Raw genomic sequence first — 72,089 nt, forward strand, 5'->3', positions numbered from 1 at the left:
AGGGTGTTAGTAATAGTTTGTATACGGTTTTAGAATTTACGTTGTGTTCCGTGTTTGTGGCTTTGTTAGTGTTTTGTTATTTCGGTGTCTTAAAGTTTTATAGTGTTTGAATAACGTTTGTAGTGATGATTTTAGGTGCGTTTTGTGTGTTTGTGGGTGGGTGGGAATGTTTGTTTCTCTTTCGTAGGTTTTACGGAGAAGATATTTTCGTCGGTTTCAAACACCTTATTTTTTTTAAGGAAGTGTGTATTAGTTGTGTTTACTAATGTTTATTTTACACTTCCTTTATTGTTCGGGTTTCCAGGAGCGGTTATTTCCCTTTTTAATATTTTTCGGGATTTTTATGGTTAATGGATAGTCCTTTTTTTCCGTAGACGTTGTTTTCGATAAACAGTTGTATTTTTACATTTTATTGGGATTTTTTTTTGGATACCTATGGATTTTGAACTACCTGGATTTATTTGGAAGGAATGTTATTATCCCATTGGAGCAACTACACAGGTAAGTTCATTTAAATATTTTTAATGTTGGTGGACAAACCTTATATATTTAATATTGTTGTTGTGTACTTGGTTTGTTTAATTATGTTGTCTAAATATATGTCCATATAATTGATTTATATATTTTAGACCACATAATTAAATATGTGATATAATAAAGTGGTTTTTTTATGTTGTGATAGTTGTTTTAGTAGAATTGTGGGTTAATATTTAGGAAAGGATTTAGAAGAGAGTTTGAGCTATTATATTTAGGTACTCAAGTCCTCTTGTGGATGGGTATAGCTGTACCTGTTGTTGTAGGTAATTATACATTTGAGTAGTTTGTCTAGACTGTTTTGGTTTTAATTGTAGGACAGATTGTTGCATTCTTAATTCTTGGAAACTTTGTTCCTTTTGTATGGCAATTAGTAGTTTTTGTAGTGTTGGAGTTGTTCTCCCAGTAGAAGTTAGGAATGCATTATGCCAGCCTTCAACGGCGTTGTTAGTTTTGGCTTGTTGGTTGAGTGTACTTACATATACATTCCACCAAGGTATTTGGAACTTGGGCTGACGTCTATGGCCTGATCTGTGTAGTCTCCCCACCCAGGTATCCTCAAAATAATCTAAGAGGGGAGATAACTTTACTTCATTTTGTTTGTAGAATAGACTTTCTAATAAAAGATTGTAATGTTCTGCAACATCTGTGGTTGGTACATAAGCTAGGGCTGTTAGAAGTTTTATTTGATGTGCAAAACTTATGTTAGTGTCATATTCTACACTTAGGTGCCGATCACGATCCGGCAAAAAATTCCCCCGTGCGACTCGTATCGGGTCTTTTTACCGTACGAATCGTACAAGTGCCGTACGAACTGGCAATCACGATTCGCATGGTAAAAAGTCCATACGAACCGCACTGGGAATCATTCCCCACACCTCCTCGGGTTGGAAAATGTGTCCGACACGTCCTCGGACGATTTACCTTACAAACGTGAAAAGCCAAGTCCGACCGAGGAATCACGATCCATCCCGTGCGTCCGAGCGTACAACCGTATGGAAAAAACACCGTCCGCACCGAACACCTATAGCAACCATGGAGACATGTGCCCGCATACGCGCCCAACACTCCCCAGCCCCGTACGTCCGACACGTACCCCCCGTATATGTATACCCCCACCCGTCTAGGTACACCCCAGTACGTTCCAGTCGTACCCCCACCCCAGTACGTGTCGCACCACCGTCAATGTACACCCCCCCACCCCTGTACGTGTCGTACCACCGTCTATGTACACCCCAGTACGTTCCAGTCGCACCCCCACCCCAGTACGTGTCGTACCCCCGTGTACCTACACCCCAGTACGTTCGAGCCCCACCCCCACCCCAGTACGTGTCATACCCCCGTGTACCTACACCCCAGTACGTTCCAGTCATACCCCCACCCCTGGACGTGTCGTACCACCGTGAACCTACACCCCAGTACGTTCGAGTCCTACCCCCACCCCAGTACGTGTCGTACCACCGTCAATGTACACCCCCCCCACCCCTGTACGTGTCGTACCACCGTCAATGTACACCCCCCCACCCCTGTACGTGTCGTACCACCGTCTATGTACACCCCAGTACGTTCCAGTCGTACCCCCACCCCAGTACGTGTCGTACCACCGTCAATGTACACCCCCCCACCCCTGTACGTGTTGTACCACCGTCAATGTACACCCCCCCACCCCAGTACGTGTCATAGCCCCGTCTACCTACACCTCAGTACGTTCCAGTCGTACCCCCACCCCAGTACGTGTCATACCCCCCGTGTACCTACACCCCAGTACGTTCCAGTCGTACCCCCACCCCAGTACGTGTCATACCCCCCGTGTACCTACACCCCAGTACGTTCCAGTCGTACCCCCACCCCAGTACGTGTCATACCCCCGTGTACCTACACCCCAGTACGTTCCAGTTGTACCCCCACCCCTGGACGTGTCGTACCACCGTGAACCTACACCCCAGTACGTTCGAGTCCTACCCCCACCCCAGTACGTGTCGTACCACCGTCAATGTACACCCCCCCACCCCTGTACGTATAGTACCACCGTCAATGTACACCCCACCACCCCTCTACGTGTCGTACCACCGTCTATGTACACCCCAGTACGTTCCAGTCATACCCCCACCCCAGTACGTGTCGTACCACCGTGAACCTACACCCCAGTACGTTCGAGCCCCACCCCCACCCCAGTACGTGTCATACCCCCCGTGTACCTACACCCCAGTACGTTCCAGTCGTACCCCCACCCCAGTACGTGTCGTACCAACGTCAATGTACACCCCCCCACCCCTGTACGTGTCGTACCACCGTCCATGTACACCCCAGTAGTTCCTGGCGCACCCCCAACACAACCTCCTAAGTACGGAGCGCACCCCATGCCCCAACATCACAACCGCATGTACGAGTCGTACAAAGCCACACACAAGGACATAATCGTACAACCAAATGGCCCATGTACACACCGTACACACGCTCAAAACGCACGTACACAACCAGGACAAAACAAAACAACACAAGAATACACCATTCGAAAGGCACAAAGCCACTAAACATGGCCAACAACCACTAAAATAACACAATCACTGACCTGCAACTGCCAAAAACAAACAGAGGCCCAATACACCACCACTCCTTATAACACACCCACACAAAATTCAAACACTGCCACAACCACCCATGGACCAATAAAAAGGGCCCACACACACAAACCATGAGCCTTTGCAACAGACTCACTGCTGCCAGACACCACAGAACCAGACTACAAGCTACACCACACCTTACACTTGCACACCTTCACACGACCACCCTCACAAACACCCTCCCATCACATTCACACACACACACAACCATCCACACCCCCCCCCAACATCCACACACCCCCCACACCCACACCATCCCCACCCACACCCCTCACCATGCCCACTACCAAGAATCCAAAGTTCAGTCACCGAGAGTTGGAGGTCCTTGTTGATCAAATCCTCAGAGTCGAGCCACAGATCTTTGGAACATTGGTCAGAAGCACCAGCCAGGCAGCCAAAACAGCCATGTGGCAGACCATCGTCGATGCTGTGAATGCCGTTGCGGACACCAGGAGGACCAAGCAGGATTGCCAGAACAGGTGGTACGATCTGCGGAGGAGGGTCCGAGCCAAGAGGCAGGAGGAACACGACCAGGCCAACGCCACCGGAGGAGGGCCCTCCCGCAGAGCCGTACAGTACCATCCCTGGGAGGACAGGGTGATGGCCATACTGCCGGTGGAGGCAGTTGAAGGAGTAGAAGGACTCCGAGACCCGGGTGAGTACACAAACAACGCACCTCACATGGGGGGAACTGCAACCACAACCAAAATTACTAACAGGCACGCAACCACCACAAGCCATCGCATGACTCAACCACACTCCATGAGCAGGCACATGCCACTGCTGCCACCATACCCCATGCACCCAGCTGGACAATGTCAAGTCACAGGCCACAGAAGACAACAACACATGACACGGTAACCCGGATGGCGGGAGGCTGGGCACCAAAAATCACATAGTGCGACTCCAAAGCAGACAACAATGCCCTCTGCCCATATGGCCTAGGTCACAGCCAGACAAACAGTGTGTCCCAACACAGGAATGACTTGCCAGCAAATGGCGGACGCCTTGCATCAACACATGGGAGTGAAGGCACTGTTTTGCACATGACAGCAGCCAATGAACAGCCAACATTGTGAAAGAGTGGCAGCACACACCACCACAGCAGCAGCGCACAGACACACATCACACCCAATGGGTGCCTGGAGATCAGAAACAAACTCACATCAACAGGCCAAGGGCCACTCAAAGATCTGCTAACAGTGTGTGCCCAGGAAGCTGGGCCAAGGTGACAGAGGGTGACACACGGAGGGAGGGAGAGGGGGACACAGAGGGAGGGAGAGGGGGACTGAGAGGGAGGGAGACGGACAGAGGGAGGAGGCTGACACACGGAGGGAGGGAGGAGGCTGACACACAGAGGGAGGGAGAGGGGGACAGAGAGGGAGGGAGAGGGGGACAGAGAGGGAGGGAGACACAGGAAGACGGACAGAGGGAGGAGGCTGACACACAGAGGGAGGGAGAGGGGGACAGAGAGGGAGGGAGACACAGGAAGACGGACAGAGGGAGGAGGCTGACACACAGAGGGAGGGAGAGGGGGACAGAGAGGGAGGGAGACACAGGAAGACGGACAGAGGGAGGAGGCTGACACACAGAGGGAGGGAGAGGGGGACACAGAGGGAGGGAGAGGGGGACAGAGAGGGAGGGAGACACAGGAAGACGGACAGAGGGAGGAGGCTGACACACAGAGGGAGGGAGAGGGGGACAGAGAGGGAGGGAGAGGGGGACAGAGAGGGAGGGAGAGGGGGACAGAGAGGGAGGGAGAGGGGGACAGAGAGGGAGGGAGAGGGGGACAGAGAAGGAGGGAGACACAGGGAGAGCAAATCAGTCCTTTGGTGTGTGGGAATGTCTGCTCGTCAGCAGGTGGACTGCGTGCATGTAGACAAGGGTGGCCAGTGCCAGAACCCCCCCTTCATCATGGCAAAACGCAGGGCCATGTCACAACCTGTACACGAGCACAAGGACAGCTACCTGCATCATATATGTGTGGATCCACTCCATGTGCACATGTACAGTGCTACAAGGAAGGCGCAAATGCATGGCTCGCCACACCTGCACACTCCACTGCTGACTGCAGTCACACTTGACGCAGCAAGTAAGACTGTGCCACACATAGTTAAAGGGGCCAAATTGGTGCCCAAGGGACACACCCATGCACAAGTGCACTGTGAGTGGAATGCAAGACAGATCCTAATTCCAAGAGGAAATGTGCCAACTTTGAAACGGATGAAACATGGATGTTGCATGGACCAAAATTAACATTTTCTCTCTCACACACAGGTCAACGTCGTGCTGCACCCCCCAACACTGGGGGGGAACACTCACAGGACCCGGATCTGCAGGAGACCGATCCCACCGGCAGCGACCACTCTCACCACTCTGCGGACGACCCCGACCGACCTGGCCCCTCTGGTGTCCAACCACCTGCAGCACCTGCGTCAGGTACAACCGTGCCAACCACCACCCCCACTCCTGCCACATCCCAGGAGACACCCAGGATCCCTGCCCCAACACCACAATGCAGCCAGGCTCGCCAGGAGGGACACGGTGTCCCGGGCACCCAGGAGGAGGCAGGCGACAACGCCAATGCCACCCCTCAGGGGTCCCGGAGACCCGATGTGCCCACAAGTGCAGGCCAGGCGCAAGTGGGCAGGGGTGGTGGGAGTGGAGGACGGCGGAGGCGCGAGCCTGACCAGTTGGCTGGGGATCCGGTATTTTCCCATGTCCGTAACATCCTGGACTCATACCGGCAGGACACCACGGGCATGGCCCAGGTTGTGTCCGTCCTGGAGGGGATCAAGGTCCAGCAGGCCCAGCAACATGCGGAGCTAATAGCCTGTCTACTGGTACACCAACGGAGGATGGAGGACAGACAGGCTGAGCAAGTGACGGCGTTCCAGGGGATTCACGCTACACTCCGTCGGATGGCCGACACCATGGCCGACCCTCCCTGTGCCAGAAGGCGGAGAACATCACCACCCACAGGGAGGGATCAGGAGGAGGAGGAGGAAACATCCGACGGAGCATCCCAGACGTCGTCACGGCCTGCTGCTGAGGTTCCCCGCAGGAAGCCGGGTCGTCCACGGAAAGGACCGTGAGGGTGGCTGCTACATCACCATCTCCCAGGACACCTGGCCTGGCACCTGGCCCACTGGAGCAACAGCATCACAGCATCAAGAGACATTCTCTGCCACATGGCCCTGCTGGTCACTGGCTGACCAATGTTGACAAAGACTGTGGCATGGACTCTGAGGATTTCCAATGGCAAGGACACCAACTCCCCTACTGAACTTTGGATTCCCTATTCCCGGAAAGCCCCTCACTTTGTCCCCCCCCCCCCAATAATAAATCACACTATTAAGAGTAGATGCCTGCTGGTAGCATTATTACCTAACATGTGTCTTGTACAGTCTAAACATGCCTGAGTCATCTGTTCACTTCAACCATCCACACCCTGGGGCCTGAGTCTGGCACAGGACACATGGGTCACAGTTTATTAGGCAAGACAGACATGGAGCACCATACACACCCGTGATGGGCAGAACCAGCTGAGGGGGTGGCCGAACAACCGTGCTGACAGACACATTGAGTACAGCAACAGTCATGCGCAGAGGTCAGGGATCCTGGCCAGTGTCCTGGGGGTCACCCAGGTATGTGTAGACAGGTGGCAGAACCATGTCCTGCAAGCTTGAGTCCGGTGGATGCAGAGAATGGGGTCATGGACAACGTTGGATGCATGGGGATGGCACATGTCACAATACCCACACAGTCATGGACATCATGCCCAATACACAGTCTCAGCACACACACACAGCTTGCATCTTGCCACTCGACACATTGACACATAGCCACAATCAGGGAATACCATGCCAGACATGCAGGATGCACCGTGCCAACACACCAGCATTGACTGAGAAGAGGCACCTTGGAGGCATAGGGACACCTTTATTAGTCATGTTTTCGGGATTGGAGAGGCAACTTGAAGTACACATGAACACATCATGTGGAGTAACATGTGGGTCCAACACTGGCACCCCCCTTCTGCAGCACAAATGCGTGATAGCCATGGAACTGGCACACAAGTGTCGGCTAACAGCTAAATACCCACAGCTGCACACGGAGAGCCTGACATACACCATAGATCCGCTGATGTGGAAGTCCCACACCATGTCAAGACAATGTTAACCGTATGTGTCCGAGGGCAGTGTCACACACATTGATGCCATCATCACAATCCACTATCCCATCACTGATGACTGACAACCAGGCAGCCCATCTATTCAGGTGTACCCAGCTGCATGTCGTGTCCCATGGGGATGCCACATGTCTGCAGAGGAACCAAACCCCGACCGGGGCAGTGTGCACACATCGTGAACAACTGCCACACCCAATACACCCCAGATGCATCCCTTACCCCATGGAGACTTCCAAACGTGTCCGTGCCTGTAACGCTGAGTCAGCCCACGATGTCATGTCCATGAGGAATAGCAGTGCCACAACAATGCAACCAGCAAACGGCATGCGCAGGTACCTGGGGAAGAGAGACACACAAGAAGTCAGCCACAAAAAGCACAGCCACTTGCATGTGCATTTACTCGACACATGTATGGATGACAACATGCTAGGTCACAATTATGACTGGGGAAATACTACCATCACTGCCACCATCACTCCAGTGACACACCCACACACACCTCTGACCCACGTGCCATACATGCAGGTGGAGACACACATCACAACGCATGCCACACGGGGACCAATGCGTGCACACTCAGACACTGGTACTCACCACTAAGCAAAGAAGTTGCGTATGAGCCGAGTCCAGATGTCCTCTTGCGGCTCCACATCCTCCACATCACTAGCCCCATTGCCAAGCCCTTCGTCCTCCACGGGTGGATGGTCCTCGTCATGTTGATTCAGGATGAGTGGCACAGCTCTTTCAACTGCCATGTTGTGCAGCATGCAGCAGACCATGAAGATCTTGCAGACCTTCGCCGGGGCATAAGGGAGTGCACCGCCGGTCTTGTGGAGGCACCGGAAACGGCTCTTCAGCATGCCAAACGTCCTCTCTATCACTCGCCTTGTCCGGCCATGGGCGGTGTTATAGCGGAGCTGGGCCGGCGTGATGGGGTTGCGGAGAGGTGTCAGCAGCCAAGGCATGTTGGGATAGCCAGCGTCCCCTACATGGGAAGCACATGGACATCGTTAGAACTGGTGAAGCGGTCGTGCTGGTCGGCTATACAGAATACAGGACAGACAGACTGTACCCACCAACAACACATGCCCGTTCGTTGCGCAGCTGCATCATCATATCAGGCATCCCGCTACGCCTCATGATGTAGGCATCGTGTGCTGATCCTGGGAAACGAGCACAGACATGTGAAATCACCATATTGGACAGACACACCACAAGGGCATTGATGGAGTGGTAGTGCTTCCGATTGCGGTACGCCACCTCCCGTGCGTGTGGTGGTACCAAACCTACATGTGTCCCATCTATGGACCCAATGACATGGGGCATCCCTCCCAGGGCATAGAATCCACGCTTGACCTCAGTCATCTGTTCAGGGGTTGGGAACTTGATGAAGTCATCCAGGTGAATCAACATGGCCTCCAAGAAATCATGCAGCACACCGCTGAACATGCTCTGGGACATGCCACCAACATGAGCTATGGTATTTTGGAAGGTACCCGTGGCAAGAAAATGTAGGGCAGCCATTACCTTCAGCTGGGGTGTCAGTGCCGTAGGATACCTGTGCTGCGGTTGCAGGTGTGGTGCCAGTCTCGCCGTCAGCTCCAGAATCAACGGTTGGGTGAAGCGGTAGAGCCGGATCCTGTCATTCTCCTGCATGGTAGCCAAGTCTGGAATTCTTCGGGCAAGAGGTGGCGCTCTGCAGTAATTTGGAAGTGACAAGGAAGAGTGAGTGCACTACGAGAACAACTCATGTCTACTGAGCACATGTAAATCTGGCAATACACACATGCTACATAGGGAGTCAGGTATGTGCTACATGCCCAGGACACGTATGGATGCAAGGTGACACTCCTTCCAAGACCCAGCTACACACGGTGATTGAGAACCTCCCCATGCCACGCCATGGAAATAGCTGTGTCCCAGTGCAAGTGCACAGCCCGACGCAAGACAGGAGTGACATACACCCACACATCAGCAGGAGTGGGATGCCGATTGCAGAGACTGGTAGCGGAACACTGGAGCCACAGGTCACATGACATTACACTAGTCCAGCCCACACACCTTGCCATGAAGGTGCACATGTCATGACTCACCACACATTCCTTGTGAGGATGCTGACATGGCCTTGTCACGCTACTCCGTGTCCCATGCATACATGTGCACCTCACATCCGATAACACATGTGGCATGGTGTGCGGAACAGTGTGCAATGACAATCTACACACAGCCACATGTTGGTTGCTGCAACGGCTGCAGCTTTTGAGGGTGCTACAACATCAACCTGATGTAAATCCCGGACACATATATGACATAGTCACATTGTGCACTGTGGGTAGTGACAAGTCATGTGTCATGACCCCTGTACCGGGCATCATGGGACACTTCCGTGTGTTGGTGTTCGTGCCATGCCAGTGACGCTCACCCCAAGTGCGCAGTCCCACATGCACACATGTCAAAGGAGTCAAGGGCATGCCTGGCACACATTGCACCCTCACACAGTACACCTGTACACATCTCATCATACATCTGGTGCCTTCTCCACTCAGGAGGCATGTTCCACATCACAGCCTGTGACACCTGTGCCCCACACATGTAGTAATGCACAGACGATGCCTTGATGTCCATTCCTGGACAAGTATGTCCATCCATGGACAAGTATGTCCGCCCTATTCCTACCTGTGTGTCGCCTATCACCACAGTGATGTGTAAAAACCGCCGTACTGCTGCTGAGAGGGCCTGTGTATGTTCCCAAATCACTGTGGGAGTGCTGCCGTATGTGTACCCATCGTGATGGCGAGCGTACAGGCATTTGTACGGTCCATAGCACTACGAGTACGCATACGCGTGCAGACCCATAGTGATAGTGAGCGTACATGCGAGTGTACGGTCCGTATCACTACGGGTACGCATACGCGTGCAGACCCATAGTGATAGTGAGCGTAGATGCGTGTGTACGGTCCGTATCACTACGGGTACGCATACGCATGCAGACCCATAGTGATAGTGAGCGTACATGCGAGTGTACGGTCCGTATCACTACGGGTACGCATACGCATGCAGACCCATAGTGATAGTGAGCGTAGATGCGTGTGTACGGTCCGTATCACTACGGGTACGCATACGCGTGCAGACCCATAGTGATAGTGAGCGTAGATGCGTGTGTACGGCCCTATCACTATGGGTCTGCACGCGTATGCGTACCCGTAGTGGTACGGACCGTACACTCGCATCTACGCTCACTATCACTATGGGTCTGCACGCGTATGCGTACTCGTAGTGATAGTGAGCGTACATGCGAGTGTACGGCCCGTACCACTACGAGTACGCATACGCGTGCAGACCCATACTGATAGTGAACGTAGGCATGCATGTACGGGCCGTTGCCATGCATTTGGGGTGCCCTAGGGCCCCGAAACGCACCGTACCTGTGTGTGATGCTCCAAATTACATAGGGGACAAGTATTAAGGCCTACATGCATGCTGGTTGTCATGGAGACCAAGTTCAAATTTCGAAATTGTTCTGGAAGGTGCACAGCAGAAGTCAGTTGGAATTCTTCTACTTTGTTGCAATGTGTTTGTGGGGCTGACATCATGCAGGAGAATGAAACCGATAGAGAACCCACAGACTGCTAGGTTTGAAGGGATTGGTGGAAACATAGGATGCAAATGTGAGTGACCAATCACTCTGTACTCCAGTGCATGAGACTGGGCAGAAGGGCACATATAAGGCATCCAGGTCCCATGAGGGAGCACTTGCCTGCACATCTTTGCATTCGTCGACCCAGCTGCTGCTACTGATTCCCTGGAACCATGTCAAGGGCTGTGGAGAGGACACAGCCATTCACCCTGGAGGAGAACATGGCTCTGCTGGATGTGATCCTCCCACAGTACTCCATGCTGTATGGGCGGCCAGGGTATCAGGTGAGTGCATAGGCCACTGCCACAGACTGTCCCTATGTTGTGACTGTGACTTCTGCCATTGTGTCCAGGTGTAACACACATGCCATGTACTGTCGGGGGGGTCCCAGGGGGGGGGTGCCTGATGTCTCCCAGCAGTGCCCTGAGACAGGAGGGGTGGGGGCCTATCACTCACAGCAGTGCCCTGAGCCAGGAGGGGTGTGTGCAGAGTCCTCCCAGCAGTGCCCTGAGACAGGAGGGGTGGGGGCCTATCACTCACAGCAGTGCCCTGAGACAGGAGTGGTGGGTGTGATGCACAGTGTGAGCCTTGATCATTGATTGTGACATTGCCATCATTCCACCTGTGTACCCACTGTGGCACGTACTGCTTTTTCCCTCACCAGGGGATGATGTCCCTATGACAAAGGTGCAATGCGTTGGCTGCATGACATGCCTTGTTGTAACCAGCTAATTTGTACCCATATGTCTCTCTGTGACATGTGGCTGGTGTATTGATGTGGTGTCACTTGTTCCTCCTCACAGGTAGGCGCCACTGCCAAGGAGCAGATCTGGCTGACCGCCGTCAGTGCCGTGAGGGGTGTGGATGGTCGGAGGCGGAGCCTGCCCCAGGTGAGGAAACGCTGGCAGGATATCCGGTGCTGGACGCGGAGGATTGCACGGCTCCTGCTGGGGGACTCACCTGAGAGCCACAAGAACCGCGGCCGCCGCCGTCTGAGCCACCTCCACAGGCGTGTGCTGCCGGTGGTCTTTCCAGACCTGGAGAGGCGCTTACAGGCGATGCAGCAGCCGGAAGGGGGTAGGTATATGTGTGTTTGTTGTGTGTCACCGGCATTTGTAAGGGCACAGTAGCATGAATTCACTGGCAGGGTTTAAAGGTGCTGTGCAGATCCTGTTTGCCCCAGTATAGCGCTGTGCCCCTGCCACCCTTCCCCTCCTTGCAATGTGTTCCCTGGTCTGTGTGTAGTCACTCCTTCACAAGGTAATGTAGGCTGGCGCTTTGTCCACGAGAACAATGACTGTAGCATCATGTGTGGGGGTGGTGTGTAACAGGTTGTGGGACCTTGCCTGTGCACTGTCAAGTTCACTGCATGTGGGTTCCATGTCAGTTGGCACTGATGCTGACTCCAGACATGGGAGTTGGTCTCTCATGTGTCATGCCTTACAGCGCGCATGTCCTATGTAGTGGCCTGTGACATGATGTGCATGAGTGTGCGATACACATAGTGCAGGGATGGTGACGTGTGTTGCAGTCATTACCATTCAGTAGCATGTAGTTGCGTGCCCACTACTGTCCCCTGGGGCACCTCTTCCTCAGTGGTGTATGTGTCATCATAAACGTGGCCAATCTCAGTGTCTACAGCGTAGGTTGTGCTCTGTGCCATGGTCCCCTGTCACCATGTATATAGACGTGCTATTTTGTACAGGTGTCCACTGTGCAGCCTGACCTGATTGTCCTTCTTCATACTCACAGTTGCCAGTGCCTGTGTGTCTTGTTATACTCATCTGAGGATGGGCACTGGTACCTCATTATTTGTACAGGCGCACCTTGGCTGTTTGGCGTCAAATCTTGCTTTTTGCCTGCCCCTGTGTGTATCACCCAGACTATGAGATGTTGGTGCCACCTGTGTCTCAACAATTTGCCTCGTGTAGGGTCTTGTTGGGGCGGGCAATGCCTATGTGTCAAATCCTGATTTCCACTTGCTGGGTCTGGGCAGTGTGTGATGTGTCTGGACACACACGCAATGTGCAGTGACCGAGTCATGTTGGGCATGTTTTCAGCATTACCTATGCAGCATGTGTCTCAAGTTCATGGATATGGTCCCTGGTCATCGGTATTTTCGCCAACGCTGTGTGGTGCAGATGCAGTGCTGGATTGTCCCCAGGGCCTGGGTGCTATGTCAGACTCCGTTTCCTGTCTTTAGCTATTGTCTCATGCTCTCCATGGTATTTCAGTGGCATGGTGGCTCAACCAACTGTGTGTTTCATGCCCTACATCGGTACCCTGTTCAGTAGATGTTAGGGATCTTCCTTTTCAGGCTATGCAAAGTTACCTATGTAGATTGGACTCATGTGACTGATGTGTACAGGTGTCTGATTAATTTCTGTCTCTCCACCCTGCCCACAGCATCGTCGGGGGACACAGAGGGAGACATGGACACAGACCAGGCGGAGGGACCGAGCACCAGTGCCAGCCGTGACATCGGGTCTGGCACATCGAGTGGGACAGAGGCGGAGGAGAGTGTGGCCGAGGACCTGTCGACTGGCACATCAGACTACGAAGCTGACAGGTCCGAGGAGGATGTCTCCGAGTGGGCGGAGGCTGCACCAGCAGCTGACAGCGGAACAACACCTCGCACCGCCCCCTCAGTTTCCATCAGCCGCCTCCCACTTGCTCGTGTCCCTTCCCAGCGTGCCCGGTCACAGCATGTCTCCTTCCTGCCAGGCACCGCACCCCCTGCCCCTGTCTCCACTGCTGCCGCCAATGCAGAGTCTGTGGACATCCAGCGGCAACTGCAGGTTGGTCAGGCTGCGATCCTTAATGTCCTCCATGCCCACGGCAAAACCCTCACCAACATCGAGGCTTTCTTGGAGGGCATTCATTCATCGCAGGCTGACCAACGCAACTTGCTGAGGTCCATAGACTCCACACTGACTGCAGCAGTGGGTCTCCTGCAGCGCGACCTCCCCCCACCTACCCCTGCCCCATCCACACTTCCCACTCCCATGCCTGTCCCACCTACACCCAGACGTCGGCATGCACCCACATCAACGGACACGGGCACCACACCAGCAGGGAAGGTCCACCGCACTCCTCCTGACAGGCACACACAGGGTGAGGTAGGCACACCCACTGGGTCGGGGGGCAAACGTGTGACACGCAGCCATAGTGGGAGTCCGCATTCCACCCAGTCCACTCCCTCCAAATCCCCTCCCCTCAGCTCTCCTGGCCACATCTCCCCCAAGGACTCCTTCATGGCCGCTCTGTCCCTGAGCCCCACAGTTACACCACCACGCAAGCGGTCAAGGAGGTCCCCGGTCAGGGTGGTTGAGTCTCCCCCCCTGTCTCCACCCTCCCCCGGTGGCGCTGCGACCCATCCCTCTGACCCCCCCCCCCCTCCTTGGGGCCTGAGGTCCCTTTGGGTGCAGGGGACTCCCTGGAGGACCTTGCAAAGGTGTGTAGTGCCATCCTGGCCTCCGCCTTTGGCACTGACCCACCCCCTGTGGTGGAGTCCTCCATCCCTGCACCCACAACGCCGCCCCTTTGCCCTGATGTCCCTGCGGTGCCTGTTGCTTCCCCCCCCCTGATGCCCTCACCAGTGTGGAAGACGATGCCATTTGACTGTGCAGGCAAGGTAGGGGACACGCATCCCACTGTGTCCCCCATCCAGCTGAGATTCATTGACTGCCCTATGGGCTTTGTGAAGATTGAACTGCCTGCGATCCACGGACATTGTGCTCATGCTGAATAAAGCTTAATTTTGTTTTCATTATCACACTACTGCTATGCTGGTATTGGTGTTGGTGGGGCTGCTACATGGTTTTGGGTGGTGTGTAAGGGTTTGGGTGTGTGGGATATGTAGTAGTGTACTGCTCATTGGTGGGACCCTGGGATCTGTGTGCCATCACAAGGTGTTGGCTAACTTTCTTTGTTCATGTAAGCAGTTACTGCATGGTGCACTTGTCCCAGGGTGTATTCCTTCCTCTGTGTACCCAGCTTTCTTCCCTGCAGGGTGTTCCCAATGTTTAGCACAGAGCTGTGTCTACATGAGCTGTGTGTGTGACGGAGCCCTTCTACTTTGGCCATGCATGCAGGGCCATGTCTCCACCTGCAACAATCGTGGCATCCTTGGTGATCACTGTACTTGTGTGTGGAGTCTGTTGACATGAGTTCATGGGGACATGTTCCCTTGTAGCCAGTATGCATGTGGATAATTCTGGCCTCACACACATGTGTTACACCCCTCCTGTCTCAGGGCACTGCTGTTAGTGATAGGCACCCACCCCTCCTGTCTCAGGGCACTGCTGGGAGGACTCTGCACCCACCCCTCCTGTCTCAGGGCACTGCTGGGAGGTCTCCACACCCACCCCTCCTGTCTCAGGGCACTGCTGGGAGGACTCTGCACCCACCCCTCCTGTCTCAGGGCACTGCTGGGAGGACTCCACACCCACCCCTCCTGTCTCAGGGCACTGCTGGGAGGACTCTGCACCCACCCCTCCTGTCTCAGGGCACTGCTGGGAGTGATAGGCACCCACCCCTCCTGTCTCAGGGCACTGCTGGGAGGACTCTGCACACACCCCTCCTGTCTCAGGGCACTGCTGGGAGTGATAGGCACCCACCCCTCCTGTCTCAGGGCACTGCTGGGAGGACTCTGCACACACCCCTCCTGTCTCAGGGCACTGCTGGGAGGACTCCACACCCACCCCTCCTGTCTCAGGGCACTGCTGGGAGGACTCTGCACCCACCCCTCCTGTCTCAGGGCACTGCTGGGAGTGATAGGCACCCACCCCTCCTGTCTCAGGGCACTGCTGGGAGGACTCTGCACACACCCCTCCTGTCTCAGGGCACTGCTGGGAGTGATAGGCACCCACCCCTCCTGTCTCAGGGCACTGCTGGGAGGACTCTGCACACACCCCTCCTGTCTCTGGGCACTGCTGGGAGCACTCTGCACCCACCCCTCCTGTCTCAGGGCACTGCTGGGAGGACTCCACACCCACCCCTCCTGTCTCAGGGCACTGCTGGGAGGACTCTGCACCCACCCCTCCTGTCTCAGGGCACTGCTGGGAGGACTCCACACCCACCCCTCCTGTCTCAGGGCACTGCTGGGTGGACTCTGCACCCACCCCTCCTGTCTTAGGGCACTGCTGGGAGTGATAGGCACCCACCCCTCCTGTCTCAGGGCACTGCTGGGAGGACTCTGCACACACCCCTCCTGTCTCAGGGCACTGCTGGGAGGACTCCACACCCACCCCTCCTGTCTCAGGGCACTGCTGGGAGGACTCTGCACCCACCCCTCCTGTCTCAGGGCACTGCTGGGAGTGATAGGCACCCACCCCTCCTGTCTCAGGGCACTGCTGGGAGGACTCTGCACACACCCCTCCTGTCTCAGGGCACTGCTGGGAGTGATAGGCACCCACCCCTCCTGTCTCAGGGCACTGCTGGGAGGACTCTGCACACACCCCTCCTGTCTCAGGGCACTGCTGGGAGGACTCCACACCCACCCCTCCTGTCTCAGGGCACTGCTGGGAGGACTCTGCACCCACCCCTCCTGTCTCAGGGCACTGCTGGGAGTGATAGGCACCCACCCCTCCTGTCTCAGGGCACTGCTGGGAGGACTCTGCACACACCCCTCCTGTCTCAGGGCACTGCTGGGAGTGATAGGCACCCACCCCTCCTGTCTCAGGGCACTGCTGGGAGGACTCTGCACACACCCCTCCTGTCTCAGGGCACTGCTGGGTGGACTCTGCACACACACCTCCGATTTCAGGATATGTATGCTTGGAACATACACGGTGGGGGTACGCTCCATGCATACGCGGGTGGGGGTACGGGTCGTACTTACACTGTTGGGCTGGGGGGTACGCTCCATGCATACGCGGGAGGGGGTACGGGTCGTACTTACACTGTTGGGCTGGGGGGTACGCTCCTTGCATACGCGGGTGAGGGTTCGAGTCGTACTTACACTGTTGGCATGGGGGGTACGCTCCATGCATACGCGGGTGGGGGTGCGGGTCGTGCTTACACTGTTGGGGTGGGGGGTACGCTCCATGCATACGCGGGTGGGGGTACGGGTCGTACTTACACTGTTGGGCTGGGGGTACGCTCCATGCATACGTGGGTGGGGGTACGGGTCGTACTTTCACTGTTGGGGTGGGGGGTACGCTCCATGCATACACGGGTGGGGGTACGGGTCGTACTTACACTGTTGGGCTGGGGGTACGCTCCATGCATACGTGGGTGGGGGTACGGGTCGTACTTTCACTGTTGGGGTGGGGGGTACGCTCCTTGCATACGGGGTGGGGGTAGGGTCCGTACATATCCGTCCCCACGCTATGTGATGTTTGTGCGGCCCGTACCCAGGCCTTTGCCACGTGGGTGCGATCCGTCCCGCCATTGTTGGGGTGACGTGTGTGGGCGTGGTCCGACTCGTACCCACGCTCTTCAGGCGTGGGTACGGGACGTACCTGTCTGGTTGTGTTGCCGGTTCGCGTGGTGACGGACTTCCGTTGTGGCGGTCGCTGGCTTATCAGGACACGCCCCCACCCCCTCGTGGTGACCAGGGCATGGGAGTCAGGTATGTCCAGGCCATGTGTGGTGTGTGACTTATGTGGTTGTTTTGTGGCCTGCCCTGGTCCTGCCACCCCCACCCCACCCCACTTTCCCCCCTCCCTTAGTTATTCTGACCTTCTGCGGCGTCTGCGTCGTAACCTGTAGAGGAGGTGTACTGCTATGAGGGCAGGGATGACTCGTAGGTTCGGGTCCATGTCTGTCCGTCGCGTACTGGTACTCCTTGCTCGCGTCGTCCTGTCGCGTACGGGTCCTCCTTGATCGCGTCGTCCTGTCGCGTACGGGTCCTCCTTGGTGGCGTCGTCCTGTGTGTCCGTCACGTACTGGTCCTCCTTGTTCGCGTCGTCGTCTGTCCGTCACGTACTGGTGGTCCTTGTTCGCGTCGTCCTGATTTCCCGGCAGTTTTTGGCTGCCGCAAAATATTCACAGTGCGGGGTGACGTCGGTGCGAATCGTGATTCCTGGGTCGTGAATGGCTGGCTGCGAGCGTCCCGACGTCAGGTCGGCGCTTTCCCGGATCGCATTGGTAGGTGTTTTTTTGTTCGGTCGGGCTTTTTTACGATTCGTACGGTAATGGTGTACCCGTGCGAATCGTAATTCCTTGTTTGTAAAAATTGACGACCGGGTACGCGTCGGGCGGAGATTGTGCTCCGTCCGACGGTTCGTACCCGGTTTTTGCCGGATCGTGATCGGCACCTTAGTGAAGATTTTTGTAAATGTCTCCATATACATTGGTTTAGATGGAAGTAACATCCTTGGATAGCTGTATGGGGGTACAGTTTGAGAATGAAATTTATCATGGCTTGCTCAAAGTCTATGATAATTTTGTGAGGGTAAAAACCATTTGATTCTTGTTTTAGTTTTCCTAGCATTTCATTATATGTAGTGTTTTGTTTGTTAGGTAATAGTGCATAAATTAAAGGTATGGAAGTGTTGTGATATTGACCGTGTATTGTGTAAAGCTGGTAGAATGGTTTTGGGCATATTGTAAAGGTGCCATCCATCATCCATGTTTGGCATTGTTGCAGTTTAGTTATATTGTTTGCAGTAGCAAACATTATGATTCTTTTTTCTGTGCTTTTGTTATAAAAAAAAATAAAAGGTTCATTATTGTGGGTGATACTTAATTCTGGTGGAATGATGATCTCTTGAAAAGTTTTAGGGGATGGTATAGTTGTCGTGGTTGCTTTTTTGGTCCTAGCAATAGTTCTTTTTATAGAAGCAATTGATGGTAATTGGCCTCTTGCTTCTTTGGGCACTCTAGGTAATAGTTCTTTTAGGATTACACTTGTAGCAGTTTGTGAACCAGTGCTTAATTCTTTGGTATTTTCAAGGGTTGATCTGACTTCTATTTCAGAGAGATTGGGTGGATGGTTATGCTCTCTTGTATATAGTACAGTTGTTTCTCTTGTTGTTGCTCGTCCGTAGCATTTGTTAGAATAATATTTAGTACACTTCCAGTTCACTTTTCGGTCCGTCTGCTTTTCTTGGGTGTATGTGTAACCCATGTAACACAATAGGAATTTTCCTTTCTGCGAAGTTATAAATTGGGCTTCTTCTGTCATCGTGATGTGTTAGAAATCTGGAAAAAATGTATATTAAAATATATGCAGTAGTACTTTATATATTTAAATGAAAATAGCAAAAAAGCATTTTTTTTATATATACTTACCAAGTGTTTTTGGTTGTATTTGAATGAAGATGTTGTTTGTAGACAAAATGCTGTTTAGTTGATGTAGTCTCTGAAAGTTAAAGAAAATATATTGTTGTGGTTGGTTTAGTTTTTTAAGTGGGGTGGAATTGCTGTTTGGTATAGACTATATTTTTTTTGGTGAAACGTATTTTATAGTTTTACAAATCAACAACTCAAAAAACATTCCCCCGCCTTCACCTGTCCCGGAAGTACCACACATTTATCATCAAGACCAATTATTTAGGAGAATGAACAACCTTCCCACCCAGTTCTCTACCCCCCCCTCCCCCACCACATGTCAATGTACCCCCGTCCCCTACCCCTCTTACTATGTGCCCCTCCTCCCTAATAAATAAGATGCAGTAGCCTAACCTCTCCCTAAGCAAACAGAGCCTACCCTCATGCCCAGTGGTATAGACTATAGGTGTTAATTTATACAGGTTTTTAAAAATTTAATAAAGAGAACATGGATTTGTTTAGAGGTTTAGGATGTTTTGGGGTTTGAGTAGGATTTAATTAATATTTTATAAAGTATTTTGATAGTATACTTACTTTTTATTGAGTCTTTTCTGGCAATCTTCAATATTTTCTTTAGCTGTTTGGAGTAATATCTGTAGTGGAAACATAAAGAGATGGAATATATCAGTTAGTTATTTATTTGAGTACAGATAAATTAGTGTTTTAGTTTAATTTGGCAGTTTAGTTAGAAAAGAATATTTACTTACGTTTTTAGAATAGTAGTAGGATGTAGGTTTCTTCTGTTTAGTAGAGTTTCTTCTTCCTTCAATGCTTTGGTTTAAGGCACAGTAGAAGACTTGTTTTAATTGGTTTATATAGTGGTTTCAAATTGTTTCTTGAATGTTATTGGTTGTTTTCTGTATGTGGCCTTTCTATTGGATGGTTTGAATTTTTTTTAGTTAATTGGTTTCCTTTTATGGAAAATGCTAAGTAAGAGTATATTTAGTTTTAAAGGAGACGAGTTTTAAATCATTATATATAAAAAGATTGTTTATAATGTGTAGTAATTTTATTTAAATGTGTTCGAAATGCCAATGTGATAATTATTTCAGTGTTTTTTTATTATGTTGTTTAATATTGAGATCGCTATAAATGTTATGTTTATGTTTAAGTAGAATCTCATTTGAAAATGTATGTTTTGGGAAAATATTGTCTTTATGTTGTTGAAAGTATTGGTTTTATTAGTATTAGAATTGTCGATATATTTAAAAAAAACGATATTATTGATGTCTATATTTTGGTTATCGATATTTGTGACATGTGTCATATTTATTAACTCATGTCGATATTTAGTATTGCGATATTTATGTGTGCGATATTTGTGTTATCGATATAATTTTATTACGATATTGTAGTGTCGATATTAGTGTAGTTTTTTAAATAAGTATACAATGTCGATATTTTTGATGGCGATATATTTGATGCGATATTTGTGTAGTTCGATAATGTGTCTGTCGATAATATGTCAGAGATCCATTACACGGATCACCAAATTTGAGGTATTTACACGTGTGTGTAAGTGTTTGGAAGCTATCATGTCAGCTTGTAGGGAGCAAAGTATCTCTGTGTGTTCCTGTGTCCAATGTTGAAATGAAAAATCAGGTTTGATTAAGTCGTTGAAAGATTTTACTCTTTCTGTGTAATCCAGAATGTATGTTCTGTCAAAAGTTTGGAATCCTAAAATGGATTGTAAATTTTTCAGAGTCTTTGGAGGTTGGAGCAGCACACACTTTTCTAAAAAGTTAGCTGCTAGGCTTTTTCCTTCACTTTACAACTCATATCATAGGATATTTAGATGGGCCATGATTTCATTTTTTAAGTTAAATTTGTAGCACTAAGAGGTGAACCCCAAAATTATGTCGTTCACTCTGGTCAAATGATCCAATAATTAATCATCCATCAGACAGATATCATCTACATAGGACCATGCTTCCCCATCAAAGGTTTGAAGCAACTCTGTTACTCTTGCTGAGAACAGCCTGGGGCAATTCTTATACCTTTGGGGCAGTCTACAAAATTGACGCTGAGAGAGTAAGGCTGAAAATGCTCTCAAGTGTCTGCTTTCAGGCGCTGTATTATGGCAGGAGAATCCATTTGGGATATCTAGTGTTATTTTGTATTTTTTCCGCACAATGTTGTTCATTAATGGGTCACTGTGTGCATTTTGTACTGCAAATGTCTTTGGGCAAGTGTTCACATGCCTGAAGTCCAAAACTAGATGATATGAATTGTTGGGTTTCATTATGGTAAACAAAGGATTATTCATGGAAGAGGTGCAATTCTCTATTACACCTTGATATTCAAGTTGATTTAAGATCTACCTGACTTGCTTTTTCACGTCATGCTTTATTAGAAACTGTCTCTGTGGAGTTGGAGTAGTTTTTACTGGGATTACATGGTGAGGTGATTTAGCATCCCATCCTGCATGATTGTGGTATAATGCAGGAGCTAATGCTACTGCCCACTTCTGCACATATTAATATTTTAGTGAAAGCTGGTAAAATTACCATTTCTTCCTTTGGGCAGTCCATAACAAACTCAAGCGGCCAGTCTCTTTCTGCAAAAAGAATGTTGTATCCAAAGGATAGGTTCTCCCAAAAGAGACCTTTAACTGGGTTTGTCCCCCTCCATTTGGAGTGTTATTTCATGTAACTGGTGTGGGACACTTACCCTAATATCAGGTGTCTCCATCGTGATATATTCATTCAACACCGCTGTCACCAGAAATTCCATCAGGTTATGGCGAACTATTGTCACTTCTGCTCTGCTGTCTAGCATCGTCAGAGTATATCAAACAAATGAAGGAGAATACCCTGAAGACAAAACGATGTCCCCGTGGTATGAGAAGAGGTGCACAAAAAGGGGGAAATTCTTCCTTTTTTAAAAAGACCCCTTACTCATCAACCTAGTTGGTGACATGCTTCATCATAGGGGTCCCACCCGAATAGCCGAGTGCTATCCGGGTGTGCTTCAACACCTGAGTACAGTGGAGCAGGTTTTTCCGCTGCAGTGGTGCAAGTGAGTGAAAACAAGTGAATTAAATATTGGCCAGATTTAACTCCCTAAAAAACATTAATCTGGAGCAAATGGACAATGCTAAAAACTGTGTAAGATGCCGTGCTCGGTTAGACTGACCTCCGGTATCTTGATGGTGAAAAAAAGTGAAAAGTGGTCTACATGTTTCAACCTGATTTCGATATTACCAGCTTTTCCTCAGGACCTAGTTGCGTGACCTGAGTGGTATACACTCGCTAAGGTGTACCCAACCCTTGGTCACTCCAAAACCAAACCATGTACTCACAGTCTGGTGCCCTCTCATCAATTGTAGAAAGGGAAATTTAGAGATGCAATGGAATTGTGCCTCATGGAAGCCGGGGTCAGGGCGCTGGCTCTAGTCACACTTCCATCAAACCATGCCACCCGCTTCTGCACCTTTTTTGGGACCCTTCACGGTGACCCGATAGCATTGTCAGAGCCCATTCCCCATTCAGAAGTTGAGTCCTCAGCAGCCTGGGAATTTCTTATATTATGGCCAGCTACTTTCTTCTTTTTAATTTGAGGTTTGATCTTAGTTTATCTTCTTTTTTGATATTTTAGTCTGAAGTGTGATGTGTGTCTCTTGGATTGGCTCGCTCTTCTGATCTGTGTTCTGACTATCCTTCCCTCTTGGAGTTTCTTGATGAACTCTGAAAGGAACAAGAGGAATGTGTATCACTATCCTGATACAGATCATGGTTTCTAATGTTGTCACAATATCAAAGGTTATACCTTTTTTTGGAGGGCTGCTGTCGAGGAGACCCACCCCTGATTGTGATCTATTCTCTCTATTTATTTGTTTTTTACTATCCCATTTCTTTTTTGAACAATCAGGTGCGTGCTTGGTGTTATCCTTTTCAGGACTATCCAGTACTTATGGTTTTATAGCTCTGGATCCCAAATTATCTCTATCTAATTCAGGGTATGTATGTTCGATAATGTTTGGTAATTCTTGCTCCTATCGTGCAGAGGTGCCTTCCCTCAGATGTTGGCATATAGTCAACACTGCTGCCTCCTCTTTTATGTTTGCTAACATAACTGTAGATACCTGGGAAAATGTCCTAATAATTTCATCCCTAAGTTCAGATCTGGTTCTGCTCCGTACTTATTCTGTATTTGTCTTAATACTTCTGGTATCACTGCTATTGAAGGGATGCCATGACTTCTGGTATAGCTGGCAGCAAAAACTGTACCCCAAGTACTACAATCCTCTATCGGGGGAGCTATTTCCATTGGCAAGCACATTGTCAATATTCTGTGTTTTTCTTGTGGGCCTGTGTGTGGAAACACTGCCTATTATTGTGCTATTTTCTGTGCTATCCAGAATGGCATTTGCCCACGTTTAGTGGGCATTCTTCCCATAACTGTGTTCAGTGTTTGTGGGGTAATTTTAGTTGCAGTTCCTTATAGCTGACCTGCTGGGGTAATTTTAGTTGGTTGAAGTGTGAGTGTTCTCATAACTAACTGTGTCAGATTTCTGTAAAGTTTTATTATTTCCTTGTAAAGTGGACGTAAGTCTGCTATTGGCAATGTGTCAACATCTTGATGCAGTGTATAAGCCGCTAGGGCCGGCCAAGTGGATCCGTCTCTGCAGAGCGGACCTAGTCTCACTTTAGCTGTGGTGTGTGGGAGGCCGCCTTTAAACCAGTTTATATGCTCCTGGTAACTGATTGGAACTTCAATGTCCTCGTATGGACAGTATTCGTCCGGTATTTCATCAGGAGTGTATGATAAAATGTATTAGTGCGTACATCTGCAGGTGGGAATTTAACCCATGAATAGAACACCTCTGTCCTGAATTACTCGTGTGCCTCAATCACGGATGTCACAGTCCCACCTAATGCTGAGACTCCAAACTCTGCTAGTGGTATACAAAGCGCATTTCTGACATTTCCTGAAATGTTTTTAGCACCTTTCTGTTCCCCATTCCCTGCTGCATTTGCATGTAACACAGCGTTCTCTTTGACAGACATTGTCGAAAGAGTTTCAAGGAAAATGAGATAAGGTTTTATGCACAATATAGGGAACTATAATCCTTCAAGCTTGAATAAACCTACAGCCAATACATAGGATATGCCTACTCAACTGTGGCGGATTTTTCCCTTTCCACTCCAGACGTCTCTTGGTAAATGTGAGTAGGGGTCTCTGAGAAAACACGACTGAACTGCTCAGATTTGACCATTAAATAAGAACCAAAATAACATTGGTGGCGCCACATTGTGTAGTTCCTATAAATCTATATATTATATGCATGTTTAGACAATATAAGCTGTAGGGTAAAAAACCTGTGCATGACTGTCCAGACACTTATCCTGCCAGACCCATTGCATTGATTCATATGGTCCTCAGAATCAAGAAGAATAGTATACACAACATCCCAAGACTAAGGTCACAAGGTAAGGGCTGGTATGGGTGACACTGAGAGCTACCTTTCTGGGGGCTGTGTGGACATGTGGACTACCTATTTGAGTATTATAGTAAGTCAGCATACGTGTGTGTGGTTTGTACTGCTATCACAGGACAACCCTTTTGCCACATGAGGCACTGTAACTGAGATGACAATTAACATATCCTTGTATGTGTTGTGTGATAGGAAATGTTGTAGCCAAGCAGATGATTCACAATTTTAAATCTCTTCAAAAGTAATCCACTATCTACAATTTTCATGTCTCAGATGTGCAATAGGACTGTACAGTGGAAAGAACACTAATGGAAAAGTATCAACAGACCTGTGTGAATAAGGGGACATCCGTTGTTGAAAGACAGACATCGATATTGTGGTTCAATGGAAAGAAGTATCAGGTCAGAAGATCATCTCAGTCACCATGCCTCATATTATCCATTTAACAGCTACCAGGGCTACTAGTGGGACAGATATCTCTTTCTGTGAACGTCCATGGATCAGCAGGTCTACAAGGACATTATTCTGTGCATCTGTTCTCCTGTCTCAGTAGATGTTTTTATATGTTTATAGGTAATAATAATTGTTTTGTTATTTTTATATATATATATGTTTTGGGTTTACATTTTTCTGTTGTGTTTGTTAAATTTTTTGCTAATGTCATACATTTTTTATATTTTAGTTGTTTATTATAAGTTGTGGGTTTATTTAGAGAAATTGTTTTAAGTTAAATGTGTCTTTTTGAGTGTATTGGTTAGGATTTATTAGTTATGTTGGCGATAACATTGTTATTGACATTTTGGTAATCTATATTTTTGATATGTTACATGTTTATTCATAGGCAATGATATTAATGGTTCCGATATTTTTGTTATCGATATATGTAAAAACTGATTTTATTATAAACAACATTTGTGTGTTCAATACTAGTTATTTTAATAGTTAAGTATAGCGAGGTGATATTTTTGTATGCAATATCAAAATTCTGATATATGTGTAAGTCGATATTTGTAGGATCAATTTATGTCAGAGATCCGAAGCTGCATTTCCCTTTAATTCATTTTCATGCCCACCATAAGCAGCTCCTGCACTTTATGCCCTTCCTCTCTATTTCAATATCCTTCATATGCAGTTCATGCTTCCTTCTACCCTTCTCATCACATAACTGTCCCTTAACTCTCTGCTTTTCCCTCTCTGTTTCATTTATATGCTTTTCACTCCATGCCCACTCCTGAATTAAACCATTTCCAGCTCTCTCCCCCTTACAAGATATTATTGGTGCTGCTTCTTCTCATTATTTCTTTAAACCTGCTTGAATGGTCAAATTGTCAAGTGCAGTCACTGGCGATAGAAAATGCCTGACAGAAGTAAAGATCAGTGATTGCAGATGGATTGAAACAATCCGTATGAGAAAACAAATCAGCTTGCAGTGTGTTGAGTGGGTATTTACAAGATTTTAAACATGATCTACCCGAGTCACTCAATATTTTTGCCAGAATATAAAAACTTTTTTGTAGTGTTGGTAGTGCTCTGAGAGGCTATGGGGGATTGAGGTAACAACAAATGAGCAGTGAATGCAAGGAAACAAAAATGAAGAAAAATATAAACATAGTAGGTGAATGGCTGCTTTGCCACAGCTCTTGAAATTGGTAGTATGCTACTGGTTTCATCTGCATTTCCACATTGTTTGGTTGATCATTGCTTTTTTCCCATCCTAGGATCTGTATTATAATCCTATTCTCCAAAGATGCCAATCAATGTATTGTATTTATTTCATTTAATTTCCAAAGTCTTACAAACTAACTCAATTTGGAGTTGTCATTTAATTATTTTTTGGGGGGTGTTATATATAGCACAAACCTGACCCAAAGTTATCAGGGCACTTTACATGAGCACTAATTGTGTTACAGATGGACACATTCATTTTGTTGGGCACGGGAGATTAAGTGATTTCCCCCGAATCACAGGATGTTGAGCATCCCTGACGAGACTCACAGTTCCCCAGCTTCGAAGCCGACCAATCTAGCCATTAATGCAAAGTAGAGAGCAGCACAGCAAAATGGTTATAGGAAATTGTCATTTCAACTGACCAGGGCGGTCACTAGAAAAAGATCAATCTGAGCATAATACTAAAAATAGATAACATTTTACTAGAACATATAAAAATGCTTTTTTTCAATGCAAGTCTATGGAACCTATTCATGTGAAAAAACGTTTGTCAACTATGTGGGCTCACAACCGAATCTCTTCTGCCCAGTTTATGTTTGCCACAAATTCTTGTATTAAGAAAAAATTGTTTGCAGCCTTTTTTCAGTAAGAAAAAAATCAAGCTCAACCGTGTAGGCTATTAGATACTGTTTTAGTGTTAGGGAAAATATTGCAACGTTAATGCTGATGACATTTCTAGACCAGGCTTATAAAGCATTAATTTCATTATTTTAGCAATCATATTCATACCCTGAATTGATCCCATTTGTATCTAGATTTAAGCAAGTTGCTTTTATACATTGATCTCAAATCACATGTTTCTGCACATTTTGTGTATTTGCACTAAGTTCTTGTGTTTAAGAAAAAGTGTCTGCCATAGACTCTTAGAAAGCCAAAATAAGATCTACTGTAGAAGCTGCTCAAGACTGTGACAGTGTCAGGGATAACAGTGCAATAATAATGCTAATTATATTTTTATACAAGGCTTGCAAAGCATTAATTTTTAGATTTAAGTAAATTGTTTCTATACTTTGATTTTCCTTCGTTTGTATCTAGATTCAAGCAAATTTCTCTTATACGTTGATTTCAAATCATAGGTTTCTGTACATTTGTGCATTGCCCAAAACTCTTGTATTCAATAAAAAGTATCTGCCAGTGATTTTTATAAAGCCGTAACAAGATCTACTGTAGAGGCTGCCTGATACTGTGATAGTGTCGGGGACAACAATGCAATAATAATGCCAATCAAATTCTTAGACCAGGCTTATAAAGCATCAACTTTATGATTTAACTATATTGCCGTATACTCTGAATTGAACCCATCTGTGCCCAGATCCATGCTAATTGCTTTCATACTTTGATTTAAAAAAATCATGATTCGAGAACTTCTACCGATCACCTTATACTTGTGCTGATTGTGATGTTTTATAATTCTTATTGTAATTTTTTGATTAATGCAATTAACTTATATTACTACTACTTTTATTCATGTGACAGAAACATGTTACTTTTAGCAAACATTATCTAAAAGATAGGTGGCAGTATCTTCTACCTGAGGTAGCTGAAGGAGCTATCATTCATAAATTCAATACTGAGCTCATTGTTCTTCTAAAATCATGCTTTTTAAGGCAGGTTTGAAAGCAAGCTTGCACAACTTGGAAATGAGCTTGAATAACATGATTTCTGGGCTACTTGAACCTGCAAAATTTAGTAAGCATGCTCAGAGGTACAGGACATTGTAAACCAATACAAAACAACATCTATATTTGATTATAAAATATTGATTCATTTTGGTCATATATGTGAAAATAAAGATACTATAATGCATAGGAATATGTGACACAATTAGAAATACGTTATTGGGCTCCGATTACAAGTTTGGCAGCAAAAGTAAAAGTATTGGGAGAACCTTTAATTTGGAGTTTTGGGATGATGCACAATATTAGCCTAACGACTACATGTATAAAAACCACAATTATAACGATTGCAATAAATGATTAAAATAGTTGTATCCCCCCCAGGGTTCCAAGACTTCTCTCAGCTGCATCCAGATGCGTCCAGATGCCATTTGGGCCTTTCCTGTAATTTCTTTTGGCACTTTCCTTAATGCTGTCCATTTGCTCATGTATAGTAAGAAAAGTGTTGGGGCGTGGGTACTACACTCATTATCATTGCCCAGACCCCCTGTGGGGCTGCTAAGAGATCATTGTATACCATACTATTTTGAATCAGCATTTGGCATGGCATTTAACAGTTCTCTCACTAAACCTAAAAATATTGCAGTAGAATTAGCTATTTCTTTTAAAATTTCTGCATTTCTTTTTATTTTGTCTAAAGCAACAGACATTCCATGCATGGTAATAAAGGAAACAAAAGTGCCTAAAAGTAGCTGGACTAGCCTGCCTACCCTTCTTTATTCTAAAGGATGATCATCAAAGTGCAGTATAGCAGGGACCATCTTTCCTGGATAACAGGTTCCAAATCAATGGAAGGGCAGCCAAGTGTGGGATTGTGACCCGCAAACAAAACATGCATAACCTTGCGAGTGACACACTGATCAGGCCATGGGGAAGACAATACTCAAAGGGAGTTGACTCAAAAGGTATGTTTTCCACCTTTAAATCACATTTCCTACCTCACCAACAAAAACACATGTCTGCCTTGGTGCTTTTAAATACATCTTTGCTCAGTCTATTAGACAGTATTGTTTAACATGCACACATGGCCCGAGGAATGTCTGCAAGAGATTCACAAAGAATAATTTGCACCTATAAAGCCTTTGAAGCAAGTGAGTTTTTTTCCAGAGAATGGTGCAGTATTAGACATCAGTAGATATTCCAAGGTGGGGTTTCCCAGAAATGCCTGACAACATTTCTCAAACTCAACACAGAAACGCTTGAGAGTATTTTGGCACACTCTAATCCTTCTCTGACCTTTTTGCATCCTGGAAATGGTCACATTTATAATTTTGCCAAAGACAGTACTAAATCAGTTTCCAGGATCATAAAGGGCAATGTAATTTCCCTAAGAATGTACGACGCGCAGGGTTTTACCACAGGGTAACTTATCTTCTCTGTAGAGAAAACAATTATGGGCTATTGCATAAATGATGTGCCATTGCAGCGGGCATAACTATACACCAGTTATAACCTCCGCACTGGGCCCACTTCCAAACTGCCGTGCATGATGTTCTTCACACATATTTTCCACGAAAAGTTGTTCAGCGCACCGCCCCCAGCTTCCAACAGTAACTTGTGCTGGGATTGCGGTGCAAATATAGCCCTACATTGACCCCTACTGGTATGGGGCGGCGCAGGGGCGTAACACAGGCCCCCGCAGCCCCCGCGGTGCGGGGTGGCCCCAAGTTCCAAAGGGCCCCCTCAGCACTGCACTCTGGCCGGAGAGCTCCTGATTGAGCCCGGAGGGGGCCCCTCTATGTACCGTGCAGGGAGGCCCCCTCACTTTTCGTTATGCCAGTGGGGCGGCGTACCCACATTGGGGGGTGGAGGTCAGAAACATCACCCAGCCACCCATTGGCCAGGTATTTTGGTGCTCTTTCCGGGGAGAAGTGACCTCCCCCTTTGATGGGTGCACTGCGGCCGCCCGAACCAGTTTTTCTGGGTCCCGGGCAGTCGTTATGGTGCCGGCTCGGTAGGCCCCCTTCAGGGGCGGCTTCTGCTAAAATCAGATGGGCAGAAATGCCAATGCATTGGCATAACAAGAAATGCATAAAAGGCTCTCCTGAAAACGCACTGACAATGCAATTGCCACATATTTAAATGTGTTTGTGAATTGCAAAACGTTGTAAAGCTACAACTCTGCGAGTACAGATTCATGATTTTTATTTGATAATTGGGTATAGTATATAGAGGGGTGCGTGTTTTCAGCCATAGCATACGAGCCCCAAATACAGGTTTTTCATTAGAACTTGATGAAGTGTTCTCTATTGAGTTCAATATGACATATTTTCATGCCAAGACCAATGTTTGGTTTCCAAAGTGACTCAAAAATAAATTCACACTAAATTAAAGAAATCCAAGACAGTTTATAAATAACTTTTTCATTTTTTCCTTTAACGCAAGTTGGCAACAACATGGCATGTTATTTTAATATTGCATTTTAATAAATATTTCACTTTACTTTTTGAATGTTCTACAATTGGAAATTTGTAGTCAATTCAGGTCTTTCTTACTAAACAGAAAATGAGTTTTTATGACTATTATTTCGTTGCAATTCTTTCTGACATGTACTTAATAACAAGATGATATCACAGCAATGCAAATAAACATTGCTTTTATGTTCTCGGCTGTGATTAATTACTTAGGCAGCGGACTGAGACACAAAGCACTGCCCATGATAAACGGACTGTTTCAGACCTTATATAGCCGTGGAAGATTCACAGTATTATGGAAATATTTAAAATCTCAGGATATAAATCATAATGACGAGATGAAGAAAAATCACATTTGCCTGCTAGATTGAGTTTCCCCAGTCTGGCTTCTGTTTGTTTAGTGACGGGGATAGCATTCTTCAGTCAAACTGGATGCAATAAAGGCTTAGGAGTCAACGAGAGTAATACAATCCCCTGGACAGAAATGTTTGTCTGCAATAAAAGCTGAAACGAGTAGCCAATCACAAGAGATGCTGTACCTGCTTGTTGAAATTCTTCGGTGTAAGAGAGCTCCAGGATTGTAGCCATGTATAGCCTCCTTCAGAAACGTGCATATTTGGGATTCGATTTTTTTTTTATCCAGGATAATAAATCGCAAATTAGATTTAAGACTTTTTCCTGACACTGAATCACGCTTGGTACTGTGGTAAATCCAGTCGCGGCCCGTGCAGCTAAGAGCGGTGGCCGGGTTGGGGAGGGATTCGACAGACGACCACGAGGGAAAATTAATAAATAATACATTTTCCCTCCTCGTCCTCTGCCGAAATCCACCCCACCTGGCCCCACCGCTCTTACCTGTATGGGCCGCGCGGCTGGGTAAATCTGCCTTTTTACGTATTTCCACTTGTCGTAAGTTGAGGCTTAGGTGTCACAACCCTGGATATCCAATTCTCCTAAAGTGTTTGGGGTTGACCTTTGCTACAGTGGTGCTTATTAGCATAGGACCTAAATTCGATCTGAGTGAATGGGTCTGGGTATTCACTTCACTCAAGTATTGATACCTGAAGGGGAAATGTTTACCAAATGTGGTAAACACATGCCTACTCAGTATAAAAAATGCCCTGAAATCTGGAAGCTTTGCTTTTCACCTTGCGAAGTCTGCCAAGGGAAGACAGAAGGGTGCAGTCATTAGTGTGAAGTCTGAGTACCAGGCCCTAGCAAAACCTCTTGTTTTTCGCAGGGATGTCAATTTCCTGCTGCACTTAAAATCGAGACCATTGTCATACACTTAACATCCAGAAGGGTCACTAAACTTCAATGTCATAAAGGCCAGGACAGCAGTATGCATATGCCTGTGTATGTATCTGTTATTTTTATAGAGCAAAACTAGCGAAAAGGTGGTGGGCACGGCACAGGGCCAAAGATAACCATAACGTCAACAAGAGAAGGCGAGGTAGCTAGTTTGTGAAGCATCAATGTATTGTGATGTATTGTTCTTTAAAGAGGTGCTTCTTCAAACATTTCCTAAATTGGAGTGGTGCTGGGAAGGTCCTGATGGATATGGACATATTGTTCCAGATCCCGGGTGCATAGCTGGAAAAGGCCTGTTGTCTTGGTTTATTCTTACACTTCTTTTTCCCTTCACCTCCACCACTAACCAAATGGCAGTGCTACAGGAAGATTAGTCAGGAGTCCCTCTCAGCAAAAGGACCTATTGAAGACTTATAGGAGCCTTGACCCCTTTGCCCTCACTTCACTTTCTGGGGCTCCTCCTGCATCTCTACACTTCCACTGTCTCATAAAACAACAGCACCCTTATTCTATGCACAGAAACAGGTCAAGGGCTTTTAAAATTGGACACAAAGGCCTCGATTACTCTGCTTCGCCTATACGTACAATGGATATATTATAATGGCCACATACACAAACATGCGCAACATACACTTGGAGGGAATTAGGTGACAAAACAGAGTATACATTTGACTACGCTTTCACGCAGAGCTCTCAGCCACTCCCTAATAACTCATTTTTGGTGAGTACGTGAAAAAAACTTTAATTACAGAATAGTGAGGAAAGATCTTTAAATGAGACCTCGTCTGTTTCAGCACCAACGCCCATTGTGCAGTGAGAGGACCCTGTACCAAGGTTGGGATACTCCAGAAAATGTTTAAAAGGGCTGTCCTAGAATCGGTACATAACAGGCGATCGCTCTTAATGGTTAAATGATGTGTACACTCAGATTCAATTTTAAGCATTCTGCCATGGATGTTGATCACCATGTGTAATTTTATTTCTTTCTAAATCTTACATCCTCTGACTGCTTGATATCTCAGAAAGCCTTCTCCCACGATACTCCTAAAACCCTGCATGAAAGCCTGACCTTGACTTACCCTGCTTCATAGTTCCCCTTTCTTTTTTCAGGGACCCTCTTCTTATCTTCCACCCTCTGCATGCCTTCTATTTCTGAATATACCCTCCTCTCAAGCTCAAGTCTGCATGCTTTAATCCTTCTTATTGTAATTCTGCAATTGGATGTACCTCATTTCACAGATCACAACCCTATGCCTGTAACCTAGCATTTTCTAATCTCCTCCAGCCTATTCAGCTCCTCAACCAGTCACCTGAAAACACATAGCCCCCACTAATCACTACCCCTTACTGGTATTAAACTAATCCATCACAAAGTAGCTGTAGTCAATGTATGCCTTTTTTCAAGAGAGCAATGGCTAATTGCATTAACCACTGGATTAACCACTAACCGTAGGATCCGGAGTAGCATGCTACTCACCGTGAAGCGCATCAACGCCGCGTCAGGGGTTGTAATTGCTGTACTAAGAAAATTGCAATTACAATTAGCGTGAAGTCTTAAGTTGTCCTAGCTATGAGTGTGCCGAGGACCACCAGAGAGGGTAGGCTTACCTGTAAAATAAGCAGGGGTGCAGGTGATGATGGCTTTATAAAGGATGCAGTTGGTAACTACCTTTCATTCCAGCTGTTAATTACACAGAATGTGGAACTGGAGTGTGAAAGACCACTTTCATGTGTGCAGAAAGAAATAAGGAAATGGTTGTTCCACCTGGGAAATTTTTTCCTAGTGAACACAAAAAAAAGAAAAAGCAAATCATCTATTGCAGGTTCCCACCATAAAAACAGATGTAGCTTCTCTGTCCTGCAGAATATTTGCAGGAGTAAATGTGAGGTAGCAGGAGCACTCATGGAAATCTACATCCCACCTAAATAGGTGGAATTGTCACCATAGTGTACATTTCAAAATCACTTGATTTATGGAATTATACAAAATGTGACACACTGTAAAGGTGGGTATTATTAAAACACTTGGGAACACAGGTGGCCCAGTTAGTAAAAATTAGTTAAAATATGTGTTGGGATTTACATCTCTGTTTGAAGGTACTTTTGCAGTGTTATCAATTTCCCATTGTACACATAGGAAACTGTATCAGGGGAATATTTTCAGGGATAGTACTGGGACTATCATGTGCCATCCCCCCACTCTCCATACCTCCAATTTATGCTTGTAAATGGTGTACAGTCCTGCATAGGAGAAATATAGCCTAATGTGCAAATACACATTCATTCTTTCCTTTTTTTCTCCAAGTGAAAACATAATTTTCATTGTTGAAACTCTCTCCCCACAACCCCTACAAATCTGAAAGTGATTTGTTCTCCTTCACTCACTGGAAGGGGTGTTATTCTGACTTTTTGGTCTAGTAAAGCTCCGAAGTCATTTCTAGGTTTGGAAAGAGTCAGATTGGAGCTTGTGAATGGCGATATGTGCACACGTTTGTGGGGAATAGGCCACGTATTTATGTATGCGTTTACAATGCATGCCTTTACAATGCGGGCAATACAACAAACGCGTCATTATCCTGGGTTCCATTACAACGCAAGTCGTTACAATGACTTGCTTTAGGGAAGTGCTGGAGTTTGGAGTAGTATATCTTACTATTCCCTCCAGTCTGTGCAACAGTAGGGAAGGTGTTGAATTTAAAATCCAACAATGAGTTCCCTAAAGCAGGTTGTTGTAATGACTTGTGTTGTAATGGAACGCGTGGTAACAACGCGTTTGTTGTAGTGCCTGCGTTGTAATCGAACTGCGTTGTTCTGACAGCATTGTAAACGCTGTTTCCCAATTGTGGGATTTAATACTATGTTTTTTATGTACGGATTATGGAACATTATACAGTAATGAAACATTTAAGCCTGTCAGGAATACTTCTGTGCAGTCATTTTTATTTATGTCGGAAAATGCCTTTTGTGAATAGGTTCCAATGGTATTCTGCTTCTCAATAATAAATGGAGAAAGAAAGTTTGTGGTCTCAGATTAGTGGTGATCGCCCTAAGCTAGACAAAAAGGCCATCACACCTTTAGTTGAGAAATTTGTGATAAAAGATTCAGAAAAGGTCTATGTTGATGACACAGGAATATTTATTCTGATGTCTCTTTTTTTGCACTGTGAGCTCGAATAGTTGATTATTCAACTTTTTTTAACTCATTAAATGCCTAACACAACCAAGTTAAATTTGTCAATGTGTAGAAAACATCCACTGCAGTCAATATCTATTCTAATATGCACAAACACATACACAGATACTTATACCACAGACCACCCTTCAATATGCAACCATCTTCATTTACAATCTTATACTCTTTTATCAAAAGGTCTAAGAGCCTAGTTTTAAGTTTGGCAGATGGGATACAAAACGTGACAGATATTCTATCCACCAAATTACAAATGACATAGGCTATTATCAGGGCCACTGGAATTATGCGATTGCGTGGTGATTTTTGCATAGTTATAGATTTACCACATTTGCCAAATAATCTATCATCTGCCTCATAATCTGCAGATTTAATCTTTTTTTATTTATTTCTAGCTTAACTGGTTCAAACGTTACTAAAGATGCAGCAACAAGTGTTGCCACGCACTGGAAGGTCCTTTTCAAAACTCGACTGGTCACCTCTCTGTTGCTTATTACTATCTTTGGGTGTTAAACTGGTACTAATGAGGTGCAACCAATACCCAGACAAAATTACCAAGATTGAAAATGACTAAATAATGAAGTAATCTATCACAAAATGTGCCACATTATGCACATACTTTGACTTTTCCTGCCGCATAATTTGCTAAAACCTGCTGCATAATTTGGCCCTTCTCCTGCCCCATAATTCCAGTGGCCCTTGCTATAATGCACTTGTAATACTATGGACAAGACATTGGTCACATTTGTGATGAAATATCCTATCTGTCAAACATGAATTCATGCCCTAGGACTCTAATGTGGCACATATTGCAAACTCAATTATCACTTGTAATATCCATGTAGTCTTCATCACAGAAAATTGGTTGCCCCCAGCTTCTACACCTGTGCATGATATACTCAGCCACAACTTCTCAGCCAGGGAACTCGGTGCTGTACTACCTGATATAGTCACTGTGTGTAAGGGACAAAACAGTTGCCCACCTCTTACGACCAGCCACCATTAGTCGCACATTAAAAATGTTTGCACATATATGAGAGGCAACCAAAGAACACATTTTTAAGACAACGGGATAATAAAGACCAATATTAGTAAGACGTGTGGAAGGTTTTCTGAAATGAGGAATGTTTCTCATTCTTTGCCTTTAGTCGAAATAGGATGTTGAAGGAGCCCTACTTGGGAACATCGATAAGAAAATTGCAAAATTAATCGCTATTGTTTTTATTGTCAAGTATTTATATGTTTATGGTCGAGACTCCTGTGCAGCACATTTGTGAGAGCATGCGGTTATGATGGTGGAAGGTCTCCGATTACCTTTTTTACACACTAGTGGTGTCTCATTCTTGCTTTTATCTTTCAATGTTTGTGGTTTGTCCCCTGTGTTTGGCTTTTGGTATGAGGCTAGGAGTAACAAATTCTGTTGCTTATGATGTCCTTAAATGATATTTTAGAGTGGTTATGGATATCTGAACAACTGAGCATTGTTAGGGTCCATTAGAATAGGCAACCCCCTTCTTTCTTTTTCTCTTCTTTTTCAGAAGGACTTCTACAATGATCAATGGACTGGCAATCTTGCTAATATAGTGTCATGCTTAACCAGAAAAAAATGTTTTGCATCCTCTCTGTGTGTGAAAGTCTACTTTGAGTGTTACATGTTTTATATATATATTAGGTGTGCTGAATGTTTTTTGTATGCTTTTTGTATACATTTTGTTATTTGTGCCACACTTGATGTAACAAAACTGTTTTTTATATACTTGCTGTATTTGTTTTCTGTATCTGTGGAGGTGTATATAATTTTAGTTTACATCAGTCCATTAGTTTCTGGTTTGTCATATAATTTGATTCTTATTCATGAATTTGTATGTGATGTGCAGTTGCATTGTCTTTGAACCGTAACTTATGTGTGTTTTAATGTTTTTTATTCTCTGGTTTAAAAAAATTATGTGGTATGTTTTGGAATGGTGTTATTTGCAAATCACTATTTACTTATATTTATATATGTTTATTTGTCAAGTTTCCGCCCTGAAGAAGCCTCATGTTGGCAAAACTCGTTAGCTGTATGTTTTTCTGTCCATGTGTGAAATGAAGCACAAATAAAAATGAACACACTCTAGCAGAGGATCTTTTGTCTTACTAATATTTGTCTCTATTATCACGTTGGCTTAAAGATTTATTCTTTGGTTGCCTCTCATATATGCACAAACAATTTTAAAAAATTTGATGACCTAGCCATGGTCCGTCATATCAGACCAACTGACTGCCCACATTGCTAGCTGTATCCCATCATTTTGTGCAAACTGCTTGCATTTCACTTTCCTCCTACGCACCCACAGATGCTGTTGCAAATGGGTTAGCACAGGTATTTGCTCATTGATCACCCGTTTTGCACCTTTATTGCGGGTGAGTCTCCCTACCTGAATCTCACTCCCAGTTGTTTCATGGTAAATTAGACTGCCCGTGTTTACTGCCAGTGTCCACATTTATGATAGGGCCTCAGAGATGTAGCTAGGGTAATGGGCACTCACTTGGTTACATGTGAACATGTGTACACAGGCCACATGTGTACAGGTTGCACATGGGAGACTACATGTAAGCACAGTCGTTTAGCTGTACACAGGTTAACCTGCAAATTTGACATGTCAGAATATTTTTTTACAGGCCTAAACCTTCCTTTTAAATAATAATGTCAGTCACCCAAATGTAGGCCTTATTGCCCATAAAGGCAGGATGCATATATTTAAATGTAGGGCATGCCGATATTATTGTTGAGCATATCCTTACAGTGAAATATCCCCAAATATGATTTTCACTGCTGCAAAGCTTGCTGCTGCCACAGGGGATCATTGGGCTACTTTGTTTCATTTATTAAATGCTAAATGTGGATCGATGACAGCTAGAAAAATACTTCTTGCACTCTTTTGAATTGTAATTAAATGTCCATTTTAATGATGAGGTCGGGTATTAAATTATTATTTTAGAAATGCACTTTTATAAAGTTTGCATTTTTCTGCCAAAAGTTTCTGGGTGTTTCCACAGCCGCCTGGGCTGGTGATGCATTGGAGCCAGACAATGAATAAAAAAGACTGACTGTAGAGAGGAGAGAGTCTTACTGGCAGGATGGCTGGGTGTGCAGCTGGGCTCTGGCCTGATTACATTCAACAAGCACTTTCCCAAGCACACATAAAGCTTTTGTGTCACTAGCCAGGCTGGAGCAAAACCCAAGGAAGAGGGGAGAACTGATCAGAACCAGTTTTAGAGTCAAACAAAGGAGTGTTCCCCACCCACAGACTGGACTGGATATAAAAGTGATGACTGGTACAGGTAAAAGCGCTGGGGCGGGGGAGGGAGGAGTCGACAGACGATGATGAGGGAAAATAAAATGTAAAAAATAAAAACGCCTACCTTGCTCTCGCAGCTTCGCTGGCGTGGCGATTCGGCAAGCACAAGGTAAGTGGTTTTCTTTTTTTTAAATGTTATTTTCCCATGGGATCTTCCTACTTCCCCACTCCCCCGCCCCACCGCTCTTACCTGCACTGGTTATCACTGCCCTCGACCATGAAGAAGAACAAGACCTTGGACATGGGCTGTGACAGTGGCAACATCAAGGGCAGCTGTAAGGACAAATCCCCTGATGCCCTAATGGACTGAGGACTCTGTCTGCAGCTGACCCCTAGGCTACTAAGCCTCTCTTGGGCCATAGACACCGGTCCCAAATTACTCCCTGAGGACCAGTTGCTGGAACACTTGGCCTCCACTGCCTTCCAGATGCCATGCAAAATGGTCAGGCGGTGATGGGGGCAGAGGAGGATACAGCAGAGGAGAAGGCTGGTGCAGGGAGCCAGTGAAACCAGCTCATAGTGAAGTCCGCCCCTCTTAAAGCCTACTGACAATTCTCCTGGTGACTAGAGCTTGCCACCAGGGGTAATACAACCCCAAGATCATTGAAATCAGTCCAAGGGGGCCCGTAGATATCCACCTTAATTCGTTGTGATCTTTGACCCTTTATGCGAGCACGAGCGCAGGGGGCTCTGCTTCATTTCTAAACTCTACCCTTGGAGTTTGCGAGGGCCCCAGGGTCAGTGCAAACTTTGCTAATGATTTATTTCCAGTGAGGGTGTGTGTGTGGTGCCCTCTCTCCAGGCTCTCACTCGACCTGCGCGCCCACCTCCAGGCCAGCGTACATTTAAAGAGGGCCCAGGACCTCATCACTGGGCCTGAAGACAAAGACTGGGTCCTGGGACTCCACCCCTGGGACTCAGGAGAAACACAAGCTTCTCCTGCCTGGTGTGTACAGAAGCTACTGCCGGCTCCCACACCCAAGCTGAAAAGTGCCCGAGGAGCGGCCTTGCAGGTTGGCAGTGGCTCCTCACACTGCCCCAAAGTGTGAAAAATGCTCAGAGTGTCCTGGGTAGGGCCGGGGCGCCCCCTTGCAAAGAAATGTAAAGCAAAGAAAATCCATTGCATAAGGTTCCAGAACACAACACAGCGGGAGACCTGTTGCTATGATATTTACTGCTTCTCGGCCTGGAGCACCCCATAATGCCCTACAAGGATTTTGTTTACAGATTTCTTCTTCTCTGTGGTGCCCCAGTCTTGGCAGAGGGACCACCAAAGTTTCTGCAAATTGTTGTGGGGGGGCTGCAGGAGTTGCAGCAGTGCCCCCCAGAAATTATTTTTATAATACCCATAATTCTCCTGGGCTACAGAATTCATGAGCCAAGGAGCTTTTTTCACAGCTTTTAAGTATCTCCAAGGCTCACACCTTTGCTATACAGCCGGGGAGCACAGGGACCTTTAGGTGTTGGTTATGGGTCTACACTCTATGGGGCATATGTATCAAAAAACGTATTTGCGATTCTCAAATAGCGATTTTTTGAGAATCGCTATTTGAGAATTGCAAAACGGGATGTATTTAAAAATTCGCACATATTTTACGAATTCTTAATATTCCTTAATTGCGATTAGCAAATTGCGAAATCGCAATTAAGGAATACCTTCCCATTCATTCCTATGGGCCAGGAGGCCCATAGGAATGAATGGGAAGTCATTCACAAATTGCGATTCGCAATTTGCTAATCGCAAATTCAGAATAATTTCAAAGGTGCAAGGGTGTCATGATGACACCCTGATGCACCCCTGAAATGAGCATGTGTGCGCATATGGCGCACATACATGCCAAGGGCATGAATGTGCGCCACATGGCACCTAGAAAAACTCCAAAAAGTGCATTTTTGAAAGAATTTGCAAAATACCACCAACTTGAAGTTGGTGATAACTTGCGATTTCTTAAGGAGAAATCGCACAACTTGGGTGCTTCTTACATAGCATTTAAGGAATCGTAATTTGCGATTCCTTAAATCCTTATTTGTGCGATGTGAAAAAGACTCATACATCGCGTTTTGCGATTTTGTATTAGCAAACACTGTTTTCTTGCGTTTTCAAAAGCAGCGTTTGCGAATACAAAATCGCTTGATACATATGCCCCCAGGTGCCCTAAACTTTCTTTCACGATCAACCAATATCCCTTTAAATTAATGCAAGTATACTAATCTCCATAAATAAATATCCCTTTTAGTGCCCCACAGGGATACATGATCTCACCAATATTAGTCAACATCTTTACAGAGCCTTTAATGGTCGTCAGGATTGAAAACCATGGAAACATAGGACCTCACCTATGGCACCTCGCTGATCTATCCTACGCCAAAGTGAAAGGTCAGGAAGGCACCGTATTTAAGAAATACGGTGCATTCCTGGCCTTTTTGCCTGTGCTGGCACTGTTTTGGCTAAAACAAAAATTGTATACTAAATCAAATGTGTTTTGCAAATGCAACTCCTTGTGTGTTACTGACTAATGAATCACAGCCATAAATGATTGAATTTGGGGGGAGGGGCACTTGGAAGCAGAATAAAAGGAACAAATAGATTATCCCCACTGAGCTAGTTGGATAATAACGTTTGACTTGTATCACCTTTACCCTCCCTAACACAAAGGGGTCCACTAGGATAACGGGCGGATCGCCACCGCCATACGGGCGCCAAAATCCTCCGCACGCTGCAAATTTCCCCACGCCACATTACCATGGCGGGGAGGACCCCGGCAGACGGGAAGACCGTCCGCCGGTTTTCCGCCGGTAGACAATCCGCCCGATTGCCTACCGGACTGAAAAGCAGTTTATATGGTGGTGGTGTCTGGTAGACACCGCAATCCATATTACTATGCAGGCAGGCGGATTTTGCCATTGGGGCCCATAGCGGTCCCCCAGGGATTCTGGGGGGTGGGGGATGCACATGGGGTACCTATGTTACCCCCCTACAGTTCCATGCACAACATGGCAGGCACCGCGCTGTGCCTGCCACGTTGTGCATGGAAGTGCACGACATGCCTTCTTGGCATTGTGGCGGGCGGTGCTGAGAGCACCGCCGGCCGCAATGTCAAGTATGCAGGATGCGCCTGCCAGTGTGGCGGGTGCATCCTAATACCACAATGGGACCCCCGCACCGATGGCGGGCGGTCCCATTCCCTGACAGGATGGCGGGCGGACAAAGTCTGCCCGCCATCCTACTGGACCTCAAAGTAAGGTTAACCTAATAAATGATAAACCTTGCCTTACAAAAAGAAAGTAGCTAGTACAAGCAAATATTTAAATGTCTTTAGTTTGAATGCAGCGGGCTTAAAAAATAAAAGAAATTATACAAAATTGGTAAATATTTTAAAGGAGTATGAAGTGGTGGGTCTACAAAAAACCTGGGAAATTGATAATACTTTTTGGGTAGACAGTTATACAACCTATTTTGAACATGTACGCCTTCTTTAGCGGTCAGAGCTAAGGGTGACTTACTGACCCTAATTTACCTAACAAATGTAGGTACACATTGTAAACTTGACTCTGGTTCCTGCAACTGCTTAGTGGTTCAAATAACACCTGTATATGCACTGACATTACTTATTGTGAATCTTTATAACTCTTTTGAGAGAAACTCTGTGAATGAACATTTGTTTAGCTTAAACGGCCTTTTAGAGTCATATAGGGATAAGCAAAACACTCCTTATTCTGTCATAATTTTAGGGGATTTTAATATACACTTGTGCCCAAATGATTGCCATGTCATTGATATTCTTGGCCCTAAGAACTGTTCAAATTTGCACTTTGAGCATACGCAGCAAGGAGGGTTTCTAGAGGGTATCTTGGCTGATTTCAGCTTACTACATCAGAGTACCAATAAGGTTGAGGACAGTATTCCCTCCTTTAAGGGAATAAGTGTGAATTTGTCAATTGATTATATATTTATTACCACATGCTTGTTACCTCAGGTTGTATATTACACAGCTTAATGGTCCCATTTTAGTGATCACAATCCTATACACTTAAGGCTGGGTTGGGGTACCGAGGAAATCACAATTTCCGGGGTGGGCACCACGAGTGCCAATGTAAAGCTAAAAGATCAGGGTCGTAGGGTCCACTGGAGTAAGGTAGTCCCGGAACAGTTTCTCAATGATTTATTAGAAACCTCAAGCGATGATATTGGAATTTGCCTAGGTGGCATGAATGAGGGGGAAGTAATCCTAATAGCTTCTGACTGGATTTGCCAACAGGTAGCCAGAGCTCTCTCACAGCCCGACATGAAAGTCAAGGAGGGGGGGTTGTGAGGTAGTTTGAGCATAATTGCTCAGATGCCCACTAAAAGTTGTTTAATGCATTGAAGCAAGTTCCCTGAGACAAGGCCCGAATAGCTATACTTAAGAAAAGGTATAAGCAAACCTTAAAAACACATGATGCAGAAATTGAAATGAAGCTTGGAATAACCTACAGTCTGTAGATGTCATCAAACAGAGCGCTAGGTTTTGGGAGATTGTCAACAAACTATTTTTTACGGGCGATACTAACTGCCCATTGGATTGTACCACACCTGAAGATCAGTGGTTTTCTCATTTTAAACTGATATATGGTGACCAGGTCTATATGGGAACCTCAACCACCTTGCTTTCGGCTGTGGGAAATTATACTTTGGTTTTTAATGAAGAAGAAGTGAGGCAATAACACAAATGACAAGCAATAAAGCCCCCAGACCGGACGGTGTCCCGGTCGATCTCTATAAGTTGAATGTGACATTATGGTCTAAAATAATCACACAAATATTTAATGTGGCCTGTTTACAGGGCTTGCCGAGGTCTTTGTCTCAATCTACTATTATACCAGTTTTTAAGAAGGGATTGAGAGAGGACCCACGATGTTAAAGGCTCATATCGCTGATTGACTCAGCAGTTAAAGTAGTGGGGAGAGTGATCCTTAAGAAACAAATAGATTGGCTATATGAGTATAAGGTATTGTCAAACTTACAATATGGGTTCAGGAAAGGTAGAGGTATGACAGACCAGTGACTAAATTTACAGATGATAGTGGGGAAATATAATACTGCTAAGAAGGGACCGAGTAAACAGATCCAAACTATGGGTACTACTAACTAACAAAAGAATGGACTGGAATATTGTTCATTTTCTATCCGACCTGCATAGGGGCCTCTATGCAACAGTGAGATAAGCTCAAAGAGGCAATCATACACAGCATATCCTCATAACAAGAGGAGTTAGACAGGGATGTATTCTAGCTCCCCTAATATTCGCATTATACATCAATAACTTAGGGGCCGATTACGATGGCGGGCGGATCGCCCCCGCCGGGCCAGCGGTGGTCACTGTGGCCCGGTGGGGGCGATCAGCCCGCCATCCTGACTGCAAAGACCTCCCGCCATATTATGATGGCTTTGGGGTCCGCAGCGGACGGAAATACCATCCGCCGCTTTACTTCCAGTCGACCGGCGGAAAACGGGTTTAATATGGTGGCAGTGTGTGGAAGACACCGCCATCCATATTACGATGCAGGCTGTGATCAGCCTTTCCATGGCTGCATTGCTGCCATGGAAAGACTGGAGGTTCCTGCTGTTGGGGGCCTGTTGTGGGCCCCCAGGGTGTTGGGGGGTGCACATGGGGGGTACCTATGGTACCCCCCTGCGTTTGAATGTACAATGTGGCAGGCACCGAGCGGTGCCTGTCACATTGTGCATGTAAAATCACAACATGTATTTTTTACATTGCGGTGGGTGCTACTTGCAGCAACACCCGCCGCAATGTAAAATTTACAGGATGCGCCCGCCACACTGGTGGGTGCATCATAATTTGTATGGTGGGACCGCCGCAACTATGGCGGGCGGCCCCTTTTGCAGCTGCGATGGCAGGTGGACTTTGTAAAAATTACTATTACCACTCGCAACAGTGTAACAGTAGAGAAAGTGTTGGATAGCGGAGGGGTAAAAATTACTATTCCCACTCCAGTGAGTGCAAAAGTAGGGAAAGTGCTGGATAGCGGAGGGGTAAAAATTACTATTCCAACACCAGTAAGAGCAACAGTAGGGGAAGTGTTGGATAGCGGAGGGGTAAAAATTACTATTCCCACTCCAATGATTGCAACAGTAGCATGAGTGTTGGATAGATGAGAGGTAAAAATTACTATTCCCACTCCAGTGAATGCAACAGTAGGGAAAGTGTTGGATAGCGGAGAGAAAAAAAATACTATTCACACTCAAATATATATTCAAAATACAAAAATAAATCAATTAATAAACAAAATTTTATACATATATATATATTAAACAGATACAAAATAGCACATATTATAATACTAATTGAATATAACAAAAATCTACAAATATTATATAAAATAAAATAATAAATACATTTAACAAAATAAAATTCTTTTAAATTAGAAAATATTTACAAACCAAAAAATTGTATTAAAACATAAATGTATTTATTTTATTTCCTACCCTATAACTCCATACCAATAAAAAAACACTTCAACATTTGTAATTACATTTATTTACATAATTGACATAATTAATTATGAATTAAAAAATATTAATAATAAAAAAAAACATTAATTGACTACACACACTTTAACACTATAATATCCACAACACACAACTAAATAAAAGAATACAATAATAAAACACAAGTAAAACGTATTTTAAAATTAAAAACTATTACTATTAACAACTAATAATCACAAAATTAAAATGTATTTAATACCCACCTTTACCCTTTTAAAAGTAAAAACAACATAAAAAAAAACAATTACCAAAAGTAAATATCAAATATTTAACATTAATTAACAATTATATATAATTAATTCAACACAAATTATTTCCCACTCTTTACTCCTATAAACACCACAGCACACACCTAAAATTAATTACACAATTACCATAATTAATTACCAATTAATTTATTAAAATTAATTAACAATCAATTATTAATTCATCAATTAAAAATAAATTACTTCCCAACCTTCCCACTCTTTACACCTATAAAAACCACAACACACACCTAAAATTAATTACACAATTACCAAAATTAATAACCAATTAATTAATTAGACTTGATGAACAACCAATTATCAATTCATAAATTAAAAACAAATTACTTCCCACCCTTTACACCTATAAACACCACAACATACACTCAAAATTAATTACACAATTACCATAATTAATTACCAATTAAAAATGTAAATTAATTAACAACTAATTATTAATGAATTGATAATAAATTGCTTTCCACATTTAACACTATACAATCTAAATTAAAAAAATATTAATAAATAAATATTAATCAATAAATGAAAAATAATTAAATTACTTCCCACCTAATTCCTCTATAAACCCACAACCTGCTACGGAACTAAAAGCGCAAAATTCAAATAATAAAAAAAATAATAACTACTAAAAATGAAAGATATATATTAAAAATACAAACAATTTGTATACAAAAAAATACATCACATACATATAAAATATATACTAAAATACATAACAATAATAAAAAATTATATTTTTAACAATTATATTTTTGCAAATGATATTAAACACTTCGATATTTTGAAAATCGATATTACTTACCCTAAGTCAATATTCTTCACCAAGCTATTATTGCTGTCAATGTTTCTGACCAACAATATTAACAACTCAATATTTATGCAACTCGATATTTTGTACTCAACATTCTGTCTCTGTACCGTGCTCCTATATGCAGATGATGCCGTTTTATTAGCACGAACAGCGGTTAGGCTTCAATGTCTCCTAAATTCCTTTACTGACTTTATGAGACCACTGGATCTAAGTGTTGATTTCTCGAAATCACACGCGATGATCATGGGCCCCAGATCCAAAAGGTTAACAAACTAATCTCTATGAGGGAAATTAAATATTAAAGGGTGACCACGTTTTCTTACCTAGTGGTATTGTTTGGTGATAGGGGCACATGGGCACCACAAAAGATAGGAAAAATAAATGCCATGGCGAGAGTGACAGTAAAGGTCCTTCATTTTGAACGAAGGCTAGACGCCAAACCTATTCAAGCCATGTTAAATATATACAGAGCCAAGTGTATCACTATCGATAACTATGGGTCTGTAATTTGGGAGTACAAGGAGACTGAAGAACTCCAAATGCTGGAGAGTATGTTTCTTAGAAATCCTCTTTCAGTTCCGCCATCAACACCCTCTTCTATCATTCATCAGGAATTGGGTGTTGGTTATGTATCAGATCTGATTGGTAAGGCTCCACTTTTGGGGTGTATTATGATCTGGACCAACCCTAAAGACTGATTTCAGCAGCCTTTTTGATCTGGGAAAACCGAACTGTAAAGGCTGTCCGAATTGTTCATTGTATTTGCTCGCTTGGAAAACCTACTCCATAGAGCTGCACAATTTGGCTCCGGAGGGCTGTTTGGTTTGCTTTCCGTGCGAGATCGGAATCGCCCCCTTTGTGTGTGTTTTGCAAACAGAAAGAGAGGTTACAGAGCTTTTGAAACGCACGGTAGGATCCTATATACTATTGAAAACATCTCCAGTAATAGAACCGTACTTCAATGAAATAACAAAGCTTTACAACCGCTTCCTTTTAACAAGATTCAGATTTAATTGTTTGCACTTTCTATTGGCAGAACCTCAGGGGTGGTGTAAGGTGAAAGATTTGGGCCCTTGCTCTTGTGATAACTTCTCTACCCAAGATTCTTTGCATTTAATAATGTTCTGCGACTACTATCATCACATTCGCAAACGTTTTTTATTACCTATATTGAAAAATAAAGGCTTTATGCAGGTAAGGCCTGCATTAATATACTTACAGATGCTGAATAACTCATGGGGATGTTTTAATAGTGCCATTTTTTTTGTTGCGTTGGTTAGGGAAAGTTAATAAAGGTTTTTGTGATGTGGTACATACTTGATTTTTGCATTGTAATGATGGTAAATGATTTTATCTTGATATTTTGGCGCGTAAGATCGTGTTTTAAAAGAAATATGGATCTTGTTATCATTTAAATATAAGATTGGTAACAGCATCCCTACCACCTCTTTCCCACACACTGACCATGCGTACACCAGTGTGATGCCATCATGGTGCTCCTGTATGTTCTTCAAAACAAAAAGGTATGTTGTAACCTTTATTCAATGGTAGCCTGTTTGGTTTCTAAATGGTGTGTAAGGTTATTCTTGATGAAGAAAATATCCATTCTTTAGGACTATGACTCTGCAGATAAGCTCTTTTATCAAGAAGTAAATTAGAATGGTAGTGCAAGAAATTGGGTTATTGGTTGAGAGGAGTGGAAGCCTCATGCAGGCAACATCCACAATCCTTGTCAAGGTGAACCACAAAAGTCAATAATGTAACCTGTTCTTAATCCTCTGGTAGCTTGGCACAAAATCAATCAGGCTTAACTTGGAGGCAATGTGTAAAGTAGTTATGCAGCACACAAACAGAAATAAAGTGAAAACACAACACAAGAAGAATCTCAAAACCACTTTATAGAAACAGAGTGCATTTAAATAAATAAAACAATGCCAGAATGCTTAAAATCCAATCGGTGGACCAGGAGATATGTATTTTTAAATTTTAAGTGAAAATAGCACCTAAGAGCACAAAGCTCCGCTCATGGTCATCTGGTCACGCTAGACTGAGTAAATTCAGAAGTTCAGGATGACCGGGATGGAGTGTGGGTCAGATACATTAACCAGGTTAGTACTGCTGAAGAGTTACTTTTAAAGTTTGGCATGAAGAGTTCCATCTGTGGTGGAGGATACCACAAGGAACATGTAGAGTATTGTGGAAGGTAGTAACTGTAGCACGAAGAGGAGGCTGGATGTTGCAGGCTGCCATCACTATAAGGTGAAGCACTAGTCAGACATCATGGGTGGTCGTTTCTGTAGCTTCGAGTTGGAGGTCACATCAGGCTTTCGTTCTGTAGCACAAATTGTGGTTCTTGTGTTGCCAGTCATCGCAGGTGAAACCCAAAGAGCAGGTCTCATAGGAGATTCGCTTTTGGTGGTCATCATGGGCAGCAGAATCTTGCTGTGGACAGGCCAGTTTGCGGTCGTGAGTGACACAACCATCATTAGTTTCACCTTTTCTCAAGAAGGGGTGTACTCTGATGCCATCTGAGGGACTAGTGCCTGGGGAGGCACCTCTTGGGCATCAGAGACACACCTCAGAAGCCAGCAGTTTTCAGTCAGGTCCAGCTGTAGATCCAGGTAGGTCCACTTGCAGCAGGTCAGCAGGGCATTTGTTCAGAGGCCTCTCAAGCTTATTGTGTCTCTGTAGCACAAACAGAAGTTCAGCCAACTGACCCTTGGAATCCCTCTGGTTAATCTGGGATGAAGCAATCAGGTCCAGTCTTCCTTCTTAGCGAGCAAGGCAGTCCTTCAAGCAGCAGGGAAGTATTTTGGAAGTAGGGCAGTCCTTGTTCTGTAACTTCCACAGGTTCAGGAATGTTCTTAGGAGTTGCTGTGGATGCCCAATATGTATACCTAGTGTGAGCCTTTGTGTGGGGGGACTCCCTGTCCTACCTCCACATCTGGTTTAGACAAGTTCCTCCCCTTCCCCTGTCAAGACTCCAAACTGTATTGGATGACAAATGACAGGGCAGACCTTGTGTCAGATTCCTTTGTGTATGCAGGAGGCAAAGCCCTTTGAAGTGCAACTGGGGCTGAGTACAGCCCCTCCCCAGTCATCTTGCCATTTTGGCCCATACTGTCCACACCAAATCCCCTTTTGTGCTACAGTCTGAAAGCAATACACAAACCCCAACAGAAGAGCCATTCACAGTCATGTGGCCCAAAACACTGGCAGATGGCACAAATGCTTGGGACAAGAAAGAGGAAACTTTCTAAAAGTGGCATTTTCAGAACTGTAACGTTAAATCCGAATTCACAATTGAAATGGATTTTCAATTACAATTAATTTGAGTATAAACAGCTTATCTCTCTCTGCTCCAAATCCAAAGTTAGCATGTATTAAATATAATAAAGTAACTCACTGTTACTCAATGGGAATGATAGGCCTTACAACAGTGAAAACGTCTTTAGTTTTTCACAGCTAGCACATGTAAAATGTAAAGACACCTGTCCTTCATTTTAAATACAATGACCCTGTCTTATGAACCTTTAGGCCCTACTTTTGCGGTGACTTATAAGTATTATTAAGGAAGGTTTAGGCCTGCCAAAAAGTGTTTTTTGCCAGGTGAAATGGCAGTTTAAAACTGCACTACAGGCTGCAATGGCAGGTCTGAGAAATATTTTGTTTGAAAAGGCTACTTTAGTGGGTGGCACAATGAGGGCTCCTGACCACTTGTATAATTTAATTTAAAGGCCCTGGGTACGTGAAGTACCATTTACTAGGTACTAATAAAAAACTAAATGTACCAATCAGGTAGGTGCAAATAGTAATACGTTTTAGGGAGAAAGCACAAACGCTTTACCACTGATTATCAGGGAAAAGGGGCACAAAGTCCTAATGCCAACAAAAGCAGGTTCAGCAACAGAAGGCAAAAAATGTAGGGTGACCCTACAAAGATGACCAAGTCCAGAAGGTAGTTACAACCATTAAGCAGTAGAAGATTAAGGTGCTGTGAAATAGGCTTATGAGTAACTGCTTTATCATCAGTTTCACACTATCAATACCTTTGGCCCTACTACACTATTCAAATATTGTTAAATTATAGTTGAAAAAAACTTCTATAGAATTTATGAAGAATATTGGTATGCCTTAGATATAGAAATGTAAATCCTTGTGTTGAGAAGAAGAAATGGTCCTGTATCACTTTACTATTTATACGGATGGTGTTTTGTAGTGGTTTGACAGACAACTTCATGCTGTGGTTTTGTTTTTTCTCAGTAACTTGCATTAATCGTTTACAAATGGTACAGTTGATGGATTAGACCTGTTAAATGACATAATTGATGACATCACTGTTTATAGTTGAATGCCAGCATTGTGGAACTTAGTAATGAATGAACCAATGATTCTGACAGTGTGCTGTAGGCTTTGTAAACAAAGAGGAATACAACTACCTAAATCAATGATTGGATTCTTATTAGTTTATCTGTAAGCTTTCAAAGGATAGACAAGAAATACATTCAGAAGTGAAGCCTGTTCAATGGATATTATTGTTTTTTACTTGGATACAGCCAAAGGATGGCTGTAATGGAGATAGGTCACTTGCTGTGAGCTAGATGCTGAACTTCATTGAACAATAGACTTACTAAGCAGGGTGTTAGATGGCCATGGAGTGGTGGGTGCAGACCCTGGCCACATGCTTAGCCCTGTGTGAAATTGTTCCTACGTGTGGCTGAAAAGTGTGTGCAGTGGAAGTTTGGTGCTTGCAGAGGGTTGGGTGTAGGGTGTTGCTGGAGCCTAAGCACTGAGAATAAGTTCTGATGCGTATTGGATGTAGGGTCTTGCCGGAGACTATGACTAAGATGTCATGAGTTATGTGATCAATGATGTCATTTTACAAGTCATGAGTGATGTTATAGGAAAGGTCATAGCAATGCCTGATGAGGCCACAAGTTACAGTTAGTTCAGTAAACTATAACTGATGAACTTCAATGATTTAGTTTTTTTCACATATGCTTGTGCCTCATTCTGACACCTAACTATAGCATCACTTTAATCAGTGATTTTTTCACTAAGTTTCTGGGATTTCTTTTAAATTAATTTAAGATCTTAGCATCGAACTATAAATCACTTTAACTTTTGGATTTTTCACTAAACATATTCGTATATGTTTCACTCAGCATACTAGAATTTATTCCTAACACTGATGAGGATCTTATTTGACAATTTATAAAAAATGTGGACCCAATTCACTAGGCAAATCTCACTTGTGTAAGTTTACATTTGTTTTGGAATTTGCAAACTCTGATTTAAAAATAAGTTTACCACTGCAAAGACTCAGCAGTTGGGCGGAGAACTCAGCACCTAAAAAGATATGTCCTACCTATCTTTTTATGTGTGGAGTTTCTGCACCGACTGCGGGGCCTTCATTGCCGTGAACGTACTATTATATCGTAGTTTGCAAATGCCAAAACAAATGTGAACTTACACAAGAGCGCAGGTTTAGCTTTATAAATCAGACCCTGCGTCTTTATTTTAGCTTTCTAGAGCAGTAACTATAATTTCTATTACAGAATTAGCCCCTCGTTTTGTTCATTTCTAAAGGAAATGCTTTAGGATTTGCAGTTTTGAATAATTCAAGATTGCATTCAAATGTACCATACTTCTGTCATAAAAACAGATAATTAAAGCTCGAGTTGTTCCTTAGAACACTGTGGAAAACTGCAGTAGAACACTGGGGAATCAGTTGACAGGTAGCTTGTGCTGTTGTTGGAAGTGCATGTTTTACTCAGAATATCAGACATTGTTCTCACATGGCTGAGAAGGAACATGTGAACTAATAGAACATGTGTTCTCATTTTATCTTCTGGAGCACCTTCCATAACTTCTATGATAACATTCTGAGAGAAAACATTTCTCTCAAACATGGTTCATTAAATCCTAGCAGAGGGTCAGCACTCATCAACTGAGAATTCCAAAAATGAGTACAACACCACAACCAAATGATTTATATTCTGACATAAATCTGCTATCACCATTCATATTTTTTGTGATCCTAAACACCTGACATTCACTTCAATGCATTTCAATTGGGAACAGTTCCCTGAGTCCTGCAATTGCTGCCACAACATGTCTTACATGCTGCGGATGCCAATGAATGGGGGTCCTTTTGGTACCCCCACATGGCTCTGGGGTCAGGATCTGCTTTCCCTGTCCCCTTATATTTTTTGTATTCATTTTGAGGACACAGGGACCACCTCTTTGTGTTCTGTAATGTCTGCCACAACATAATGTTCATGCTGTGGCCAACCAACCAGGATTGGCTTGTCCCATTTAAACTTGTCAATGAATGGATAACTGGACATCAATGGTCCAAATATAGCTAACTTTTTAACCCCTTCATGTCCAACATGAGCCCCCAATGAAAGGCCAGTTTCTCAACAACTGATGGAAATGCCAAATATCAAAAAGCACGCTTTCTAAGTAAAATTCTAACTTTTTGTCAGAATTGTTTTTATTCCCTTTGGCTGTTATTTTCTAAATTGGAGAACAAAGTTTCCTATGGTAATGAAATTGGCAAATCCCACTTTTCTGACCCCCCCCTCTCTTTTTCTTGGACCCCACTCAACAGCCCAGTGTAAAGCTTTCCATGAAGAAGTTAAGATGGATGAACTTTTTCTGGAAAGTTTAGTACAGATTTGTGAAAGGTCACAAAGGTTATTAGCACAAACAAACACTCTTTCTACACAAACTTTGACTTAACTCTAACTATAGCGACACAGTGGTGACTGCTGCTGTGCAAAATATATATGTGTGTGACTGAAGATATATATATATATATATATATATATATATATATATATATATATATATATATATATTCACTGAATAAACCATAGGTTTCAGGGGCGTTATAGTTAGCTGGACTTTTCACTCGTACAAAACCATTGAAATTCCCCTGTTATAGTTAGTTCAGATAACTATAACTCGCGCGCCTGCAATGCACTGCTGATGACGTCACATATTACATCACTCATGACATGGTCAGTGACATCACTCATGACATCACTGATGACATCTCAAATGACATCACTGATGATATCATCCAGTGAATGTGTGTTTTTCTGAAAATTACATATGTTTTATATATGTATATCTCAAGGTCGATGGAAGAATAAATGGGCATATAAGTGTCTAAATGGATGATTTGTTTTTGAAAAATTGATTGTATTACTGACTGATTAAGTGTATCTTAGTGAATACATGGCTTAGTGAGTAATGTTTAAATGTGTAAATATCTGTATCAGTCTCTCACTTTGTGTATAAGTGGCTGCATGGGTTGGTGAGTAGCTACATGAGTGTCTATATAGGTTATTAGTTGTTTTTTTGAGTATCAGTATGAGTGTCTGAGTGTCTGTATGGTTCGGTGGGGGTATTACGTAGTGCATAGGTGCATGAATGAGTGACTCACTGTTTGTATGTGTTGAAGACAGCATGTGTGCAGGACTGTATGGGTGGATGAGTGTGTGCATGGGTGTGTTAGTGAGTGATAGACTGTCTCAATAGTGTCTTTATGAGTAACTACATATGTTTTAAACTAGTATATGTGACTATTGGTGTATATAAGTGAGTATATGTGAGAGTGAGAGATTGAAAGAGTTCCTGTATGAATAAGTAAGTGTTTCTATAAGTGATTGTTTAAAAGACTAAGTATGTGTAAGTTTCTGTAGAAGTAAGTGTGGTGGTGTGTGTATAACTGTATATGCAAGTAAATGGATGTTTGATTCTTTATTAGCATGAGTGACTATGTGTGTGAGTAACTCTATGGATGAGTGGCGTTGTGTAACAGGATGTATAGGTGTGTGAGTGCATATGATGAGTGAGTACATGTATGAGTGACTGTATAGGACTGTTGGTGAATGAGTGGATGTGTATGTGGATCTTAGAATTACTGAATAGGTTGTTGTAACTGGTATTGGTATGTCCATTGTTTTGAACATTGTAGTTTCTATTTTTGAATGTGTGTATCAAAGGTTATATTAGGGGAAGAGGAGGTCTGCCACTCTATCACAAGTGTGATGTCATCAGTGATGTCATTAGTGATGTTATTTGAGACGTCATCAGTGATGTCATGAGTGATGTCACTGACCATGTCATGAGTGATGTAATATGTGACATCATCAGCAGTGCATTGCGGGCGCGCGAGTTATATTTAGCTGAACTAACTATAACGGGGGAATTTCAATGGTTTTGTACGAGTGAAAAGTCCAGCTAACTATAACGCCCCTGAAACCTATGGTTTTTTCAGTGAATTTCTAAGGTTTTTTAAATGCTAATTCCTAACTATAACGTGCCTGAAACCTATGGTTTTTTCAGTGAATTTCAAAGGTTTTTTAAATGCTAATTTCTAACTATGCCTACAGAGATAGGACATGTGAAGAAAGAAGAAAAACGCACAGAAAGAAAAAAAAGAAATGCAGAAAGAGGCAACAGAAGTCCTCAAAGACGTAGAAAAGTGCAGGAAGAAGGATAACGTGCAGAAAGAACAAACAGAAGAGCAGAAAGAAGCCTTGTTGCAAAATCATCCTGTACCCTCAACTTTTTCAGCCGGATACTGGTGGTAACTGAGTCTGACTAACCAGTCCTAGAGCCAGTGCTATGTTAAAAGACGGTCAGAATACAGTGAAAACACCTACATACACTAGGGAACACTATGCGTTGGGGTCCCCCTGTGATCAGCATGACCTCCTCTGTAAGCCCCTAGTATATAATAGGGCCGGGGATTAAAACTACCTCTTAAAACGCGCCACAGGGCGTGTTTGCACATGTCACCTCAGGCCCCGTCCCCTCACTTCCCCGCTGTGTAAACACGCCCTGTGGCCGTTTTAAGTTGGGAGATTAAGTCCCCTTGAATCCTGAGGGTCCCTAGGGTCCAACTAGACCACTAGGTACCTCCAGTAAGCGCCACAGAGCTGCGTTGCAGAGAGATGTAAAAAGGGCCACGGCCTAGACCACCTCTCTGCAACGCAGCGGAGTGGTGCTTACTGGAAGCACCTGGTGGGCTAGTTGGCCCCCAGGGTCCCTCAGGATTGAAGGGGAATTATTTCCCCAACTTAAAACGCGCCACAGGGCTTATTTGCACACGTTAACTCAGGCCCCGTCCCCTCCCTTCACCACTGTGTAAACACGCCCTGTGGCCGTTTTTAGTTGGGAGATTAAGTTAATTTGAATACTGAGGGTCCCTAGGGTCCAACTAGCCCACTAGGTACCTCCAGTATGCGCCACAGAGCTGCATTGCAGAGAGGTGTAAAAAGTGGCACGGCCTGGACCACCTCTCTGCAACGCAGCTCAGTGGCGCTTACTGGAAGCACCTGGTGGGCTAGTTAGCCCCCAGGGGCCCTCAGGATTGAAGGGGAATTATTTTCCCAACTTAAAACGCGCCACAGGGCGTGTTTGCACACATCACCTCAGGCCCCGTCCCCTCCCTTCACCACTGTGTAAACGCGCCCTGTGGCCGTTCTAAGTTGAGAGATTAAGTCCCCTTGAATCCTAAGGGTCCCTAGGGTCAAACTAGCCCACTAGGTACCTCCAGTAAGCGCCACAGAGCTGCGTTGCATAGAGGTGTAAAAAGGGGCGTGGCCTCAGAACACCTGTCTGCAAAGCAGCTCCCTGGCGCACACTGGAGATACCTGTTGGGCTAGTTGGCCCTCAGGGACCCTCAGTATTGAAGGGGAATTAATTCCCCAACCTACAACTGGCCAGGGGGCGCGTTTGCAGAGTGCTGCAAGGAAGGGGCGTGGCCTCCAGCGCGATGCCGGTCTTTTATTTATTTTATTTTTTTAAGAAGGAGGGCTGTGTGGCCCCCCTTCTTTTTCTAGTTTACTGGCCTTGGGGACCCCATCCCCCAGGGCCTGCACCCTAATTTTTTTTGTTGAAAAAAATACATTTGGCCCTCCCAAGGCCTTAATCGGCCCCAGGGACCCCAACCCCTGGGTCATGGCCTTTTTTTAATTTAAATTGTTTAGGAGGGGGCTGCGTTGCCCCCATCCTCAGGACACTTACGGCTCCGGGGACCCCATCCCCCGGGGCCAGCCTTTGTTTTTTATTATTTTAAAAATATATATATTTATAGAAACACCTAGGACATGCTGGACAAACCGTATGTACCTATCACCATGACGATTTGCGTGATATTCAACAAAAGGCGACTATGCATAGAATGAATCCACATGGAATGTATTTACACCGCAAGTGAAGCTCTGACGTGTCTGACGCCTTACCGTGCCTAATCCCGGCGCCCCCGCCGGTGGGTACTCTCCAAGTAGACACCCTTGTCGTTAATTTATACAAACATGGGTAGCTATTGACGGGCACATTTAATATACACGCACACCAAGCCATACAAAGGGGATTGGACAAAAATTCGACCAAACTATGCAAGAAACCCCCCTCACGGTTAATAAAAAAACACATCCACCGCCGGATGTGTAATACTTTTTATTTTACTCTCTGGAAAGGAGACGAACCTCACTTGAGAGTCACAGCATGCTCCTGGCTGAGCCCAATGCTGTGTTACACCCACCAGTGCCCGCCGATTGCCTCACACCTCTGTGTTGGATTCCACCAGCTAGTGCGTATGCTATGACACTCTCTAGCCCATGTGCACTGTAACACCACCCCGTGAATATGTCATGCCACACTTTCCTTCGCACGGGTTATATTGCCCCATCTAACGTGCCTTCCTCGATGTGTATGTTATAACGCACAGCGCTATGCCATACATATTACAATCTGGGATCCATATCTTTGTCACAGTGCATATTCAACGTTACACTCCCCAGCACATATTTTATATTACAACTTTAGAGACTAGTTATGTTACACAACACTGCCCTGTGCATATTACACTCCAAGGCGCATATCGCATAGCACGCGCTAGTGCCTGTGCTATCTCGTGCTCTCCAATGAATCTGTCATTGCGCACAATGTATTGCATATTATATTTCACGCCCCGGTTCATCTTATATCACACTTTTTGGTGCATAGTTTATACCATATACTACATCTAGTTTTCATTTTCAATCGTGCTCTCAGGACTATGTTCTATATAACACTGCGTCCACCTACCCTTTTCACAGGCATTACATTTTGCGATGGGGGTGGAGGGTCAGGGGGTGTTTCTGCCAAGTGAGCCCGGAGTCACAGTCACAAACGTCCTCTTCTTCCTGAATAAAAGTGAGATTATGCTGCATACTTGTTCATATTTTAAGTAGTTCGCACAGACACACATTTTAAAAACAATAAAGTTCCTAATACCCACCTTCTCTGAACAGTTAGCTTGCTGCCCCATCCACCTCCTCCCTATCCTCTGTTGTCTGAATCCATGGACTAGCCTCCTCCCTCCTGCCATGCATGGTCAGATGTGCTGCCACTGCCCTCCATTTAGCATGATGTACCAGTCCACTCCTCCTGCCCTCCATTGCCCAATTCTATGGCCCACCATTGACCTCCTGCTTAGCCTCTGTGCTTAGCTTGCTGCCCCTATTCTCCTTCCCTCTAACCTCCGATGTCTTTGTGCATGCCCCTGCTCCATCCTTTTTGCCCACTATGTTCCATGGATCTGCCACTCCTGTCTACTCTGAGTGTTCTGTTGAGCTGTCACTCCCCTCCCACCTGCCTAGCATTGTCAGATGACTGTAACCTGTCCCTGCCACCTCCACCCTGCCTGTCCACATGCCATGCCCCTATCCCCTTCCTCCTCTCCTCCATGGTCCATTTTACTGCCACACCCTTCTGCCCTCCCTGATCTGTTGTGCTGCAACTGCTCCTCCTGCCTGCCCCGCACGGTCTGTTGTGAGGCCCCTTCCCCTGATCTCTCTTGTCTGTGCCCAAGTCCTGACCCTCCCTTCTATCCTCCATGGTCCTTTGTGCATGCCCCTGCACCCTCCTTCTTGCCCATCATAGCCATTGTGCTGCCACTAACCCTCCCACTTGCCATGCATGGTCTTCTGTGCTGCCATGGCCCCTCCCACCTTCCCTGTGTGGTCAGCTAGCTGCCCCTGACCCCCTCCCACCTTCCCTCCATGGTCTGTGTGTATGCCACCATAGTCTTATTGTTGCTCTCCATGGTGTGTCTTGTTTCTAGTGCCCATCCTGCCTGACCTCCATGGTCATCTTGCTGCTCCTGCCCTGCCACCTTGCCCCCAGCCCTCTGTTTCCATGTGCAGACCCCCTATTCCCTCCCTCCTGGCTTGTCTGTTCCATTGTAATGCCCCTGATCCGTCCCTCCTACCCTTTATGGTCTGTTATGCTGCAGCTTTCTCTCCTGTCTGTCCATTATGGTCAGCTAGCTACCATTGCCTCTTTCCCATCTGTTCTATGTTGTCCATGTGCATGGTCCTGTCCCCTCCCTATTGCTTTCTATGGATTGTTGTGCTGCACTCCCGTCCCGAATGCGCTGTGTGGTGTGTTGTGCTGCTGCAAACCCTGATGCCTGCCCTGTAGGGTCAGTTTGGTGCACCTCTCCATGTCCCTCCTGTCCTCTGTTATCCGAAGACATGTCCCTACCCCAATTCCTCCTGTCTACCATGATTCAATGTACCATACTTGCGAACATTTTGGACTTGGTAAGAGGGAGATTTTGAAAAAAAACTGGGGTATTGATTTTCCCCTTTGAGTTACATTGAAAAAGAGGAGATTGTAGACAGGAGACAGATCAAATAAAGCCCTTTTGAGCTTAAAAACATTGGACGTTTCCTGGCTGAAACGGGTCTGTTTGCATGTATGGTTGTACTACCACTGCCTCTTCCTTCTGCCCACAATGGTCTATTATATTGCCACAGCCTCTCTTGCCAGTCCTGTATTGTTGGTTTGTTGCCCCTGCCCCCCTTTCCACTGCCCTCCATAGTCTGTTGTGCTGCCACTGCCCTTCCTGCCTGCCCAGTGTGGTCGAATTGTTGCCTCTGCACTCTCCTACCTGCCTTCAGTTATCAGAGTCCGTGCCCCTGGCCTCTGCCTCTCAACAGTATCCCAATGAACAACTAGATTGCTAACATTCTATATTTATTACAAAAGTGTGGAACGCCTGACGTCATCTTGATGTAATCAAAACTGTAATACCTAGAGTATTTCCTTTAGAAATTACATATATGAGAGGGTCTTATTTGCATCAAAATTATGGTTAGTGCTTTAAAAAACTAAAATGAGGACATATTTTCTGAGTTTTCAAATAGCGACAAAGAACTTCTAAATTATTTGTAATCTTTATGTTTTTTTATCCAGTTGACCACTTGATTAAATGTTGCACCTTGGTGAGAGGATGTGGTGTTACTTCCAGAGCTGCAGACTTTGCAACTGGGGAACCAGGTTGGAGTTTCTGCTTCAGCTCAACATTCTGTGATTGTGGTCAAATCACTTAATCTCCCCATGTCTACAACCAAAATGAATTTGATCTTGTGTGATGTAACCAATGCTCATGTAAAGCATTCCAATACCTGACAAGTCTGCACTATATAAAACTGCAAATACACAAAAAATAAGTGTTTTGCACACTTCTGTCATTGGGCTACATGTGAACTACATCTGGGTGATATTTGTGCTGCATTTAGGCTCTTTTGTGTCTGGTGGCCATCTTGGGAGATTTATTTGTTATGAAGTTTCCTAATTTCCTCATTTACTGCAGTCTCCTCAGTAGGAAATGCTTTCAGTTTTTTACTTTGATTCCATCAAGAAGGTATTCAGATATGTCACACATTTGCCATAAATTCTGAATGTTAGCACTCTAGTTGCTCATTAGATCACTGTAGTAAAGCTACTGCTCACCACGGAAATCTGCTGCTGGTATTAAAAGTGCATGTTTCAGTCTGCATATCAGAATTTTTTAATGAAATAGAAGAGGATTTGAGAAGTCACTCAAAATGTGTCTTAATTTTTCTTTCTTCGGGACTAATCATAATTTCTATGGCAAAATGAACCCCCTCATTGTGTTCCTTTTTAAATCAAATGTTTTATGTGTTACAAGTTTATTCCAATCAAGATGGCTTCAGGTGTGCCATACTTTTGTCATAAGTAAGACAGTAAGCGCTCTAGTTGTTCTTGAGAACACTCTGGGACATTCTGTCATTAGGCTATACTTGGGCTACATCTGGGTGATATTTGGGCTACATTTGGGCTCTTTTGTCTCTGGTGGCCATCTTGGGAGATTTATTTGTTATGAAGTTTCCTAATTTTCTCATTTACTGCAGTCTCCTCAGTGGGAATACTTTCAGTTTTTTATTTTGGTTCCATCAAGAAGGCATTCAGATGTGTCACACATTTGCCATACATTCTGAATGTTAGCACTCTAGTTGCTCATTAGATCACTGTAGTAAAACTACTGCTCACCAGGGAAGTCTGCTGCTGGTATTCAAAGTGCATGTTTCAGTCTGCATGTCAGAATTTGTTTATGAAATAGAAGAGGATTTGAGAAGTCAAAATGTGCCCTAATTTTTCTTTCTGCATAACTAATCATAATTTCTATGGCAAAATGAACCCCCTCATTTTGTTCCTTTGTAAATTAAATGTTTTAAGTGTTACCACTTTATTCCAATCAAGATGGCTTCAGGTGTGCCATACTTTTGTCATAAGTAAAACTGTTAGCGCTCTAGTTGTTCGTTAGAACACTCTGGGATATTCTGTCATTGGGCTATACTTGGGCTACATCTGGGTGATATTTGGGCTACATTTGGGCTCTTTTGTCTCTGGTGGCCATCTTGGGAGATTTATTTGTTATGAAGTTTCCTAATTTCCTCATTTACTGCAGTCTCCTCAGTAGGAAATACTTTCAGTTTTTTACTTGGTTCCATCAAGAAGGCATTCAGATGTGTCACACATTTGCCATAAATTCTGAATGTTAGCACTCTAGTTGCTCATTAGATCACTGTAGTAAAGCTACTGCTCACCAGGGAAGTCTGCTGCTGGTATTCAAAGTGCATGTTTCAGTCTGCATATCAGAATTTTGTAATGAAATAGAAGAGGATTTGAGAAGTCAAAATGTGCCCTAATTTTTCTTTCTTCAGCACTAATCATAATTTCTATGGCAAAATGAACCCCCTCATTGTGTTCCTTTGTAAATTAAATGTTTTAAGTGTTACCAGTTTATTCCAATCAAGATGGCTTCAGGTGTGCCATACGTTTGTCATATGTAAGACAGTAAGCGCTCTAGTTGTTCTTAAGAACACTCTGGGACATTCTGTCATTAGGCTATACTTGGGCTACATCTAAGTGATATGTGGGCTACATTTGGGCTCTTTTGTCTCTGGTGGCCATCTTGGGAGATTTATTTGTTATGAAGTTTCCTAATTTCCTCATTTACTGCAGTCTCCTCAGTGGGAATACTTTCAGTTTTTTTATTTTGGTTCCATCAAGAAGGCATTCAGATGTGTCACACATTTGCCATACATTCTGAATGTTAGCACTCTAGTTGCTCATTAGATCACTGTAGTAAAACTACTGCTCACCAGGGAAGTCTGCTGCTGGTATTCAAAGTGCATGTTTCAGTCTGCATGTCAGAATTTGTTTATGTAATAGAAGAGGATTTGAGAAGTCAAAATGTGCCCTAATTTTTCTTTCTGCAGAACTAATCATAATTTCTATGGCAAAATGAACCCCCTCATTTTGTTCCTTTGTAAATTAAATGTTTTGAGTGTTACCACTTTATTCCAATCAAGATGGCTTCAGGTGTGCCATACTTTTGTCATAAGTAAGACTGTTAGCGCTCTAGTTGTTCGTTAGAACACTCTGGGACATTCTGTCATTGGGCTATACTTGGGCTACATCTGGGTGATATTTGGGCTACATTTGGGCTCTTTTGTCTCTGGTGGCCATCTTGGGAGATTTATTTGTTATGAAGTTTCCTAATTTCCTCATTTACTGCAGTCTCCTCAGTGGGAATACTTTCAGTTTTTTTATTTTGGTTCCATCAAGAAGGCATTCAGATGTGTCACACATTTGCCATAAATTCTGAATGTTAGCACTCTAGTTGCTCATTAGATCACTGTAGTAAAGCTACTGCTCACCAGGGAAGTCTGCTGCTGGTATTCAAAGTGCATGTTTCAGTCTGCATGTCAGAATTTTTTTATGACATAGAAGAGGATTTGAGAAGTCAAAATGTGCCCTAATTTTTCTTTCTGCAGCACTAATCATAATTTCTATGGCAAAATGAATCCCCTCATTGTGTTCCTTTGTAAATTAAATGTTTTAAGTGTTACCACTTTATTCCATTCAAGATGGCTTCAGGTGTGCCATACTTCTGTCATAAGTAAGACTGTTAGCGCTCTAGTTGTTCGTTGGGCTACATCTGGGTGATATTTGGGCCTCATTTGGGCTCTTTTGTCTCTGGTGGCCATTTTGGGAGACTTATTTGTTATGATGTTTCCTACTTTCCTCATTTACTACAGTCTCCTCAGTAGGAAATACTTTCAGTTTTTTACTTTGATTCCATCAAGAAGGCATTCAGATGTGTCACAAATTTGCCATAAATTCATAATGTTAGCACTCTAGTTGCTTATTAGATCACTGTAGTAAAGCTACTGCTCACCAGGAAAGTCTGCTGCTGGTAATGAAAGTGCATGTTTCAGTCTGCATGTCAGAATTTTTTAATGAAATAGAAGAGGATTTGAGAAGTCACTCAAAATGTGCCCTAATTTTTCTTTCTGCAGCACTAATCATACTTTCTATGGCAAAATGAACCCCCTCATTTTGTTCCTTTTTAAATTAAATGTTTTAAGAATTACCACTTTATTCCAACCAAGAGGGCTTCAGGTGTGCCATACGTTTGTCATAAGTAGGACTGTTAGCGCTCTAGTTGTTCTTTAGAACACTCTGGGAAGCTGCAGTAGAACACAAAGGAATCAACTGACAGTCTCTGCCCTTGTTGGTTGTACATGTTTTACTGAAAATGTCAGACTTCATTCTCACATGACTGAGAAAGATAATGTGAATTTACAGAAAATATGCTCTCAGTTAGCTTATAGATCACCTTCCAAACCTCTGTGGGAAAAGCATGAGAAAATAGTTTTCTCTCAAACATGATTCATGATATCACAGCAGAAGGCTTTTTCACATGGTAAAATCACCTTAGAACACACCACAATTCCTAAAATGAGTATGGTACCATCAACAAATGATTTATAATGTAACTAAAGTCTTAAAACCTTCTATTAACTGCAATGCTTTTTAATGAGGTGCTATCATGTATATTGGTCCCAAGATGGCTGCCAACACTTCTTGGATGAAGTGCTGACAGCCAATCAGATCTCACGATGAGATGTGTGGTTAGGCTCCGCCCAGATATATATGTGATTTTACTTTTGATTTTCTCAGGAACTACTGAACGGATTTACACCATTTAAGCAAAAGGCACATGCCTGACCTGAGGACTACCTCTTTGCCAAATTACAAGTAATTCTGTTCAGCCGTTCGGGCTGTACCTTCGACTAAAGGTCCTATGGGAAAATGCATGGGGAAAATGCGTTTTGGGACCCCCCTTTTTTCTCAGCCCCCGCTTGACGAATCACCCCGAGACTTTCAGGGTAGGAGCTGAGCGGAGCGCCCCATTAGTTTTGAAAATTTCACGAAGATAAGTCAACCGGCGCCAAAGTTATTCAAAATAGAATTTTCAGATTTCCTATGGGAACTCGGTCCTAACTATAACTATCTACTGGCGACCGCCAGTAGATAATAAATAGAGAAAAAACTAATGTTAAAGTGACATTATAGTTAGGTGAAAATGTAAATTGATATAAAGTGCCATTTGAAACTAAACAAAAATATAGAAATTCACCAGTTATAGTTAAATGAAGTAACTGTAACTTGTACACTCGCTATGCACAGTAATTTCAGATGTCATCAGTGATGTAATCAATGATATCATAGAACATGTCATTAGTGGTGTAATATGTGAGGTCATAAGCAGTGCATGTTGAGTGCGCAAGTTATAGCTAATTCATTTAACTGCAACTTGTGAATTTAAGTTTTTATTTTATTTTAAGTATTACGTTTTAACTTACATCCAACTAACTATGTCATTACTTTAAACTTTGGTCTTTTCAGGGATTTTCTTTATGTAATGTAAGATGTTTTACCATACCTAACTACAACGTGACCTTGACCTTTGTTTTTTAGTGAATTTCTAGTTTTTGTTAAGGTAAAGCAATGTGGTTTTACCATTCCACCCCTCCTGCGGGTGGGTGACCGCCTGATGTGCATGGCCTTCAGCCATGAGTGGCATGGGTTTGGCACAGGGCCTGGCCAACCCCTGTCAGTACCCAACCCTTCAATGTGTGCAGCATTAGGTTGGCCACAGGGCCAGGCCTGCCCCCAGGGACACCCACCCCACTTGCTTTTTTTAATTGGTTTTTGGTTCTGTGGGTCTCTTGTGGGAGAGATTAAATCTGGTACCTCTAGGACCCGCCGACTAGGTCCAGGGGGGTCAACTGTTCAGCAATTTTGGCTGGGGTGCTCTTTAAAAATCATAATAGTACATTTTACATGAAAAATGTAGGAACGTTTTAATCTAGGTAAATGCAGAGGAGGCATCTAGATGGGGCAGTCTTCAGTTGATGTCATGGAGATGGCATGGTTAGAATCAGTAAATCAGTTACAGAATCAGACTTGTTCAGGGTAATTTTTTACATGATTCTAGTCTGTGCGTTAAGAGCGGATGCTTACACCTGCAGTGCTCAATGCATTGGAAACTGCTATCAGCAACTCTCGCCCATTTTTGATACACTCTAAGGAAGATAGGGGCATATTTACAAAGAGTTCATGCAAAGCAGTTCACCAAGTAAAGTTGCTGTGCAGCATTGCTTGAATAGGATAGCAGCAGAACAGCTCCATATATACTTGGAAATGGTGCAGATTTGTTATCTCCCAATGCTGGCACACTTGTGGATGCCATGCATCAACATAGGTACTCTTGCACCATCGTGCAAGGGTATCTGCATTGTAGTCAGTGTAGTTTCTGTGCAGGAAATTGTTCCTTGCTGCAAAAAACTATGCTTTAAAGCATACATCCTGCAGAACTCAAGCAAAGAGGGAAAAATGAGAAGAAATGAAAAGATTTCTCCTTGTTATGCCTGCCCCAGGAAGGTGCAGTATTTTGGCACAAATCCATCTGCAGTTCTTTGTAGATAGGGATTTGCATCAAAATCCATGGGTGGCTATATGGTAATGCCCATGCACTTCCCCTGGAATGCTATCTTGATGCAAAGTACCGCAAGGCAGCGCATTACTCTGAGTTATGTTGGTTTGGGTTACAAACTACCTCAAATCCTGATTTGAGTTGGTTTGCAAATCCCAGGAAAAGACTTTGCCTCGGGCTGCATTAAAAAAGTAACACAATCCGACCCAATCTCTCAATAAATCTGGGCCCTAATTGCTGGTCTCATCCAATTAGATCTGCACAAGTTACAAGCTGTAATGAAAGAAAATTATCTAAAATAAAATGACAATCGCATCTAAATAAATGCCTCCCTACCCCAGCAGCATGACTTTATAGAAGACTTCAAAGAAATAGTTTTTATGGCCATGAAATTCGCAAAATCGCCAAATTTGGACATCAACAGGCACTTCCATCAAGCTAGGATTTTGCGAGTCCTTAATTGCGAATAATAAGGATTCGCAATTAAGGACTCGCAAAATCCTATTCATGTAGGAATCGCTATAATAATAGCGATTCCTGCACATTCCTAATTTGCAACTCGCAAATTGCGAGTGGTAAATAAGGGATAGCTTCCCATTAATTCCTATGGGCCTACAGGCCCATAGGAATGCAATTTCAAGGGTGCAAGGGTGTCAAAAGGACACCCTGTTGCACCCCTGAAATTGATCCGTGCACATATGTTGCGCACACACATGTCACAAGGACATGTGTGTGTGTAACCTACAACCTTGAAAAATGAACTTTAGAGCATTTTTCAAAGTTTTCGCTATTTACCATTCGGTATGATTCCACGGTAAATAGCGGGACCAAATAGCGAAATCGGTATTTTTAAAGGCATCTTGCATTGCATTTAAGGAATCGCAATTTTAGATTCCTTAAATGCAATCGCAATTCAAGAAATCACACAAATTTGCGATTCCTTACATTGTGAGTGGCAAGTTGTTTCATGCATTCCAAAAGCTATTTTTGCGATCGCAAACGGCCGATTTTTGCGAATCACACCGTTTGCGATCGCAAAAAGCTTTGATGCATGTGCTTGATGGTCATTTTGTGAAATTTCTCAAGATTTCACAGAAGCAAAATTATGCATTATTTTTTACCTCAGACACTTTTTCGAGTCCATAGAAAATGTCTTAAGTGAGACATTTATTTTTTCCTCTGTCTATACACTCTACTAGTGTTATCTCGCTTTACTTTTGAATGTGAGATACTGACTTGAATGCAATGTCCGTGCAAATTAATTTTGCTAAATCTTGCAACATTTCGTGTAGTTTGCATGATTTTTTACAGTTTTGCACATCCGTACTGTTTATATCGGCTTCAAGTACCTCCAACTCCTGCAATGGCGGCCAACGCGATCAGCTGTACCATGCCCCTACGAATCGAAATTGCGTCTCCCTGCCGCTTCTCTTCGGAGACAGGCTAGAAGATTGCCTCTCTGCTAATGCACAAAAAGTATTTCGATATTAAACTATGTTTTGGAAAATGTTGACTACTTCTACAGCTGCCAGTGAACTGTCCCGAACCTAATGTCAGTATGTTTCTGAGTGTTATCCGAGTCTATGCCTACCCCTTTACACATCGCCCTTGATTGACGTTTGATGCTGTCCAGGCACAGTTTTTTCTCTCTTGTCATGCAGGCTAAATGACAGCTGTCTGTAACAAACTTGTTTGCAAAGTAAGGTAAGAATAATATAGGAGTTCTTGCTTTTGCTAGTGTTCAGAGCTCACATTCCAATTTAAATGTAAAAAATGGCGCCCTTGCTGAGCAATGACAAATGAAGGCATACATTGCAAAAGGTATCATCTCACATACTACCGAGTGCCAAAAAAGGCAAGATAGTGAAATATTGATATATTCGTCCCTATCTACTTACAGAAAGGCTATGGGCAGAAATGGCCGCAACCTTTATTTGTCATGAAGAAACTTCCTGGTGATAACAATCAGCTGAACTAACAGGGCATGTGCTGCTGCAGCTATTTTCTCCATTAACACAATATTATTTCCTGTAATTTAGAGTACACAGGAGACATCTTTTTTCGCTCCAGTGTCATATGAGATTCACACTACAGACCAGGCATGTGTCCTCACGTTGTTTTATCAATGCTTTAAACCTCCTTGAACAGGAAGAAAAGTGATTAACAAGCCCACTTCCCTATCGCCCAGCACTGAAATATATGTTGAACAACCCAAATGGACTGTTATATCCTAAATGTCAGAGAAATTGTTATACCTTCATTTAGGTAATAATGACCAATAGCAGCTGAGAACATATGGTTATTATCCAACGTTTAACTGTAGGAAAAAAAACCCCGATATAGAGGGTTTTTAAAATTTTCTAACACATGAAAAGTGGCAGCTATAATGATCGGCTGAGATTGAAATCATTGGTCAGAATCTGGTAGCCTTTATCAATTTATCAGTGACAATACTATTGAAAGTTTGGGATTGTTACGTGATATTGCAAAATTCACACATATTTCTAAAAAATAAAAAAAAACAATCACATTGTTATTACATGATTTAAAAAGAATGTAGAATCCACATTTGAAAACCAGGTTCATAATTCACATTATTTTCTCAATTTGATCACATTTTTACAGATACATTACTAAAAACCAATCAAATTTCATAATATAAGGATTATAATATAATAAATCATGTATTAAAAGCCAGGTTCATATTCCATAGTGTTTTTATAAATGTAATCTTTGATTTCAGATCCATTGCAATAGAGCTAGTGAAAATGTTATAGTTTAAGAGTTTCTACGTGGGGGGGCGTGGCTTGGCGCCCAAGTGGATGGCGGCGCCTAGGTAAAGCTCCGGGACCCGTTGGGAGGATTCGGCGCTCCGAAGACGGCTGCCGATCGGGAAAGAACGTCCATGGATACATGAACATTCAGGGCATGCTTTGGAGCCCTCGTGAACCCCCTTTAGCGGTAATGGGTCTTTCTTCTCCTTGACGGGAGTGCTTTAGCGGCGCCATTTCAGACGCGGCCGCCATTTTGAATTTAACGCGCGAGCGTGCGTTTCCTCACAGCAAGGAGAAAATAACCGTTAGGGGAAGACAAACTCAGCATGCTATTTCTCCCTTTCACAATAACTAGTTCCATGCTGAATATGTTAACTGAACCAAATGGCAGCTATCTTTTATAGGAGAACTTAGGCATTTTAGCGCTTTAACCTTTCTGCTTTTACCCTCAGCAATTTTCATGGGGACATATTCTTCTTTTGCAACATGTTTACAGGATGGTGTTATAGGCTGTGACACACCCCCCTTTTGGCACCTCCTTCAGCTTTTTGGTTTACGCACTTCTATGTGTGTCATACTTATGCTCTGCAGAGGGCATGGTGACAGGACATGAACAAATGTTTTGATAAACAGAGCTCTCCCTGTTCCACATTGTCATTGCTCTCTGCGCTCAGTGCCTACTTGTTGTGTCTGATTACTAGCACACTAGTACGGGCTCGGAATGTGCTAACAGAGTTTTATGGGTAGAACAAAGACACCACATTATTCTCTCTCCAAGCCAAAACGTATTTTTATAAAAAATTCGAAGGTTTTTTCAGAATTTTCTAAATTGGAAAACTCTTTAGCTTTCAATCCAGATACAGCGATGGAACCCCCGTCCACTGCTTCAGGGAAATCCAACACCAAACGCCTAAAGAAAGATCCTCCATCGCCACCTAAATCGACCTCACCAGTATCAATGGAGTTACTATTGGAAGAGATTAGAGCTCTTCGGCCATTCATGGAAGAAACAAACGCCAAACTACAAGTTCTAACGGACAATTGATCTCAACTGGAGGCTAGGGTCTCATCAGTAGAGCATATTATATCCTCTTTTAAGGAAACCTGTGTTACTGTATCCCATTTACATTCTCAAGTTTCTACGCTTCAAAAGCAAGTTGAGGACTTGGAAAATCGCAGTAGGCGCAACAACCTACGCATTTATGGCCTTGGAGAAGGTCTTGAAGGAACAGACTCTCTTGCGTTTTTCAAGTCATTCCTCCCTAAGTTACGTCATATGCCGGAGGGGACGAACCTTAATATCCAACGTGCACATAGACTAGGTCGCCTTCCAGTTCATTCTACGCATGCATCGTGACCCAGAGGAGTCATCATATACTTTCTCGAATACACGGATCTGTTGAAGGTTCTCTCAGCAGTTAGAGCATCTCCTAAAGTCACATGGTCTGGCTCGTCATTATTCTTTGCGCAAGACTATGCTAAAGCCACTGCTAACAGACGCAAAGCCTTTTTGAACATGCGTAATGACTTGCGTTCAATCGGAGCCAGATATGGTCTTTTTCACCCGTGCCTCTTCAAAGTCACATATACTAACAAAACTACCACATATGAGGATCCTGTGTGTTTGCAAAGTTTTATCAACTCTTGCAAACCGACCACTATGGATTCCTCCGGTTCGGCATCTGCTCTTTGAGATTTTAATATGGTTTTTCACTGGCAGGTTGACTGAATTTTTATTTCTTCCTTTCAATTGTTGGATAACTTGCTATTTATTCCTTTCTTACAGATGTTTTTGTTGTGCTCCCCCTTTTGAGATTTTGTTGTTTCCTGTTCCTCAGCTATCCGATTAATGTCTCTATGTACAAAATATTCTAACGCTGATTTAATTTTGTCGCCACAGGCTCCCTATTTCTGTTTTATGATGTCTTCCCGGCCTTCCGCTTTGCTGATCCCTGGTGCGTCGTCCACCCCATGTGGTTCCACCCTCCTCCCTGTCTCTGTTTGGTTGCTCCCTATGTAGGTATGTTTCCCTTTTGTATACCTCTTCTTTCTGTTTTCTTTTCCTTTTTGCTTTTCTTCCCTTTACTTATCCTTTCTATTTCTTCTTCTTTGATTGCAATCGGATTCCTTTTCTTTCAAATATTCTGTTCTGTTCCTTTTGTATTCTCATTCCTTTTTTCTATCTCCCTTCTATCTAGTTGCTTACGAATCAATACTTTCTGCTCACTGTTCTTTCTCCTTACTGAATTTATCAATTTTATTGTTACCAATTTTTTCCTCTCCTACCTTTTTATTGATATGTTTATTAATTCTCATTCACCTAATGATTTTCTTCTTCTAACTGTTTATTGCATTGTATGTTCATGGTTTACTGATTTGATTCATACACTGTTAAGTTCAGAGTTACCACATGGAATATCAAAGGATTGAATCATCCTATTAAAAGACAACGAGTATTATCCCACCTAGCTCGATTAAAAACTGATGTTGCTTTCCTTCAAGAAACCCATTTATCTGATACTGAAGCGACTAAATTAAAGAAAAATTGGTTGGTAATGTGTTTTCTTCTTTAGCTTTGGGTAAGAAAAATGGTGTTCTCATTTTATCCCATAAAAAGTTTAATGTTTCTGTTATTTCTCAAGAAATTGACTCTGAGGGCCGTTGGCTTATTGTTAAGTTACTTATTGATAAGATACCGTTAGTTTTCTTTAATGTCTATGCTCCAGTTTCTGTTGACAATACCTTTTGGTTGCAGATTTCTGATAAATTACTTTCACTTGATGATGATTATATTATTTTTGGCGGTGACTGTAATCAAATATGTGATCCCCTTTTGGACAGGAATTCCCCAGTCAGATATGTACCTCATAAAATGCACTCACAATTTACTTTTGCCATTCATCAAAAACCTTTAGTCGATTTCTGGAGATTGTGTCATCCTGATTTACGAGAGTACAGCTTCTTCTTTCCCCCACACAAATCACAGTCTCGTATTAACTACCTCTTTTTCAGTAAATCCTTAACGCAACATGTTCTACATTCTGAAATTGGTTCCATTTTAATTTCAGACCACGCCCCAGTTTCTGTTGATTTTGACCTAATTCCTTACACTTCGTCTGCTGGACGTTGGCGATTTAACAATTCATTGCTCATGGATCCTGATTTTTCTAGCCAATTCAGCTCTTTCGCTTCAGAATTCTTCACCATAAGTACAACTCAGGATTCCTCTCCCGTTATGATTTGGGATTCCTTCAAGGCAGCTGCAAGAGGCTTCATTATCAATTTCGTTTCTCGGAAGAAAAAGAATTCTGAGAAACGTTCGGCTCAATTGCTAGCCCAAATAAAAAAACTAGAATATGCCTATTATCATTCCTACTCTGAAACTTCTTTGAAAGACCTTATTACTGCTAAGATTACTTTTAATAAATTCTCCACGGAAGCAGCTTCCTCGTATCTACTGAAGAGTAGTGCTCGTTACTATGGAGGTCAGAGCAAAATGGGGAAATTACTGTCTAACTATCTTAAAGCGCGTAGGGATCGAATTAGGATAGATTCTCTGACTAATTCTAATGGTGATACTCTTCTCAAGGATGAATATATCTTGTCTGAATTTGTGTCCTTTTATCAGAATCTTTACACTCCTGAAACCCAACCTCTTCCCTCGGACCTGTCTTCTTACTTTCAATCCATTAGTCCCCCTCCTTCACAAAATATTGATTTTGACCCGTTACAGATAGATGTCACATTGGCGGAAATTACCCATGCTGTGTCGGTTTTACGATGAGGTAAAACTCCAGGCCCCAATGGGTTTACCATTGAATTTTATGATCACTTTTCAAAGCTGCTTCTTCCACAACTTCTTCTTTTATTCACTTTCTTTATTGAGAATGGATCGTCTCTAGGCACTTTTCAGGATGCTATGATTTGCTTAATTCCTAAGGAAGGAAAAGACCCTTCTTTTTGTAAAAATTATCGCCCTATATCTTTAGTTAATACAGATTACAAAATTTTTGCTAACATTCTTGCCTTACGTATTGACCCTGTTTTGCCTGAGCTTCTTGGACCGGAACAGTCGTGCTTCGTAAAGGGTCGTTTATCTTCTGACAATTCTAGAGTCTTTTTTAATATTCTTAGTAAGGCTCCTTCCATAGATTACCCGCTT

Source organism: Triturus cristatus, chromosome 5_1, assembly GCF_964204655.1.
Source record: "Triturus cristatus chromosome 5_1, aTriCri1.1, whole genome shotgun sequence".
Taxonomy (NCBI): domain Eukaryota; kingdom Metazoa; phylum Chordata; class Amphibia; order Caudata; family Salamandridae; genus Triturus; species Triturus cristatus.